This window comes from Grampus griseus, assembly GCF_964374135.1.
Source record: "Grampus griseus genome assembly, chromosome: 1".
Lineage (NCBI taxonomy): Eukaryota > Metazoa > Chordata > Mammalia > Artiodactyla > Delphinidae > Grampus > Grampus griseus.
This window is the reverse complement of record NC_139017.1, coordinates 161,356,685-161,418,629: the sequence shown is the minus strand read 5'-3', so window position 1 is coordinate 161,418,629 and position 61,945 is coordinate 161,356,685. Positions and strand designations below refer to the sequence as shown.

At 45.8% G+C, this 61,945-nt stretch overlaps 3 protein-coding genes across 3 annotated transcripts; 2 read left to right on the top strand and 1 right to left on the bottom strand.

The window, feature by feature from the left end:
• Nucleotides 1-2,307: 2,307 nt before the first annotated feature.
• On the bottom strand, nt 2,308-24,473 carry DNAJC8 (DnaJ heat shock protein family (Hsp40) member C8). Its single transcript, XM_082657444.1, has 9 exons — nt 24,357-24,473; nt 21,937-22,038; nt 12,785-12,841; nt 10,129-10,195; nt 9,516-9,610; nt 7,882-7,953; nt 5,112-5,203; nt 4,164-4,239; nt 2,308-3,121 (listed from the first exon to the last, which is right to left on the bottom strand). Exons 1-9 carry the CDS (start codon nt 24,432-24,434, stop codon nt 2,999-3,001), a joined length of 762 nt encoding a protein of 253 aa, XP_082513570.1. The 5' UTR covers nt 24,435-24,473; the 3' UTR covers nt 2,308-2,998.
• A 930-nt stretch (nt 24,474-25,403) lies between these two features.
• Nucleotides 25,404-27,497, top strand: ATP5IF1 (ATP synthase inhibitory factor subunit 1). The gene is made up of 3 exons (XM_082671027.1): nt 25,404-25,558; nt 25,653-25,744; nt 27,226-27,497. The coding sequence occupies exons 1-3, from the start codon at nt 25,472-25,474 to the stop codon at nt 27,368-27,370; spliced, it is 324 nt and encodes a 107-aa protein (XP_082527153.1). The 5' UTR covers nt 25,404-25,471; the 3' UTR covers nt 27,371-27,497.
• A 13,282-nt stretch (nt 27,498-40,779) lies between these two features.
• On the top strand, nt 40,780-57,914 carry SESN2 (sestrin 2; the record flags this gene model as incomplete). Its single annotated transcript, XM_082669163.1, has 10 exons — nt 40,780-40,842; nt 47,547-47,612; nt 49,453-49,650; nt 50,036-50,218; nt 50,330-50,542; nt 51,125-51,275; nt 51,574-51,692; nt 52,049-52,239; nt 55,190-55,334; nt 56,117-57,914. 10 exons carry the CDS (start codon nt 40,780-40,782, stop codon nt 56,201-56,203), a joined length of 1,416 nt encoding a protein of 471 aa, XP_082525289.1. The 3' UTR covers nt 56,204-57,914.
• Between the last annotated feature and the right edge of the window lie 4,031 nt (nt 57,915-61,945).

The following is a 61,945-nucleotide window of genomic DNA, read 5'->3' as shown; positions in this document are numbered from 1 at the left end:
CGACACTGAGAGGCCAGCCACAGGGGTGGGATGTCTGGACTGATGCGTTTGGTGATTATACCTCGTTTTAAAGGGACAATTCCCACTTGACACGTGAGGAAGCTGAGGCCTAAGTGCCCGGCTGCTACCCCTGCCCATCTGGCTCAGCCCACGGTAGCCCACAGGCAGCAATGAGCTGCCCTCTGGGAGGTGTGAGAGTGCTGGGATCGTCCCCATTATTCACAGCAAACCACAGGAAGAGGAGTGAAGTGTCTCATCCAGGCTTCCGCTCTTTCTGGGCCCTGGCGCTCCTCCAGCCAGCCTTCCCTGCCCAAGGAGCCCCTCAACCTTGAAGGGGATGAACCAGTGGAGTCATCTTGAGCAACGCAGCTGGTTGTCATCTTGAGCACCCTGGAGTCATCTTGAGCAACGCAGCTGGTTCAATGCCCAATGTACATTGCCCAACGCACACCTCTCTCGCAGGCCAGGTCATCGCTGAAAAGATGGCTCTGAGCAGGGTTATGGGAATGGGCTGGGACCACTGCTGACTTTCCAAGTGGGTCTGTGGCTGTCGTGTGCCAGAAAGGAAACGGGAAGGCGTTAGGCCGTCTGGGAAAAGGGGATGTCACGGCTGAAACCCAAATTCCTTATTATGACTTTCTCATCTCCCTGGTCTCACCTCACCCCACTTCTCTGCTCCAGGCGTGACAAAGGGCGTTCAGTTCCAAGAATGTGCTATGCTCTTACTTCCAGGTCTTTGCACACACTGTTCCCTCTGATGGAAACATCTTCCCCTCAAGTCCTAACTCACCTATGCTGGGCAATCTCCCTTTCTTCCTTCCTTGCCAACAAGACTTTACTGGAAACAGTTGGTGTCCAGTCCCAAGGGGCAAGTCCTGGTCTAGGGCCTGCCCATTAACCTTTGCTGTTTTCCCAAATTTACAGTTAGAGGTGGCCACGTCACGCATTTTGGGGCCAACGACACCTTTGGGGGAAAGTCTTGCTTCATGGATGACTCCTTTCGCTTGGCAATTGATATGGGGTGTGGTGCAGGCACCACCTTCTGAGACTCTACACCTGGAAGATGACAAGCCCTCCTGAGAGGAGGGAGAAGCTGAGTAAGAGCCTGGTTCCTCGGTGTCACCGTTGAGGTCATGAACAACACCTGAAACTGCCTGCCGCCAGACTTATGTGAGAAAACAGGCCCAAATCGTTTACGCTAGTTATTCCCTGCAGCTGAAAACATCCGACTTTGAAAAGGTCACCTCCTCCAGGAAACACTCCCTGGCCGCTAAGAACAGGATCAAAGGCCCCCTCCTCGAAGCGGTGGACGCATCGCGCCTCTCATGATCTTTGCACCGGTTCACCATCCACACGCCCCAGTAGGATGTAGTCGGCAGCAGGGACCCGTGGTGTTCACCACTTTATCCCAAAGCCAGCGTATTTGTTGAGTGCCTAAGCATACCAGTAGCTGATCACTGGTACAACTTCCTGGAGGACAAAGACAGGGCCTGGCCCTCACGAGCTTGCAGAGCTCTAAGAAAGGGGTGGGTGTGTACACACACACCCTGGAGGGAGGTGGGCGGCACCTCCCTGGCCAGGACGATCAGCATTCCCTCACGACAGGTGTCATTCCGCCACGGGTGACTGAACAGTTCCCTCTCTCTGCCTCGGTCAGGTTTTAGCTAGAACCCCTCCCACCCACCCGCTGTGGTCTAATCACCTGCAGTTTGGACTCGCTGAGCTGCACTGGGAAGGACAGTAAGACACCCAAGCTTCTGTCCCCTCCCATAGAAAAGCAAGTCAAAGTTGCAGGATCTCTTGATACAAGACATTGTACCTCTGTGATTACTGGACATCTTTACTCATCTACAAAACAATGCAAAAGTCTGGCTTCAAGTCACCCAGCTTCTCCTGTCTTCACATTTTAGGTGTCACCTTTCTAGTTTTCACCTTATGTCCCTCCCAAGGGCTGGTCCTGTCTCTCACAGCCAGCACGACACTGGAGTATATACCGTAAGCAGGATGCTTCCATACGTTATTTCATTTAATCCTCAAAATAATCAGTATTTTCATTTTGCACAGAAATAATCCTGGCAACACCCACTGAGCACTATGGTAGTTACCTTACATATGCTGTACCTAATCCTCCCTGAAAGCTGCCAGTGATCTATATTCCCATTTGCAGATGAAGAAATTAAGGTTCAGCAAGTAAGGGGTCAGAAGCCAGGTCCATGCAACTCCAAAGCATTGTGCGGATGGGCCAAGCCCGACAAGGGACTCACCCGTGGAAAACTACCTGAGCAACAGTACACCAGTGGTTCGGGTATAAAAATTTATTACACATACAGAATATTACCACTAACAAACGCAGACAGGCTGGGACACAGTGGTACTGCAGGGAGGATGGCTAGCTCTTTGGAAAGTGAACAGGTTTGGGTGGCTTGGAGCCTCATGCCACACGGACTGGCCAGTCAGACGGGAAAGCACATGCCAAACACCACGGGACGTCAGGACATCGAGTGACTGCTCTGTGTGTCCAATGCCTTCCCATCTGATCTGGGGCTTCGAAAGACGCCACACCCAGAAGCAAGCAACTGAAGGAAAGGGGCTTCCTAAGGTGGCCCAGGCTTGTCTCTGAAGTCATGGCAACACCATTTTAAGCAATATGTTTAATTGGATGATTTCCACAAACTATACACGAGGTTTCTAACCATCACAATTCAGTGAAGTACAAAACATTAAGTTACAGGCTGCGGGAAGAGAAGGCAGCACCAATGGTGGCACCTTCCAGATCCCGGTTGGTCTAGGGGTAGGGGTAGGTTTCTTTTTAAACCGAGCCCCTCATTTCAATGTACAAAAGAATTACTCTGATTGATATTAAATTGTATTGAAAACAAAATGGACTAAAAAGCAAATACTACTCTATGTTGGGGTGAAAATGGGAGGAAAGAATGAGTCCTTCAAAGCAGGAGGGGAGACAGGTGAGGGAAGGTTCTGTGGCTGTGACCCCAGGCGGTCACTCACGCTGCTCCATTTTTACTTTGGGTGGTCTCAGGAAGGTCCTGTTCTTCTTCTCTTTCTTTCCTTTTGTATTTGCTTGGAAGTTTCGCCAGCTGTCCACACGACCATCTCGACTTTCCTAAGCACAGAAGAGGTTTGAGGTGAGGAAACCAGTTAGGGAAAGGAAGGGCCTGCTCTGCCGTCCCCCTTGTAGCCCAGCTCGGCCCAGCCCAGTCCTCTGGAATAATCCAAGAGTAGAACAGAGCAAGAGCTTTTCTGCCCCTTCCATGGGCCCAGGAAAGGGTCATACCACCCCTAGAAGGCAAGATAAGCCACAGGCTGGAAAGGAGGATGAGACGAATAATACAACAAAGCCCTCGTTTGCTGGGAGCCTCTGGGCTAGACACTTACTGCACGCTCTTTCTAACCCTCACAAAAAGCTGCGGTGTGTCGTGCCACTGGTATTTCACAAACGAAGACACCAGGGCTCAGAGGTTGCATCCTTTTCTCAAAGCCATCTGGCTTGCCAGCAGTACAGCCGCTCTTTCCCCCGCCCCTTCCTTCTGCCCCTTAAAATCTGGATGGAGGCGTGAGGCCAGCACAATGCCCGGCCAGCTGTGCTGGGAGGGCCACTGGGATCCCTCCCCCTCACCGAGGGGCCTACTCATTTTCTCTCTGTGCATTCACTCAGTGGGACAGAAACAAAGCCATCATCGTTGGTTAGCCAATCCTTACCCTGAGTCCTAAATCTTACAGAAGATAAGACCAAATGGTGCTCAATTCAGGAAACTGGTTGAGCTCCTGAAGGATATAACCAGGATGTCAAAGAGGAATCACGCCTTAAGTCTCTCTGCAGGCAGGACACCGGGGTCACAAGAACCTCGGTTTCTACTAACAGACCTCTAAATAGGGTGCTACTCCACGTTTACCCCCTAAATTAGAGGTGCCAACCACTGTTCCTGAGCCCACTTGCAGCTGTGCCTATCATGCCCTTGCCAAGCTACAGAGCGCAGAGGTGGCTGAGCCAGGACTCAGTCCCCAAAGCCCCCGCTCTTCCCCACATAAGCCATTTCCCCGACCGTCCACCCCAGTCAGTCCTGGCAATGCCCAGGAATCAAGCTTCCATGCTGGGAAGTTTTCTTACTCTGGAATAAGAGTCCCTGGCCACCTTGGAAACTTACCTCAAAATTTTTCTGCCACTCCCTTTCTCGTTTGGCTTTTTCTTGAGCTTCAATCTCTTCTTCCCTTTGTCGCTTCCTAGGAGGAAAACCAGGCCATAGGATTTACATGATACCTGGAGACTGTGTTAACCATACAAGTTAGGCATTTCCCCACAAAAGCAAGCGTATAAGGTAAACCAATTCCCTAGAGTTCTCCAAAGACGGCTGTCTGGAAAGGGCTCAAAGCACTGCACAAATGTCATTCTAAAACATGCAGATGAGACTGTGGGGCAAGATACAGATACCCCTGTCACAGAGAGAGACAGACAAGGTCGTCAAAGCCCAGCCAACAATAATCGGAGGTTCCAGGCCCAGTCCCTGCCATCTCAAGAACCCAGGCCCCCTTACTTCAGTAGAGTGACCATGACAATAGCAGAGGTTCTTGTTCAAGAGGATCTCTGGACAAAACCCGACCCTAAAACAAGGCCATTTCACACAACCCCAGCTAGCAAAACCTAGTTATTGCTAAACACCAATCAGCAATACAAAATACATCAACTAAATTAACCCAAGATTTCTGATGAGCAAAGGGAAATCATACTTTCCGGCAACAAATATATTGTAAGTGATTACACTGTACAACACTACAAACTCACCAAAGCTGCAGCCACTAGTCACACAAAAGGCTCTGGCCTGAATAACTGCCTACTTCACTCCAGGAAATCAGGAAGAAAACACACAGCACTCTTGATTATAAACTCCCTAAGGACAGGCCTATTCAGTATTTCCCAAAAGTCAGAGAGAATTCCTTACCCTAGTGATTCAAAAGTTTGGCTGTTTCAGATAACTATTTTAGACAGTCTCTTAAACGATGTACTGTAACAATTCCTTCACCAGGAAAATCTCCGAAGACCATCTTGGTTAATCTAGGTATTCAGACATGGCTTAAACGAATATACTAATATATACCTTTCATGCATCTCTTTGGCTTCTCTCTCTTTCCTTTTAATTTCCAGCTCAGCAAAGAGTTTCATGGTCTGTTTGTATACTGCTTGTTTGAACTACAAAAAAATTAAGAAGAAAACAAAGTAAATATTTTACCAGCAATTTGAATCAAATATTTTTAGATGGAGCCCAGGACAAAAGCAGATTAGACCAGCAAGGAAAAAAGACTCTCCAGAGAGAACCACTTCAGGATGCTGGCTCTCTCCTGGGAGATAAATAACACATCCTCCTATGAGCTCTTTCCACTTTCACCATTCAGATGATACAGAGAAGCCTTGCTCTGGTAAAAAGCACCAATTAAGAGAAAAAAAAATTTTACCCACTTATCACAACCATTGAAATTTTGGAGGGTCCTTTCTTCCAAAGAACTTCCAAAAATAACTTTCATTCTTTCTTTTCACGCATATTTTATAATTACTCTGAGCTAGGCACCAAGAGAGGTACTGGAGATATGCAGGTGCTATCAGACTAGTCTCAGGAGTCTCCCAACTGTGGCAGAGATACTAGTTGTCCCCTATCCTCGCCCCATGACGTGTTCTACCTTCTTGTACACTCCCTTATCTTAAAGCACATGGCCACCCAGCGCAAAAGCTTGTATTTCTCAGGCTTCTCTGTAGCTAGGCGTGGCCATGTAACTTGTGTTAGCTAATGAGCTATAAGGAAAAGTGATGTAGCAACTTTCTGGAGTGTTCTTAGAGGAAGCACACTTATCCCTCCCGCCCTATTCCTCTATCCTGCTGTTTGTACATGGGTGAGGTGATGACACATCCCGGACTGTGAGAATGGAGGCAACACACTTGTTGGCAGAGCCACAGAAAGGAGGACACTGAGTCCTTGAGTGACACGCAGTCCAGCAGCCATTTTCCCAAAGACTTACTACACAGGAGAGAAAAAAGTCACTGACTTGTTCAAACCACTGTCATCTGGGGTCTCAGTTGTATGCAGCTGAGCTTATATTCTGACTCTTACGTTGGCAGAAACAGGTAACACAGCATTAGATAGAAAACAAAACTCTTATTTTTAAAACTTTTTCCCCCAAATATATTTTAAATATACAAAGAAATATAAAAAATAACCCATCATGCAGATTTCATACGATTTATATCCGAAAATCAGAGACAATGGAGCAAGAGTGACATATGAAAAAAGGGGAAGTAAAGGAATCCCCAGATTAATGTCACTTCTCTTTAATACTGTTACCTCCCAGGCACTGCTCAATGAAAGCAATGCTGACAAACTCCAGCCCCTAATGAGGACAAACATCAAAGAGATGAAGGAATCTGTAATGAATATTTCAATATTTTTAAAAGCTCCTGGATGAACAGTTTCTGGTGATTTTAATTTTTTATATTTTTCTGCTTTTTCCAAATTTTCTAGCATTAGCATGTGTTCCTTTATAAGCAGGAAAAAAAGACAACTAAAAAAAGTTAAGGTTCTTAACAACTTAGGAGGAGCAAGGAATATTTATAAGAGGGTCTTCAGAAAAGACTAAAAAGGATAATTAAAGGGAAGGGAAAGTAAGGCTGAGAAGAAAAAAAAACTACAATACTGGAATGGAGTAAACCCCAAACAAGTGGCTAGTGGAAAAGATGGCCTAACAGTTCTCAAGCAGTGTCACCAAACAAAGAGGGGACCAGCTGCTGTTAGTAAAATCACTGATGGAAGAAGCTGATAGGAAGTTTCCAGTGAGCAGTTTCCAGCAGCAGTAAGACAGCTGCTCCTCTATAAATCTTTTAAAATAAGCATGGGGATTAAGTTATTTACTGACCTAACTTGAGGCAAGATTAAGAGGACTTAAAATTTTTCAGGCCAGTGAGGCAATCAGACACAAATACATAAATAGAATCTCTCTCTTAACCAATCTCCACTGAAGAACCCACAGGATTAACAGATGCTCGGGGACTTCCCTGGTGGTGCAGTGGTTAAAATCTGCACTCCCAACGCAGGGGGCCCAGGTTCAATCCCTGGTCAGGGAACTAGATCCCACATGCATGCCACAACTAAGAGTTTGCATGCCACAACTAAGGGGGCCGCAAGCCGCAACTAAGACCTGGCGCAACCAAATAAAAATTAAAAAAAAAAAAAACAGATGCTTGCCATTTCCCTGGAAGCACATTATTACCTGCAGCACAATGGGTACCCATGGCTGTAGACAGCTGTTTACCAAGAGTCATTTGTGGTTGCTCCCAAAGCTGTCTATCCCAGTTGCAATTACTACTGTACTTATGTGATTTAAACATCACAGAAATTGATGAGTGTGGTTATAAAAATAAATGCTTGTTGGTTCTTTTAAAACTAAGTGGAATGCTTTAGAAAGAGTCAAACACAGGTCCCTAAAAATAACCGCTGTGGAATTAGGTACAGGTGAGACATCTGGAAAAGACTGAAAAAACAATCTAGGATTCTGCTCTTGCTCTGCTTCACAGGTACCTAAGTTTTCAATGTTCTTCAAAAGAAATTAAAAGCAGAAACTACGGATAATGCTCTGTGTGTTTTATAAAATAAAGTCTACTGCGAACTCCAATGAGCAGACAAACCCTCAAAGGAAAGGCCATAGCCCTATGTCCAAAAAAAGGTGGATTTTTCAAAAAGGAGAATGAATATACATTTTAATATTTTAAGTGAAAATGTTTCTAGCACGTATGCAACATTCCTTAAGCTTCCCTCTCTTTAAGCCACCAATCAGTGAACCCATTCACACGAGATGAGGTGGTTTTTCCCATATTTAACTTACCAGCTCAGGATCATCCTCCTCCACATTTGTAGGCTTTCCTTCCTTCTTTAATTGCTTTTTTCGCTCTTTCACCTAAAAAGAATTTTTTTCCATCAAAAAATGAGCGCTCATACTTTGAGAATATCCATTAAGCTGCACACATAGAATATGTGCATTTTTCTACAGGTATAACAAAAAGTTTGCATTGAGAAAAGATGAGCCACTCCCCTCCCCTCCAAAACAGCAACGCAATCAAAGAACACTAGGAACCAGGGGTCCTTTCTCTAACCTCATCTAAAATCCAACACAAGGGGACCGGCTGGGGAGTTGTCCCCAACTTATCAGATCCTAGGCCAGATCCAAAGAGCCTCTGATACATTGAACAGATTATGCATTTATCTTTCATGGCTTGTGGTTATGTGTTTATAGCAAAAAAAAAAAAAAGTACATTTGTCAAGTTTTAAAGGAGCTACAGAATTTGCAGCATCCAATATGATTGTTTTCTGGCATTTCTGCAACGGCATTCTGGATACTTTTCAGTGAAACCTCCTTAAACCAACGATCTTCACAACACATTAACTGATGTTTTCATCACTTTGGCCACCATTGAGATTCCCCCCAAAAATAAATATATCCATTCACAAAAGAATGACATTACTCCATTAAATTACCATTCAGTCCGGCAAAAAGCCAAGTGCCTTCCAAGCTCAAAAAGGCCCTACTGCCACCCTGTGGTCAGAAAGCCTGAGGGTGGCTCCTTTACAGGTAAAATACAGAGGAAGGGTAACTATCACAATAATTCAGGGACAAATTGTCAGGTTCTTTTCTGGTTTCTACCGGAATTTGGCCCTCAAATTCCAACACATGACCAGTAAGACACAGTTATGGCAGTCTGTCTCTTCTTTTTACTCATGTCCCTCATCTAAATTGGCCTCGTTACTATTATTGGTTATATAGTTGTTACAGATTCCAAAGCTCTTCAAAGAAAAGGTCACATCCATATTCACTCCCAATTGAAACTGCTCTTAAAGAACAGCCTCAAGATTCTTGCCCTAGCAAGTAAAAAAATACAACAAAGACCTTTCTTACCTCAAGGAAGCTATCTTAACATTTCCCACCACTCGGGAGATTTAGGTAATGGAAAAAAATAAAGACAGCTAAAACTGAATTTATTTCAATTGAGTCCTTCCCAACCCTATTATTAATATAGACATGTATCTCGTTCTATTTTTTTTTTTAAATATTTACTCATATCCCCTTGCCAGCCTTTCTCAAGCCCTCGTTTCAACCCTTTCACAGAGACAAGCATAAAAGTCCAGGGTCAAGCAGCACCACGGCTGCTCCACTGTTCCACTTTCAGAATGGGGTACTGCGATGAGAGAGCAAGAAAAACCCTCTTTCCACAACAAGGGACTGCTAGGGAAAGAGGTAGGAGCAGCGTCCTGGCCACTTATCCTGAGCTCTAGGAGTGAATGCCAGATTCAGGCACGCACTGTTCACCACCACAGCAAAGTGGTGGAGACCACAGGAGCAATCAGGCCCATCAGGCCAGTCAGGCATTGCTATGTTAATGTTAACATTTACCCTCCTACAAGGCAAGGCGCCCAAGGCTTACTAATACTTCCTGTAAACACAGCAGCACTATAAATACTTACGGTGTGTTCCACGTATTCTTTTCCTGCCTGAATTACATCCAGGGCCCTCTTCTTTTGTTCCTGATCCAGTAGCAACTTGTAAGCTTTGTCCACAGCTAATGCAAAACATTGAAATTAACTGTTTCTGCAAACACCCTCTCAAAGTCTGAACTATACTCAGGCAGTGTAAATGGACTTGTGCCGTCTAAAAGCATTCCCTACTTTGTTAAATCATTTACCGTTGTTAAACTACTTTAAAAACATACAACTACAGCAATGATTTTCCTTGAGAGCCTTGGAAAAAAATTAAATATATGCTCAAGGTTAAATACACCACATCTAGATTTAACTCAGTGATCAAATTCTTCCAATTATTTTTTATGTTCAAAGGAAAAAAAATGATCCTATGCAGTAACAATCTTTGTTGGCACATAAAAGTTTTAACAAACCAAAGTTAAGGTCTATTTCTAAACAGCAACATTCTGCTTTGAATGACAACCGTTCTACTGAAAACCACAGCTTCTTCATGACCAGAAGACAAAACTGTAACATTCTTTTCTTGATCCAGGACTAGGAACAGTTAGTCCCGAGCACTGACAATATGTTACTCAGAAGCAGGTAAATATACAAATACCTTCAAAAGCCTTTTGTGCTCTGTCAGCATCATCTTGATTTTTGTCAGGATGCACCAATATGGATAACTATAATAAGAGAAGATAAGCTTTGTCAATAAGAGGGACGTTTAGTAACTCTTCGCCTGCACTGTGCCTCTTTACAACCAAAAGCTCTTATTAGGGCAAAAACTGCCAGCCAGAAGCATTTTTAAAAAATTAATAAATATCATAAAATGCCCAGAAGTGTTAGTCCTTAATAAAATTCAAGTACCAATAGGTAACTGCACAGATGGAAAACATTTATTTGAGAACAAATGTAAGCCTAGCATTATGAAGATGTTGTGATAATTTGGGAGGGGGAAGGAAAGAACAAAAAGTACCAAGTTCCTTTTATGTTTCTTACATGGAGCACTAGAGAGGATTAAACAGGTCTGAGATATCACCTCTTTCCTAAAAGAACTTCTAATATCGAGCAGTGGCTCTCAGTTCTGGCTGCGTTCCAACCCTGTGCAGATTTTTAGGAATACAGAGGTCTACTTTCCAGCCTGAGACCTTCTGAATCAGTCTCTGGCATCTGTACTTTTCAAACCTCTACTAGACTGGATATCAGATGATGGTAAGGAATTGGTGTTAATTTGTTAGGTGTGACAAGTAGTTTTGCAAGAATATGTCCTTTTTTTACTTTGGTGGGATAACTGCTTAAGTACTTAGGGGTGAAGTATCATAGTGTCTGTAATTTACAGTTCTGCCAAAAATACATATATAGTTAACGAAGGGAACTGTTGCATATAGATGGTGAATATATGGGCTTTCATTGTTTTATTCTTTCTTTTTAAAATATAACAAAAATTTCTTATAACAAAAAGTTAAGCAAAAACCTCCATAGGTGATCCTTTCAGACAGCCAGGGTTAAGGACCACTGACCTACTGTCACCGACAGCCAGGGTTAAGGACCACTGACCTACCGTCACCGACAGCCAGGGTTAAGAACCACTGACCTACTGTCACCGACAGACAGAAACAGTCTGAACAGAGGGACCGTCCTCGGGGATGACATCAAGTAGGGATCTACTGCTAAATCCAGCATTACTGGAGCCAAAATCCTGGGCTCCAATTTCAACTTCAATCACCTGCTAGCTGTGAGACCTTGAGCAATTCACTTGATCTATCTCCGCCTCAGTTTCCTCCTCTCTAAGTGGGACAATACTGTATACCTGTATCTCACTGGGTTGTTGTAAGGATGAAATGAGATAATGAGTAAAGAACTTAGCATACTAACACACAATGGCAACAGCTAGCACATGAAGAGGACATACCATAGGCCAAGACCTACTCTAAGTGCTTTAGGTGTGTTGCCTCCTTCAAATCCTTATAAAAACCCCAGGGGCAGCCACCATCATTACATGCATTTTACAAATGAGGTAACAGGGCACAGGAAGGTTGAAAGTAACTTGCCAGAGCTCACACTGCTTGTAAGAGGTACAGCCAAGACAGAAACTCGAGTCATACAGCTCCAGCACCCACACTCTTAACTATTAGGCTCTATTAATGACTAAATAAGAACTCTTATTGAGTTCTTCATATAGCTACATAAATAGTCTAAAAGTTTTGACTATGAATTTGAATGACTGCTTATTGAATTGGGAAAGACTTCTAATGCATTACATTAGAAAACTTGAAATTTTAGAAGAAGGGGAAAAAGCTGAATATAAGTGCAGAGAAGAAGTCAGGAAGCAAAAAAGCTATGAAGTTATATAATGGGAAATGACTGAGTAGGCAAAGATAAAAACACCATGGCTTAACAGTAGATCAGAAGATGATCATGAGTCAGCAATGTGGAGGCAATGACTATTGAAAAAGCAAGCATAACACTGGATATTAACAATTCTGTCATGCAGGAGCTGAGAATTATATTGAGCACTGGTCAGGCCCTATTAAAATATGAAGTATATAAAAGATATAAGTTGAGGAAAGTTAAAAAAAAAGACATGAAATATACAGAAAATCCAATTTGCAAAGACATTACAGGGAGTATGATTATTCAACTCATAGAAGAAAAGGCTGGGGGGTTACTCAGCTGTCAAAACTGGAAGGGTGTTTTAAAAGGCTACTATAAAACTCTGCAGCTTGAGTTATTAAATATTAGAATGGGCAAGAATCAGAGGTTGTGGATCTCCTTTCCCAGAGAACTTTCTGAAAGCACTCTATATTAAACCAAGTATCTTGAGTATTCACATAAGTTTGCAAAAGATAAAATTATTGAGGAATAGAACTTTAAAAATAAAATCATTTAACACTGTTAAATGAACTTAAAAATAAAACACTGTTATGAATCTCCTAGAAGCCAGGGGATTTGATAAGTATGACTCCATGTAAGCTCTACTACTCTAACTTGTACTTCTCTCTCTTAATTAAGGAACTGGAGAGATTCTATTTGGATGTAAAATTCATCCTATTCACAGGTAAGCTATGGTCATTAAATTATTTAAGATTTGTATGTCACTGTAAGATTTTTTTCAGAGTTACATAGCCTTAAAAAAAAAAAAAGATTAAATTTTGGCCCAAAAGTCATAATAGAATGCCCTGATAATAACCCTCAAGTCCTAAGAGAATCATGCACTCAATACATTTTTAAAAGGTTCAAACTCCACCTATTACAGGAATATAGTATCATACCTGCCGAAACCTCTTTTTTATTTCTTCATCTGTCACTTCAGGATCTATCTGAAGAACCTGGAAGAATCAAAATCAAAACTGTAGGGCTTCCCTGGTGGCGCAGTGGTTGAGAGTCCACCTGCCGTTGCAGGGGACATGGGTTTGTGCCCGGGTCCGGGAGGATCCCACATGCCGCGGAGCGGCTGGGCCCGTGAGCCATGGCCGCTGAGCCTGCGCGTCCGGAGCCTGTGCTCCGCAACGGGAGAGGCCACAACAGTGAGAGGCCCACGTACCGCAAAACAAACAAACAACAACAAAATCAAAACTGTAAAAGAGAGTAAAAGAATTTATAGATTTAAGAGATGCCCAATAATTATACATTTTATAATCAGCATCTAGAACGGTACTCAGCATTCTATAACAGTACCTGACATACAGTTCTAAAAAATGTTCAAGAAATATAAATGAGTAAACCAATAACAGAATAATAGCTATAGTGTTTCAGAGTTCTCAAATTAATTCAGTGGTTTCTTTCACTCCATCAGAAAAATAATAAATTACCCTACACCTAGGGACATGTTTACAGACCATGAGAAAAATGTTGCCTTTCTCCTTCATTCATTAAGAAAAGCACCCACCCTCTACTTACCTTTGCAAATGTGGAGAAAGTACAGCAACTCAACATGGAAATAATTAGGCTGGCTACCTGACTTTTTTTTTTTTTTAATGAGGGAGAACTGTAGATCTTCAAATAAAGCCCCCCCACAGCTGATTTTCATCTCAATCGAGAAATGTCCACGTGGCTCGACGTTATAATTTACATGGCTCAACAGTTCTCAACCCAGAGTGGAAATCTGAGAGCCATGCCAGGGGTTCACTCCAGGAAAGTCTGATTCCAGCTCAGTAGAACTTAGTAGAATTGGGTTCGGTCAAATGACAGCAAAGTCTGTATTTTTTGAGCAACACTGTTTTAAAGATAAGTTTTATCATTCTTCTCCAACCTGGGTATCCTGGTGTTGACATTCGTCATCAAGGATTCTGATTCCCTCACCACAAAAACACACATTCATTCAAACATTTACATAGCAGCTACTACCTGCTGAACATGCTGCTATACACTGGAAATGCAAAGGTAAATAAGCAGGGGAAACATTTTTTTAAATTACCATATAATAAGAGTTTTTCAAAGAAGGCTTTATTATAAGACATACAATTAAACCAGAGGATTTCATAGTGTAGTCCATGGATTCAACATAGCACCTAACATTTATGTACTTAGTATTCAAGGTGTGAAGAAGGTGCTGAAAGGCAGAGGGTAAGAAGGTCTGTTAGAAATTCAGAAGAGCAGGCCCCACTTCAGTGTGACTGAATCAGAATCAACATTTCAACAAGATCCCCAGGTGATCTCAATCATATTACAGTTGGAGATGCACTGGTAAGAAATGATGACAGAGGTCCGAAATAAGTGCACTTGAAGTTAATAGAACTGATGATCAGTTATTAAAGGGGGCAAAGAGGAAAAAAAAAAAAAGTAAGAAATCTTGAAAAATACATACCAGGGGCTTCCCTGGTGGCACAGTGGTTAAGAATACGCCTGCCAGTGCAGGGGACATGGGTTCGAACCCTGGTCCGGGAAGATCCCACATGCCGCGGAGCAACTAAGCCCGTGCGCCACAACTGCTGAGCCTGTGCTCTAAAACCCGCAAGCCAGAACTACTGAGCTGCATGCCACAACTACTGAAGCCCATGCCCCTAGAGCCTGTGCTCCGCAACGAGAAGCCACCGCAATGAGAAACCCGCGCACTGCAACAAAGAGTAGCCCCCACTTGCCACAACTAGAGAAAGCCCGTGCGCAGCAACAAAGACCCAACGCAGCCAAAAATAAAATAAATTTATAAAAAAAAAAGAAAACTACATACCAGAGAAATTAAAACTGAAAAGTAATCTGCCAAGCTTAGTCAGATGTTTAGAGTCTTAGAAAAACTTGACCACAAACAATGTCAAGATTTATAGCAAGCTTTCAACACATTCAAACAGCCCACCTACAGCCGCAGTTATTGGTAGGCAATGAAGCTGAATCACCCCTGCATTCAATAGACTTTTGAAGGTTACTACAAGAGCATACCCATTCTCAAATGCCAGGCATACAACTGGGGTGAGGGAAAAGGAAGAACATTAAAACAAAGACTTTCAAGAGTGAGTGCGCCCCATCATACCTTCCCAAGGGAGAAAGGAACCGGGGAAAAGTCACTCAAAAGGAAAAATGCAGCCACATTACGATTTACAGACAAAGGGAGGTAACTGTACACACACAAATATTCAGAGGAGAACCCTACCTTTCCTTGGTTCTGGGGAAAAGGAATGTACTAGAGCAAACCGAAGTCCAACAAACCCAACAAGGTATTCAAAATGAATGTGAAAGGATGGAAATCATCCCACCTTCACACACAAAAAAAAGCCTCAATAAAGCTATAGCCTAGAACTAATCATGCCAAATGTAATTCATAAACCTTGACTGGTTCCCAGGTTAAAAAATAAAATAGCTATAATTGAGATTTTTTTTAGGACAATTGGAGTCATTCGAGTGTGGACTTTATGCCAGATGACGTTGCTGAACTGCAGTAATGTGGTTTTTCCTAGGTGTGGCAATGGCGTTGTGGTTATGTGGAAATGTGTTCTTGTTTTGAGGAGATGCATGCTAAAGTACTTAGGCATGAAGCATCAATGTCTGCAGCTCACTTTCAGATGATTTGGCAAAAATGAAGAGGGTATGTATAAATATACACAAACACACACACAACAAAAGTTATTTTTCCAAGGGTCATATCGTATGTGTACTGATCACTAGCAACATATATTCACTGAGTGCCTTCAAAGCTAGCTAATCCGACTCCTCTTCTATCGTTAAGAGTTGGAGGTGCCATGTGTGGCCATGAAACACAGTGAAGACAATGGGCCTATACCTGCAGCCCAAACCCCTTTGAAGCCAGTTTTATACATTCAGTACAAACTTATGGAGCACCTGGGATTGCTAGATCCTGCGCTCACTACTGTCCTCATAGAATTTAAGGTCCACAAGGGAAAGGACAGACAAGTCACAAATAATTCTTACCAAAATGATAAATACCATATAACCAATATGGCTCTAAGGAAGCTCACAGGTCTGTTCAGATTCTTGGAAGATTTTTCTGAACTCTCACTGTGTCTCAGGCTTTGGGGATACTGCAAAGAAAAATCCACGGTCTTGGACCTCAGAGAGTTAATAAGTCATCACACAGAAACAAAAACGCTTGACTGTGGCATTTATATAAGTTCCTGAACTCAAATAAACCGCCAGAGTCTCCTTTAGGATCTTCTGCTTGAAAGAGGAATCCAGTCTTGGGTCACATCTGAACTCTCTGACCTGTTAATAATGTGCAAGTTCCAGAATCCTGTGAGATAAACACCTTTCTTTCCAACGTGCTAAACAAGATAAACAGAAAACGAAGTCTGTGGTGCTGCCTTCTGGGGCTTTAAAGTTAAATAGAAGGACTTCCCTGGTGGTCCAGTGGTAAAGGATCCACCTTACAATGCAGGGGACACAGGTTCGATCCCAGGTCAGGGAAATAAGATCCCACATGCTGCAGGGCAACTAAGCCCACGCGCCACAACTACTGAGCTCGCGCACCTCAACTAGAGCCCGTGTGCCGCAAACTACAGAGCCCACGTGCCCTGGAGCCTGCGCGCCACAACTAGAGAGAGAAAACCTGCACTCCACAACTAGAGAGAAGCCTTCGCGCCGCATCCCACCTGCCGCAAAAATAAATAAAATAAATAAATAAATAAAATCTTTATAAAAAATAAAGTTAAACAGAAAAAAGCAATACGAAAAAGGCAGGGCTGAGCAGGCGCACAGGTTCATCTAAGCTTATGGAAGGAAGTAGGGGAGGGCCCTTAACCTAAGAACAATTGTAGAATGCATAAGAAAGATGTTTAGAAAATGGCTGAAGGTTAGAAATGCATCCAAATAGTGCAGTGATGGCAGGAAGCGGGGGAAAATGCCCCCTGGATTAGGATTCCTGTAGTAAGACCCATCAGAGTCCCTTTTCTATCTGCTGCTCAGGAAGATGGTATATAGGACAACTACTCGCATTTCAATTTATAGCCAAGAGGACAGCTATTACTGCATCACTTCTCCTTAGTAGGAAAAAACCAGTCTGCTTACCTCTGGAGAAAAGCCTGATTCATTTAGATGTCTCAGTAGTTGTTGCATGAAAAAACAGAAGTTACTTATTTCCTAAATTGCTAGGAACACCTAATCCTGACTTAGGGTCAAAAACCAACTTTGTAAGAAGACAACTGGCGGGGGCTTGGGGCTAAATTAGGAGTTTGGGATTAACAGATACACACTACCATATATAAAACAGATAAACAACAAGTACCTACTATATGGCACAAGGAACTATATTCAATATCTTGTAATAACCTATAATGGAAAAGAATCTGAAAAAGAATACACACACACACACGTATATATAGTATAACTGAATCACTTTGCTGTACACCTGAAACTAGCACAACATTGCATACCAACTATACTTCAATTAAAAAAAAGACAATGACACCCATCCTATAAAGTGGCCAGCAGATCTGTATGAAAGAGAAAAGACAAAAGTTCTAACGGACAGTCATGGATGGAGTCCTGCTCACTCAAACACAATGTGGCACCTCCCCAAGTTTGTCAACCTTACCATATTCTTTACACATTCAAACACACTTCCGGGAAATTCCCTGGTGGTCCAGTGGTTAGAACTCCGAGCTCTCACTGCCAACCACCCAGGTTCAATGCCTGGTCAGGGAACTAAGACCCCACATGCCATGAGGTGAAAAAAATAAATAAAATTTAAAAACAAACACACTTCCTATAATCAGGACAGGAGCTATGGGACAGTAAGTTCCAGACCACATTAACTGGTAGGACAGTAAAATCCTAGCATTCATACTGGTCCCAACAATCTGTTACTCCTCATCAACAGATCTCCACAGGAAACACTAATTATCTTAAATAAACGGGTAAGTTATATGATCATGTGTCCCCTTTTCACAGTACATACTATCTCAATTTAAAAATATGACTAGGGACTTCCCTGGTGGTGCAGTGGATAAGACTCCATGCTCCCAATGCAGGGGGCCAGGGTTCGATCCCTGGTCTGGGAACTAGATCCCATATGCATGCTGTAACTAAGAGTTTGCATGCCACAACTAAGGAGCCCGCGTGCCTCAACTACAGACCCAGTGCAACCAAATAAATAAAAATTAAAAAAAATATATATATATGACTAAACAGAAAGGACATACCATCAAATTCTTTATCACCTTTCAAACATATTATGTCCCCCTACGCCCTCCCCAAAATCATATCTAAATACTCTTTAAGCTTTTCGTCTTCCTCTTCCCTTTCAAATATGTTAAGTGGGGCCAGGCGAAGTAGACATCTACTTTGGGTGAGGAGTCAAGATGGCCCAGAGCAGAGTGTCAGAGACCATCTGGGACAAAGAAGACAGTAACCACACAAGGAGTGTCGGCTAGTCATGTGGTGCTGGAGCCCCAACAGGGTAAGAAGAGCATCCACAGAGGGGTAACTTGACATAAGAGTGCCAAAGTGGGTTGAGGAGGGCACCTCCATGGACAGGTGGCCTGCCATAGGGTGTTAGAACCTAAGCAGAGTGAGACTGTCAATATGGGAGGGCACACGGTGCAGGAGCCCAAGCAAGGACATCTCCACAAAGCCCAAGCCTAGCATGGGGTGTGGAAGCCTGTGCCTGGTGAGGTGGGTGCCCATGTAGGAGAGCGTCCAATATAACAGGGCAGCCCAACTTGAGGGGTAGGAGCCCAAGTACAACTGGCACAGACAGTTGAACATGAGCAGAGTGAAGAGGACCTCCATGCAGGGGGGGACCTGGAGTGTGGAGTCAGAACCCAATAAAGATGAGGAGGGTGTTCCCAGAGGAAGGTAGCCTGACACAGGGTGTCAAAACCAGAGCAGGGTAGGAAGGAAGCATGCCTGCTTGGTGGGGAGGATGCTGGAGCCCAAGAGGGACGAAGAGAGCTCTTGGGGGTGGAGGGCAGGCACAGGGAGGCAGAGCCAGGTGAGAAACATACCCACACCAAAGGGTGACCTGGCATTGGAGTTTAGAGTTCAGGTGTGGGGAGAAAGGTTTTTGCACAGTGAGGCAACCTGGTGTTGGTGTCAGAGTGAAGCAGGGTGAGGAGGTCATTCACATGAGGGAAGGAATGGCAATGGGAGATCGAGATCAGAGTCATACAGGAGGATCAATTAAGTAAATATATATATTAAAGACAGTGGGAGCCAGATTTCTCAGAGAAGGGAACTATGAACATGGAAAGGAAAAAAACCCTAGAATAAACCCTGTGATGTTGGATTGAACTTCTATGTAATACGTGTATGTGTATGTACACACACACACACTCCTTAGCTCTGTCTACCAATAGAGTCTGGGAGTAGTGACATCCCAATGGCAATGGGTATACCTAGCATCCAAATTTTGATTTCTAAATATCATTCTTCATTAAAAGGAATCAGAACTCCTCAAAGAAATGGTTAATTCCAGGCTGGGTCAGGAAAAGTACAAGAGTGCCTAGTAATCAAAGAATGATGAAGACATATCAAAAAGACAGGAAAGGCTTAAAAGTAACCTACTGGTCAAATTTGGGACATTTGAGCATCGAAATAAGTAATATCAAATTATAACCCACTGAATAAAATAGGAAAACCCAAGTCTATACTGACAAATGAATAAACTGAAACTTTGATAAGGACAGTATATTCACACATTCTCAAAGTACCTCCTCATAAAATACTTATCAATTACAAAGGGGAAAAAAGTTAACTTCATGAAGAAACCTAGTAGGCACCTCTTTAAGTGATCAAGTAATATCATTAATAACAGGATAAATCAAAATCATGTACCACTTTACAGGTTACAAAGAGAAAAATGCAGTACCACTTCTATGCTATTCCTGTCAACATTGCATAAACTGAATCTAATGTGAAGAAACATCAAACAAACTCAAGTTGAGAAAGATGCTACAAAATAACTGGCCTGTAATCTTCAGAAATGCCAAGGTCATGAAAGTCAAGGAAAGACTGAGGAACTGTTCCAGATTGAGGGAGACTAATGAGACATGACAACTAAATGTAACAGAGATTCCACACTGGATCCTTTTGCTATAAAGGACATCATTGAAACAATTAGCTAGTTTGAATGGGGTCTGAGGATCACATAGTAAAATAAAAGCATCAACATTTATTTCCTAAAAAAAAACCTTTATTTCCTGGTTTTGATTGTGATATTGTGGTTCAGTAGGAGAATGTTGTTCGTTGGAAGATACACTAAAGTATTTCAGGGAGATGGGGTGTCATATTGACAACTTACTTGCAACCTTTCTGCAAATCTGAGATCGTTTTAAAATGAAAAATATTCTTCAAAAAAACAGAAACAATTGGTGAATCTTTTTTTTTTTTTGTGGTACGCGGGCCTCTCACTGTTGTGGCCTCTCCCGTTGCGGAGCACAGGCTCTGGACGCGCAGGCTCAGCGGCCATGGCTCACAGGCCCAGCCACTCTGTGGCATGTGAGATCTTCCCGGTCCGGGGCACGAACCCGTGTCCCCTGCATCGGCAGGTGGACTCTCAACCACTGCGCCACCAGGGAAGCTCCCAATTGGTGAATCTTGAAAATAGTATACTAAGTGAAATAAGCCAGACATAAACAAACATTATATTAGGCACCTGGAATAGGCATTCATAGACAAAAAGCAGAATAGAGCTTACCAGGGGTTGGGGGTAGGAGGACTGGAGAGTTATTATTTTATGGGTTTGAAGTTTCAGTTTGGAATGATGAAAAACTTCTAGAAATGGACAGGGATGATGATTGCACAACACTGTGAATGTACTTAATGCCACTTAACTGTATGCCTAGAAATGGTTCAAATGGTTAATTTTACATTATGCATACTTTACCACAATAAAATGAAGTGGAGAAAAGGGTTTTTTTAATAAGTGCTCAATAAGTGTTTTTTATAAGATGTAACAACATTCGTTTCAAAGTTGTTTATAATTGTGACAATTAGAAAGTAGTTTAATTATTGTACAATAAAGGAATTGTTGAAATAATAATTGAGACTTTAAAAAGTGTATAAAAATAGTTTAAGTAACAATACAGCATTTAAAATAGCATGGGAATAGATAACTAATAAGAACCTGCTGTATAAAAATAAATAAATAAAATAAAATTCAAAAAAATAAATAAATAAAATAAAATAGCATGGGGCTTCCTGGGTGGTGCAGTGGTTTAGAATCCACCTGCCAATTCAGGGAACAGGAGTTCGAGCCCTGGTCTGGGAAGATCCCACATGCCTCGGAGCAACTAAGCCTGTGTGCCACAACTACTGAGCCTGCACTCTAGAGCCGGTGAGCCACAACTACTAAAGCCTGCACATCTAGAGCCCGTGCACCACAACAAGAGAAGCTCCCCCCCCCAAAAAAAAGAGTAGCCCCAACTCACTGCAACTAGAGAAAGCCCACGCGCAGCAATGAAGACCCAACACAGTCAAAAATTTAAATAAATAAATAATTTATATTTTTAAAAAATAAAATAAAATAAAACAGCATGAACTGCATGACCCTCTTTGTTTCTAAATAAAACTAAAAACAGTTGGAGCATAAACAGGTGTTTTCTTAGGTACGATTATACATGATTTTTATTCTTGCTTTTTCTGTATTTCTAATTTTTATTAGAAATATGATTTACTTTTATAATCAGGAAATATTTAAAGTTATAAAACTAAGGAAGCTAAAAATTGTATTTGCTTGTCTATAATCTTGTGAACATTTTTGGGTTGTTAGGTTTTTTTTATTGTGGTGAAACAGAAAAGTTTTAACTAACAAATTAAATCAAAGACCCTAAATTTACCAAGGCTAGCTATTCCTTCACATTTGAAAATAAATCCATATATATTTGGGTTACTAAAAGATGAGAGCAAGCTCTGCTCACAATAAACCACCCAAGTTCAACTCCAACTATGCATAGTACAAATTAGGTGTGTATTTCGAGGTAAGCCTGCCTGCAGTAAAGCTCCCTATCAAGGGCCACAGCAACATCAGATACCTCACCTCAAATGGGTTCAAATTGAAGTAGGAGGAACCAGGACGAGTCAATCTTTCAATCTGATTTTTGGACGTTAGAACTGAATCTCTCTTCTCTATTTGTTTCACCTAAAATAAAGGGGATAAAAACCTCATTAGTAAAGCTCAGTAATGAGCTCTGAATTGTCATCTTAACAAGTTACTCACAGACATGTTCAGTAAACATTTATTTGCGTGTCTACACGTTCAAGGTATTTTGCTAAACACTTTGAGAAATAATTACAACAGCTACCATTTACTGAATTTTAATATAATGTAAAAACTTTACAGGTGTTTATTCCTCTCAACAATCCTATATGGTAAGTACCACTATTATCCCCATTTCGCAGATAAGAAAACTGAGAGTTAGGTCAACTGACTTGTAACCAGCCAACCTGTAAACCAGATTTTTTCCCAATCACTCAATTTATAAACCAGAATTTTAAGCCCAACAGTTTGATGCCAGAGCAAGGCAGCAAGAAGATTCAAAAATAAATAAGTCACAGCCACTGCCTTCAAAGAGCTTCCCCTCTAATGATGAACGATGTACTTGTCAATGTTCACATTAATTTACAACTTTTTAAGAAAGGAAAAATACAATTACACTGAAATATACACCCAAAGCAGCACTAAAAAAGTGTGTGGGAGGGAGCAAATAACTCCGCCTTTCTAACTCTAATAGCTAGAAAAATCCCTGATCTGAACACAATGCTAAAGAGAACAAGCACCAGGTAGTCCCAGGAAAACATCCTTGGTGCCACTGTCAGAACTGAAATTTTAGTTGGAATGAATCTCTGGCATGTTATATATACCATCTTTATTTCTATGGCCAAAATGGATTTGGAAAGGATCTCAGTAACATAATAAGCTAATCCATTTCAGCATATTCCCTCTTCACTCTTTTGTAAAATAGCACGCCCCTCCCCCCACTCTCTTTTTCCCACTCATTTTTCCTCATAGCACTTACCACTACCTGACAGTATATTGTACATCTATTCATTATTTATCCTTCTCAATAGAATGAAAGCTCTATGAAGACAGGACTTTTCTCTCTGTTGTTCACTACCATTTCTCCAGGACGTAAACAATACACTAGACCATATCAGGTGCTCAATAAATATTAGTTAATGATGATTAAAGGGTCCTCCTTTAGACACTTTCTCTCATTAAATTAAACAAAACAGGATTGCTTTTTTTTTTAACTAAGAAAGAGTAATTAAAACAAGTTCCACTATAACTGCTGAGTACTCATGAGAAGCCAGTAAACTGGTACTAGTGCATTAACACTTTCAAGTGAATCAGACATTCTGAAAGCAGACTGTAAATGGACATATTAATTTGTTTTTAAACTTAATATTTTGGAGAAACCACTATGTAACAAGCCCTGTTACAACTACCAGAGATAAAAGATGAAATGTGACATGGTGCTTTACTCTCAGTAACTCACAGCCAGGTGGGGAGCAACTCCATTCCTCAAATCCATGCCAACCTAAAGAGGTCCACTTTCAGCCTTATTTTAACTCTTACAAAGATGCTTCTGCTTTATATTTCATGAAACTTTCTTATACATTAAACCCTTTAACCCTCATTAAAACTCTTGTTTTAATATTAACTTTCGTTCTACAAATGTGGAAATTGAGGATTGCAAAATCAATGGCTTGAAAGAATTCTGTCACAGTCACGTTAACTGCCTTGCACGAATCCAATCCGAGGTCCTCTGACTCCAAAAGCCATTCTTTTCTTCATTTATTCATGCATTCGTTTACTCAACAAATATTTATTAAGCAACTACTACGTTCTACGCGCTGGAGATGTGATAGTAAACGAGGCTCACACCAAACTCACTCCCTCCCAACATGACACCGAGCTGTCATCTGCTCTAAGACCCAGCACAAATTATTTCACCTCCCTAAACCTCAGGTTTGTCATCTGTAAAAGGGAGATAACGCCTACACGGCAAAATGCACAGTGCCTAGCGTTCGCTAATGGCAGAAATAACTACCAGGAAAACTCACTACAGATAACTAAGAGTAGAGAGTGCTTCCGTTGAGAATAAAAACGGGGGCCAACCCGGTTAAGTCGCCCCCAGGAAGGCCCAGCCTCCCAGCCGCTGCCAGCCCCCGACTACGCGGACCTGGGGAACTCTGCGCGCGCCCAAGCACTTGGTTGGCCAAGATCGCCGCCTCCCCGCAGACGCCGGACCCCCGCCCCTTTCTGTCGTCCAGGGGATCTCCGCGCCGCAATATTAAGAAGAAATGCACACACACTCCCGAAGCCCCCACCGCCCCAAAGGCCAGAGAGGAGGAGCTGCCCAACGATCCACGCCAGAAGGACCACTGCCTTCGCCGGCTGGGAGCATAGCTCCAGCGGGGTCGCCCCGTTGCCGCCATCCCTCACTCTGTGTTCACCTCACTGTAGAAGGTCATAAATGCCTCCTCCGTGCTACCGCCGCCACCCGAAGCCCCGCTCTCTCCTGGAGCCGCCATTTCCCCGGCCCAGCCACCATGTGACTCTTCTGCGCAAGCGCTACTTCACGTCTTCTTACAGGTCCGCCTCTCCCCCTTGTGACTCTTAAAGGGCTCGAAGCCCAGCCAGACACCTCCAATCTAAGTAAACTCTTCTTTAAACCGAGGTTAAATACACGTGACATACAATTAACCATTTTAAAATGAACAATTCAGTGGCCTTTAGTACATTCACAGTGTTGTGCAACCATCACCTCTATCTAGTTACAGAACAGTTGCATGGCCCCAAAAGGATACCCGGCACCTGATCAACATTTCGTACGCATATTTCCCAACCCCTGGCAACAACCAATCTGTGTATTGTCCTTATGGACTTACTTACTCTGGACATTTCATATAAATGCAGTCATACAACATGTGACCTTTTGTGTCTGGCTTCATTCGCTTAACATAATGTTTTCCAGGTTCATTCAAGGCATAGCATACATCATTATTTCATTATTTTTTATGGCTTAATAGTATTCCATCACATGTGTATAACAGTTTGTTTGTTCATTCGTCAGCTGATGGACATTTGGGTTGTTTCCATCTTTTGGCTACTGTGAATTGGTGCTGCTATGAACATGTGTTGAGTACCAGTTTTCTATTTGAGGGGTACAATTTCCTAGAAAGGAATTTGGTAATTCTATATTTAACCTTTTGAGCAACTGCCAAGCTGTTTTCCACAGCGGCTGAACAATTTTACATTCCTACCAGCGATGTAGGAGGTTTACAATTTCTTGACTTCTGCCCCTCTGTTCTAGCTTTTCTATCTCCTCCATTATTTTTCTCCAGTCCTTTGACCCTGGAGCCCTTGCTAGGGGTTGGCTAAGAATAGGCCCGCCTCTAGGCCAGGATTCGCTGCAAACTACAGGAACCCCGCCTCTCCCTCTCGTGATTCGCTACTCCCAGGTTCATCCCGCCTCTCTAGCGAAACGATTGGCGGCCTGGCCTGCAGCGCCCTTAGCTCCTGCGAAGCTTGCACCTCCGGTCACTGGAGGGGTGCTGCACTGACAGCAATGGCAGCCACGGCATTGGCGGCGCGGACGCGGTTCGGCGTGTGGAGCGTCTGGGCCATGCAGGGCCGGGGCTTCGGCTCGGAATCGGTACGCCGCCGGCGGTGCCTGTTGCCCCAGCCCTGAGCGCAGATCCCCTCTCTGCCGCCCTCACCTTTACCAATACCCCCGTCGCTTTCCGCAGGCAGACAATCTCGGCTCCAGTGCGGGCGCGGTCCGGGACGCCGGTGGAGCCTTCGGAAAAAAAGAGCAGGCCGAAGAGGAGCGATACTTCCGGTGAGGCCCACGGGACCCCGAATCCAGCCCTATATCTCTCACGGCCTTCCAGTCCTTCAACTGTCAGTCGCCCCACCCATCCCTCCCTGGCGTCCTGGGGCGCCCCATCCCCCAGCAGAACTCCCGGCCCCTGAACCCGTTACACCCAACACTTGAGGACCCGACTGTCGCCACCTGTAGGGCCCTTCCCGTGCGCTGCCGAATCCCAAGGCCTCCACGCCCAAGCCGTTTCCACCTGCGGGTCTTCAGAACTCGCCAACCACCGCTCATCTGTTCCTGAATCTTTTACCATCCCCACCCGTGGAGTTTACCCCGCATCATGCCAAACGCCCCCCAAATTCCTCCCAGAGTGTCTAGATCCGACGGTTCCAATACATGCAGACCCCCTGAGCCTGACTCCCTCGGCCCTCACCCACCCATCACCCCAGGCCTCAGCTTTGCTAGCCCGGCGTGGATGGATTCCCTGACTCCTCAGACCCTCTCAGCCATTTCTAGACACCCTCCCCCCCCCCCCCCGCCCACCTCTCCAACTGGCCTGAGCGAGTGGGTCGTAGAGCATGTAGCAGCTGCTCATGGCTGGAACCCCGTCCCCCACTCCTCAGAGACTTGGCCTGCTCCACCCAGCCCAGCTTTTAGGAGTATGGTGTGGACTGGGCCTACCTATCCTGTTTACCAACCTCGAGTTATCTTACAGTGACTTCTGTCCACAGTGAGGAGCAGCGTGGAACTAATCTAGCTTCTGCTTCTCCTTGACCTATCTTTTCTCTTCCACCCTCTCTTGCTCACTCTTAAGAATTACCACCATAGCACCTGCCATACCAGAGAGACAAGGTGCAGCCCTTAGAGATCATCTAATTGGCCTCCTGCATTGTACAGTTATGGAAAACAGAGGCCCATATGTGGCCGAACCAACATTTGAATCATCCCTTCTTGAGACCTAAACTTGGACTGCCAAGTACTGCGAGAGACCGCTTCTTTCCCCCTGCCCCCGCCTTCATTTTGGCCTTTACAGTGGGTCTTGCAGTTCTCAGGTAAAGAAAGCCCTAGATTAACTGGGATAGGACACATATATTTGTCCTTTAACTATGCCCCTTCGTATATCCCACCCCCACCTTTTGCTCTTTTTCCTCCCAAAAGGGATTCTGTTCTCTGGGTTGTTCCTCTAATAAGTCCCCCAGTTAGGGACTTAAGTCATACCTCTCTGGAGTTTTCTACTGAATCTGAAAGGAATCCATCATTAGCGGTGGAATTTCAGGCACTAGCACCAGGAAGATGGAATCATTTTGGTCATCTCCTAAAAATGATACACCTTAAGGTGGAGTATTCTTAATATGGGGCTTGAGAGGGTAGACAAGGATGACCAGCCAGACTCCCATGGGATTGGGACTCCTGTTCTTTGCCTTAGGTACTTCAGATTATGCTTAGAGGTCTCTTTGGGGTGAAGGATTGGGATTAAACCAAGAGCCACTATGTCCTTGTAGAGCTCGTGCTAAAGAACAGCTGGCAGCCTTGAAGAAACACCATGAAAATGAGATCTCTCATCACATGAAGGAGATTGAGCACCTGCAGAAAGAAATTGAGCGGCACAAGCAGTCAATCAAGAAACTAAAACGTGATGATGATTAAGTGCACACAGTTCCCTATAGCATGGCTACCTGTTATTGCCCACTTCTCTTAAACCAGACATAGTTCTGGTTTAATTAATATCTATCTGTGTGCTTCCAACAAATTATAATAAATTGTCATCAATGAACTGTGTCTAATGCCTTCTATCTGAAGAGGGGTAGGGGGATACACTACTGAACCACTAAAATGAATCAGACAGGGTACCAGCAGTAGGGAACTTGGAGACAAAGCACAGTGTGATAAGTGCTGTGCAACATGGGGGGACCAATGTGACATGGAGAATGGAAAGGCCCCTTTCCCTGTCGGACACTAGTCAAGAGGTGTTCAGAGAAAGCTTCTTAAGGAATAAACCTCAATCCAAAGCGTAAGGTCAAGAGCAGCCTGGAAAACAGGAGTGATTGCTTAAAAAGGTGTAATTCAAGGCACCATCAATAATCACACCATTTTGCATTTATAAAATGGAGTAAACAGCTCTTCATATGAACTAGTTATCCTTGTTCTAATTATCCTTGCGCAGGTTGAGAAGGCTGGAATTAGAAATCATGTGTTGCCTTGGCATCCAGGTGTTTTGACTCCTAATCAAATCTGTTAACAGCACAGAATCAGAATTATTTCTTAGGCTATATTTTGCTTTGCCGAGTATGCTCTTGATTCAAATTAGACTTTAAGGCCTTGTTTAGCTAAATTATTATACAAACTACTTGTGTAATTCGTCCAGACAAAAAACAAAACAAAACTTCAAGTGACCTATGGGCCATTGGCAAGACATTTTCAATTCTCCAGTTCAGTAGATCATTTGCCCCAGAATTGTGACGAGTCTTTTGTTGTAAGACCCTATTACACAAAAGCCTTTAGGGCCACTGAGTGATAACAGCTTGGATAAGTCATTGACCCTGCCCTTGCAGACCAGAAACAATGGCTGTTTCCAAAACTTGTCCATGATGCTACTGATGAAAAGCTTATTTATGGTACTCTTGAGGTATGAGTGCTGAGATTCTAGTGGCCAGCAACAAAATGACCTCAAAGATGAAGTGCAAGAAATGATTATATTAAGTCATATACCTTTTTTAAAATTTTAGAACACTACAAAATTTGAAAAGTTTAAAAATTGGTTGAGGAACAAGTAATATCTTCCATTTCGCATTTTTGTGACCAAAGAAAGGCATACAAAATCTCCTAAGTTTGGCGATTCCCTGGCAGTCTAGTGGTTAGTACTCCCTGCTTTCACTGCCATGGGCCCAGGTTCGATCCCTGATGGGGGAACTAAGATCCCGCAAGCGACGTGGCCAAAAACAAAACAAAACAACCTCTTAAGTTTGAAGATGACAGTGTTTTCATGACTTACAATCAATAATTTCCTTATTGGGAATGATGTTCCTGAGTTGATTCCTCAATAGCAGTGTACCATCTGCTCTTGTCCTATATTTTAAATAAAAATCAGTCTAATGATGATTGAAGCAAAAAGTTGGAACTTTAACGTGAAAATGAGGAATCGTGAGTTTGAATTCTTAAAAAGGTTAAATGAATTTTTGGAGCAGCCTAATTTAAGACTACCTGAGCTTTATGGGACTTCCTGGTGGTCCAGTGGGTAAGACTCTGCACTCGCAGTGCAGGAGCCTGGGTTCAATCCTTGTTCGGGGAACACATCCCATATGCATCCCGCAACTAAGAGTCCGCATGCCACAGCGAACATCCCGCATGCTGCAACTAAGACCCGGCAAAAACCTAAATAATTTTTTTTTTTTAAACTGGGACTTCCTGGTGGCACAGTGGTTAAGAATCTGCCTGCCAATGCAGGGGACATGGGTTCAATCCCTGGTCCGGGAAGAGCCCACATGCCGCGGAGCAACTAAGCCCATGCACCACAACTACTGAGCCCGTGAGCAACAACTACGCTCATTAAATCTCATGATATTTCTGGTAAATAGGTTCATACCATTAGCTTAATTTTATAACCAAAGTAACAGAAGCAGGGAATAGTGAATAACTTTCTCAAGGTCACACAACCAGGTTTGTGCTGAGCAAGAACTTTACTTCAGAACTCCTGCTCCCACAGTCTTGAGTTGCAGTTCCAGTGTAGCGGTTCAGCTTCCTGTTAACTACCTCCTCACTGTGGGACAGGTTGGGGGTGGTGGGACTTGCCTGGACAATTGGGGACGACCCTGGGTTGTTCCACTATTCTTGAATATGCATTGCTGCATACCCTATGTATTCCATTTTCAGATTTCTGAAACGTATTCATTAAAAATTATATTTAGGGGACTTCCCTGGTGGCTCAGCGGTTAAGAATCCGCCTGCCGATGCAGGGGACACGGGTTCGATCCCTGGTCCGGGAAGATCCCACGTGCCGCACAGCAACTAAGCCCATGCACCACAACTACTGAGCCTGAGCTCTGGAGCCCATGAGCCACAACTGCTGAGCCTGCATGCCACAACCACTGAAGCCTGCTTGCCTAGAACCTGTGCTTTGCAACAAGAGAAGCCACTGCAGTGAGAAGCCTGCGCACCGCAAGGAAGAGTAGCCCCCGTTCGCTGCAACTAGAGAAAGCCCGTGCGCAGCAACGGAGACCCAATGTAGCCAAAAATAAATTAATTAAAAAAAAAAAAAAGACTGAGTGACAGCATCCAAAGAAGCCTGGCATTGAGAGAGACCCTTGGTTCCTGGGGAACTGACAATACTTCAGCCTTTCTATCTGGAGCCTGGAGGGAGCAATGGGGGAGGAGGAGGAAGTGTGGTGAGTTCTATGAATCTTCCCAGGGCTGAGTTGGCCATTTGTAAGCTGAATCAGTCACCGTTTCCTACTTCTTAGTCCTTCCTTCCTCCTTCCTTCTTTCCAGCCTCTCTCCCTCCTTTGCTCCTTTCCCTCTTCTTTTTAGGTGCAGTCCTTTTTTAGAGCAGAAAACTCCTAAACCACTTGTATCCTACTTGCAGGAATTGGAAACACTGGAAAGGAACAAAAAGCTTCAGAGCAGGCAAAGGAACAAAGAAGTACAAGGAGATGTACGCCAACACTTCACATGTTGGTGCCACCCGACACAACCTCTCAATTAGCAGATGCCACAGGTACCTCCTTGCTCATCAGTCTTTTTATTAACTTGAGGTAAAATTCACATAACATAAAATGAATCATTATCCATTTAAAGTGTAAAATTCAGTGGCATTTAGTATATTCACAGTGTTGTGCAAACATTGCCTCTATTTAGTTTGAGACACTTTCATCGCCCCAAAAGGAAATTCCATACCCATTAAGCTGTCACTCTCCATTTACCCCTCCACCCAGCCCCTGGCAACCGCTAGTCTGATTTCTGTTTCCATAGACTTGACTTGCCTGTTCTGAATGTCACATGCAAATAGAATCATACAATGTGTGACATTTTGTGTCTAGCTTCTTTCACTTAGAATAAGGTTTTCAAGGTTCATCCATGCAGCATGTTTTAGTACTTCACTCCATTTTTTATTTCTTTTATTTTTTTTTATTTTTTTGCGGTACTCGGGCCTCTCACTGTTGTGGCCTCTCCCGTTGCGGAGCACAGGCTCCGGATGCGCAGGCTCAGCGGCCATGGCTCACAGGCCCAGCAGCTCTGCGGCATGTGGGATCTTCCCGGACCGGAGCACGAACCCGTGTCCCCTGCATCGGCAGGCGGACTCTCAACCACTGCGCCACAGGGAAGCCCCTTCACTCCATTTTTTAAATGGCAGAATAATATTCCATTGTATGGATATATCACACTTTTGACTATCCATTCATCAATTGATAGACATTTGGCTTGTTTCCACCTTTTGGCTGTCGTGAATAGTGCTGCTAAAAACATTCCTGTGCGAGTATTTGTTTGGACACCTGTTTTCAATTCTTTTGGATACATATCTAGGAGTGAAATTGCTGGGTCATAGGGTAATTCTATGTTTAACTTAGTGAGGAACTGCCAAATTGTTTATCCACAGTGGTATTTTGCATCTCCACCAGCAATGTACAGAGTTCCAGTTTGTCCACATCTCTACTACCACTTGTTATATCTGACTTTTTGACTCTAGCTATCCTAGTGTGTGTAAAGTGGTAGCTCATCGGGCTTCCCTGGTGGCGCAGTGGTTGAGAGTCCGCCTGCCGATGCAGGGGACACAGGCTCGTGCCCCGGTCTGGGAAGATCCCACATGCCGTGGAGCAGCTGGGCCCGTGAGCCATGGCCGCTGAGCCTGCGCGTACGGAGCCTGTGCTCCGCAACGGGAGAGGCCACAGCAGTGAGAGGCCCGCGTACCGCAAAAAAAAAAAAAAAAAAGTGGTAGCTCATTGTGGTTTTGATTTGCATTTTCCTGATGACTAATGATATTGGCCAATAGGCTGTTTGTATATCTTCTTTGAATAAACACCCATTCAAGTCCTTTGCCTATTTTGAATTGGATTGTGTTCTTGTTCAGTTTCCAGAATTCTTTATTTTATTTACTTTTTATATAGATTTTACTTATTTATTTATTTATTGGCTGTGTTGGGTCTTCCGTTGCTGTGCATGGGCTGTCTCTAGTTGCGGCGAGCAGGGGCTACTCTTCGTTGCGGTGCGAGGGCTTCTCATTGCAGTGGCTTCTCTTGTTGCAGAGTACAGGCTCTAGGCACGCAGCCTTCAGTAGTTGTGGCACACGGGCTTCAGTAGTTGTGGCTCACGGGCTCTAGAGCGTGGGCTCAGTAGTTGTGGCACACAGGCTTAGTTGAACCGTGGCATGTGGGATCTTCCTGGACCAAGGCTCAAACCCGTGTCCCCTGCATTGGCAGGCGGATTCTTAACCACTGCGCCACCAGGGAAGCCCCCAGAATTCCTTATATACTCTGGATACTAGATATATAATTAGCAAAAATTTTCTCCCATTCTGTGATTTTAGATGAGGTCCTGGGAGTGGGACCCTCATGACGGGATTAGTGCCTTTATAAGAAGAGACACCAGAGAGCTTGCTTGCTCACTCTCTGCCATCTGTGGACACAGGGAGAAGACAGCCATTTGCAAGCCAGGAAGAGAGCTCTCCCCAGTACATGAACATGCTGGCACCTTATCTTGGACTTCCAGGCTCCAGAACTGTGACAAAATTAATTTCGGTTTTTTAAGCTACCCAGTCTATGATATTTTGTTATGGCAGCCCGGCCTAAGGAAGGCATCAATAACATTCACAGAAATAAACTTCTAAAAGTTTTTACAATTAGCATCAAGAGAAATGTATTTGTTCATAGCCTTTGACTCATGGATTTGCTTCTAGAAATTTAACCTGGGGAACTAATCAGGAATATAATGCAATATTTTGTATGTAAGAGTTTTATCTCATTTTGATATAAAGTAGTGAAAAATGTCCAGCAATAGGTATTAATGAACAAATTATATGACACATGAACATTCTGCAACCATTAAAAATTATGTTTAAGGGGAATTCCTTGGCAGTCCAGTGGCTAGGGCTTCGCACTTTCACTGCCATGGCCCGGGTTCAACTCCTGGTCAGGAAACAGATCCCGCAAGCCCCACAATGTGGTCAAAAAAAAAAGAAAGAAAGAAAGAAAGAAATGTTTAAGGACACTTATTTGAAAAGATATATGCACCTCTATGTTCATTGCAGCATTGTTTACAATAGCCAAGATATGGAAACAACCTCAGTGCCCGTCAATGGATGAATGGATAAAGATGTTGTATAAATATACAATGGAATACCATAAAAAAAGGAGAAAAAAAAAGGAGAAATCTTGTTACTTGCAACAACATGGGTGGACATTGAGGGCATTATGCTAAGTGAAATAAGTCAGATGGAGAAAGACAAATACCATATTATTTCACTTCTATGTGGAATATTAAAAAACAGAAATAAATGAACAAACAAAACAAACACATAGAGAACAGATTGGTGGTTACCAGAGGGGAAGGAGGGTGGGGGAAGGGACAAATGGGTAAAGGGGGTCAACTGTATGGTGACAGATGGAAACTACACTTTTGGTGGTGAGCATGCTATGGTATATGCAGAAGTCAAATTATAATGTTGTATGCATGAAACATAATGTTATAAACCAATTTTACCTCAATTAAAAAAAAAAGAGGACTTCCCTGGTGGTGCAGTGGTTGAGAATCCGCCTGCTAATGCAGGGGACACGGGTTCGAGACCTGGTCCAGGAAGATCCCACATGCCACAGAGCAACAAAGCCTGTGCGCCACAACTACTGAGCCTGTACTCTAGAGCCCGTGAGCCACAACTACTGAGCCCGCGTACCACAACTACTGAAGCCCGCGTGCCTAGAGCCAGTGCTCTGCAACAAGAGAAGCCACCACAATGAGAAGCCGCTGTACCGCAACGAAAAGTAGCCCCCGCTCGCCGCAACTAAAGAAAGCCCGCGCGCAGCAACAAAGACCCAACAGCCAAAGATAAGTAAGTAAATAAATAAATTTATTTTAAAAAATTACTCAAAATAACATGACCTATTAGTAAAATCACGTTATTATGAATTTTTTAAAAATTAAGGAATATTTAATATTTTGAAAATTATCACGAAATGTAGTAAGTGGAAAAAGCAGGCTACACAACCATACATAATTTATATACCGTAAATATAAGCATAGGTTAAAGAATAAATATATAATAGTAATATATTACATATATATAATAAATAAATATACGCAAAAAATAAAAGCCAACATGTTAACATTGATTCTCTCTTGGTAGTAGGATTAGAATTTCGAAGGGATTTCCCCCACCACCCCCCGCTCTTCAAAAGGATCTTTTTTTTTTTAAGTAACAAACGTAATACATCTTGGCTTTTAAACAATTATTAAACAAGTGTAGTGTATGAAGTCTTATAATTTCTCTATTATCCCTTTATCTCAGAGGTAACTGGACCCTAACAGTTTGTTGCAAACTGCACATCCTTCCAGACTTTTGTTGCCTCTGTGTAATCACGAACATATCTATGACATCATTCTAAATGTATCACTGTGCAACTTGGCTTTTTGTTTCTTTGTTTTAACCTAACATTAAATCCAGCACACCTGGGCTTCCCTGCTGGCACACTGGTTAAGAATCCGCCTGCCAGTGCAGGGGACACGGGTTAGTTCCCTGGTCCGGGAAGATCTCACATGCTGCAGAGCAAATAAGCCCGTGCGCCACAACTACTGAGCCTGCGCTCTAGAGCCCACAAGCCACAACTACTGAGCCTGCGTGCTGCAACTACTGAAGCCTGCGCCCCTAGAGCCCGTGCTCCTACAACAAGAGAAGCCATCGCAGTGAGAAGCCCGCGCACCGCAATGAAGAGTAGCCCCCGCTCGCCCGCCGCAACTAGAGAAAGCCCGCGTGCAGCAACGAAGACCCAACACAGCCCCAAAAAATAATTAATTAAAGAAATAGAAAAAAAAAATTTTAAGCATATTTATAAAAAAATAAAATCCAGCACACCTTTTCATTTCACGTAGAGCACCTATTGAACACGTAGAGCACCTACAACAGAGCACGTAGAGCTGTCTCCTTCTGCTTCTTTGCTGCGTTATGTTCCACAAAAAAAAAAAAGGAGAGGTGGAGGAATATAATTTCGGGTTATTTGTTTGTGGTACGCGGGCCTCTCACTGTTGTAGCCTCTCCCGTTGCGGAGCACAGGCTCCGGACGCGCAGGCTCATTGGCCATGGCCCACGGGCCCTGCCGCTCCGCGGCATGTGGGGACCTTCCCCGACCGGGGCACGAACCCGTGTCCCCTGCATCGGCAGGCGGACTCTCAACCACTGCGCCACCAGGGAAGCGCTCGGGTTATTTCTTTTGTTTCTTTATACTTTTCTGTATTTTCCAATCTTCTGCAATAACGTGTGTCACGTAATTTGGAAGGGAAAAACATGAACTAAAACCAAAAGTTCATTAAAAGAAGAAAAGGAAAGAGGAAGAAAAGAAATGGAAAGCGAATGGAGTAGTCCGCGCCCCCTCCCACAGGGGCGGTATCGGGCGGAGGGAGGGGCGGGCCGCCGCAGTCCTTACCAATCAGAGCCCGGTTGATAAGCAGAGCCAGGAGAATTTGGAGACACCCCCCGCCCAGCAATCAGCCTGGGGGGTTAGCTTCCCTAACCAGCCTGGAAACCAGCCTGGGCCTAGCCTGAGTGCCGCTGCGGGCTGCTATTGGCTGCCAGATAACCCCGCCCATCTTCCTGCTCATTGGCCGCCGTGGTTTTCATAAGAGGGGCCTGTTGCTGAGCAAAAAGAAGTAAGTGCCGCTGCTTTTGCTAAGGAGAGACTTTTAGGCTGCAAACGTACTGGGCGCCCTTGGGTCAAAAAAGCAACATTACTAACCATCGTTTATTCAGTCCCCACTAAATGCCAGGCTTCCTGATCCAAATTTTTTAATTTAATGGTGATAACCACCTTTCTTGAACACCCAACAACCTACCAGTCACTGAGCTAGGTACTTTAAAATAAGAACAACAGTAACAATTTAAACGATAATTACAGTTTACTGAACACTTAACCTGCATCAAACCTTGTTAAGGGATTTGTATGTATCAACTCTCATCCTCACAATAGTCCCTGTGAAGGTAAATGTTATTGCCCCATTTTACATAACAGGAAGCAAGTTCAGAGAGGTGAAGTGACTTGCCTAGGTTCACACAGCTATAAAGTATAAGAATTGGACCCTCAACTCTGATATCCTGCTTCCAAGTACAACTTTTTTTTGGGGGGGGCGGGTAACGAAAGGCTTTTCAGGGTAGGAAGAGGTGGAACAGGTTGATGACAAGGTCCTGGGGCATTGCTCCAGTGACAGGCTTCAGGGTGATTGTCTGAGAATGGGATATCTGGAGCCTCTAGGCCTGGAGGAGAGGGGGAAAGAGGGTGAGCAAAACACCAGAGCAAGAACACTTCTTTCTGGAAATGTGAGACTCCTGGCGCAGTCTGTTGTGGCGCAGGTGGCCCTGGACTGGGGGCCCGGACCCCAAGGTTCTAAATACTGCTCTGTGGCCAACTGCCTGGGGAACCTTGGGCAAATGCCTTCTCTCTGGACCCCAGGATTCCTGCCTGTAAGATGAGAGTAAGCCAAAACAAGGGGATGTGTATTCGGGCTGGGGGTCTTTGGGGAGTCTGGTTCCTGGTGGCAGCAGGGGAACCCTCAGCAACCACACAATCTTTACCTAGCTGTTGCCTGACCTCTTTTCAGGACCTGACGATTCTGTGAACTGAAAAATCCACCTTTTTCCCCAGCCCGTTCTGAGCTATAGCAGAGTCCTGCCTGCAGGGTGCGCTGAGGGCTCACAGCCGACAAAACCAAACTGGAGCTCGTCGGGTTTTTTGTTTTATTTATTAAGAGGGGTGAATTTTTGAAATCTTTTTGAAGATTTCTGTCCTCAGGATACAATCGATGAAACTGAATTATATGTATTGCCCAACATCAGTTCTTTCCACAGTGGCTCTGGAGCTAATTTCAATTCCTTTGTTTTCCGGATGAGGAAAAAGATTCCAAGAGATGAAAAAAAATTCACTTTGGGTCACATAGCTAAAACCTAGCACCCTACTTGCCTGACTCCTGGGCAGTGCTCTTAGGAGAGAGTTGGCTCTGTTTTCAAGAGTCTGTGGCTGTTGTGCCCCCTAATGCACAACTCCTGGGTACAGTTTCAATTTTGGTTGTATAGCTTGACAGCTCAGGACCTGTCAGCCAGAAGGACCTCCCTCAGCACCTAGCAAAATGCCTGCTTAATGAGTAATTAAATGAATGAATGTATGAATGAGCCACAGAGGTTGAGTCTGCTTTGGTTTTATCAAATAAACCAGCTGGAGTTGGGTTTCTTTCCTGAAATTCCCCCAAGGCAGAAATTAAATTCTGTGATGGGAGGGGAGCGCGTTGCAAAACAATAAGAACTCAGAAAATTACATCTGGACTGATAAATCAAAGCCCCAGATCTGGTCAGGGTACAAGAATATTCTACTATAGTAAAGTGATCCCAGAATTGGGGATTCGAAAATTAATTTAGGAAGAATAAATACAGAACAGATGAGAATCCCATTAGGGTTAAAATCTGCGAGAGGGTCTGAAGCTAAAGAAACCTCAGAAACATTTCAAATCCAACCTAGATGTATCTTCAGGACTGGAATGTGATTGAGGAATAAAAAGAGCTTTGGCCAATCAGTGGCCTCAACACAGCTGATGCAAGAGTGGAGAGTATGGCAACAGGAGGTGGATCTTTCCGAGCCAAAAATACAAGGCATGGAGGAGGGGAGGAACAAACCCAGGCAATGTCACCTGGCCATGTCCTCCTGGGCTGAAAGCTTCCCCGCTGGACTTCCAGAGCCCAGCACAGTGCCTGGTACACACTAGATGGTCAATAAATGTTTAGTGAATGAAAGAGAGAGGGAAGAAGCCGGAGCCCCAACCAGCAGTTTTGCTCTGAGTGGAATTAGTTCAGGGATTCATCTTTTCACTGGCTCCTTTTGCTCAGATTCCAACTGCCCTAGCCACCTTCAGATGATAATTTGGCTTTTCATGGAGGCTGTCCTATAAAGAGGGATGTACTGCCCCATCAATTATAGGCCACTTGACAATTATGTTTCTCACTCCCAATTAATATATTGGAATTCTGCTTTATGCATCAGTTCCTTGTGCCAGCCTGCTTCTTACATATTCAGGTCTTTCTCTCATCAGTGGTGCAGTGGAATTTCTGCTTTGGAGTCATCCCTAACTAGGTTTGAATCCTTACTCAACATATTACTAAGCCGTCTGAACTTTGTCAACACACCTCTTTAGCTTCAGTAACCTCATCTGTCAAATGGGCCATAATGCCTACTTCATGAGATTGTGGTGAGAGTTACATGAGATAACAGATGTATCCTGGACTGTTGTTGGAGCTCAGTAAATGGTAGTATCTGTGTCCCTTCTGAGCTTTCTTTCCAAGGAGTTTGGGTCACAAAATCTCATCCAACTGAGAATATCAGTATCTCTTGCTTTTCACAAATTCACTAACTTTGTAAGTGAAGCCTTGGGAATGATTTAGTCGCTTCCTTGAAGGTTATAAAGGGTCATTCTACAAAGGAGAGCAACTCATATTCATTAATTCAAAAGTATTTCCTGAGGACTTACTACACGCCAGTGGGGGTAGAGAGACACAGTTCCTGCCTTAAAGGAGTTCTGACACAGTCTGATGCAGTCAAAAGAAGACATTGTATGACCTTGATACAAAGTTTTACTTTTCTGAACTCGAGCTTCCTCACTTTGCAAAAGTGGTCAATAACATATTCCATTGTTAGTTGGAGAGAAGGGGTAAGGCATTCAGACCCCATAACAATGCTGCTTCAAATTTGAAGGCCAGTGGTACAAAAAGGTAGAAACAATGTGTTGAGGAGTTGAACAGTGGGAGGGATTATTTTCAGCTGAGCTGAAGAAGCAATACTGTCTATAGGAAGTAGAATTTTGAAGCCTTCATTCAGGCCACAGTTACCAATAAAGGCATTGATTGCTGGGTTGGAGTTCAGTGGCCAGAGCTTTGCAGAGAAAGGCTTGAAGATCAAACAAGGAACATGAAGGTGGCCATGATAGGGCTAGAAAGGTAAATTGAGGCAGATCTTGGCAGATATTGAATGTCAATCTACAAGTTTGACCTTTATTCTGTAGCTGATGAAATACCAGTAAAGCTGATCTAAACATTGACATTACAGAGTAGATTTTGAAAATAAAAGCTGAATCTGACATATTGGGGTGGGGGGTGATTTCAAGGGGAATTCAATTCAAAGGAAGATTTAGTCAACAAGAACATGTTATTGGCAGGACATTGTGCTAGGTGGCATAGGGCAGAAGACAAAGATGTTAAGGTGTGGACCCTGTCCTCAAGAAGCTTATAATCAAAAGGGTCAGATAAGACATGTACACAGAATAATACAACCCAAGGTAGACTGTGATAAGTGTTATAATAGAACCCCAGCCCAAGTGCCTGAGCTCAGCAGAGGGTGAGATTAATTTACTTCCCCCAAGAGACTGGAGGCAGGAGACCAAGTCAGAGGGTCGTCTTTGGAATCCTAAGCCTAGACCCAGGAAGTCTCAGAGGCGATGTCGGAGGTCATCCAGTCCACTTTTGCTCCTGTCGGGATTCTCTGTCCCAAGTAAACAGTAACTTTAAAACTGAAACAAAAAGTGGAGCTCTGAAGAAAAACTGTGAAGAGGCTGTGGGAAGGGAAAAGAAGAAGACGAATTCAGCTTTGAGGTGCTGAGGTGCTGGTAGAAGCGACTTACTTCCAAATGGAGAGTTGAAGGCCAGGAAATGGATGAGATCAGGGAGGGAGAGTGTGCCTGGAGAGAGGAAAGATGAAAACAGTAACTAGGGGAACACCCACGTTCCAGGAGTGGGGAGGAGAAAAAGGAGTCAGAGAAGGAGTGGCCAGAGAGAGGTGAGAAAAAAAAAACAACAGTAGAATACCTTGTTACAAAGTTTTTAGAAGAGGGGTATGGAAGACAGGGTGGGAGGCCCCAAGGGAGCAGAAGAGGGGAAACTGCAGCAATAGGGACTGAGGTTAGACCAGAGGTTGCCATGGACCTTTCAATGAATGAAGGCTTTTCCAGAGACTCCACAAATAAGCTGGATTCCCTGTGTCTGGTACATTTTAAGATGGAGCCTTCCCGGAGGCCAGAGGAACCGGGCTATGTGCTCTGATCTCCAAAGATCTGGCGGTCAGCTCTGTAATTAGCACTACCTCTCCTAACCCGAACCAGTCCCTCCAGGAACTGAAAAGCTGAAGAACATACTTGAGAGGGATTTCACACCCGGCTCTCTGGCCCAGCCCGGTGAAGTCCCCTTTCGTCATGCAGCTTTAATGACTCTCCGGAATGTCACTCTCGTCTGGTATTGCCAGCAATCTGACCAAACCCTCTTGCAAAAGTTTGCAGCATTCGTCCGGGGCGGACTACAGCTCCCAGAGTTCCCGGGCGCTTCCCGGTGCCGATTGGCTGAGCCGTAGGCTCCAGAGGGAGGTGTCGCCCCGCCTCCCCAGGAAACAGGCATCTGATTGGCTGCGGCGCGGGGCTTTTGTGTCCCCGCCCTTCCCCAGGGACCGCGGCGGGCAGAGCGGAGCTGCTGGTGTCAGAGCCCGGAGAGCGCTGGCAGTTCCGCGGTGGGGATGCTGAGGAGCGCTGGGTTTGCGAGCAGCCGTGGCCACTGCGGACTTCCGAGGCGCTCCGGGCCGTGAAAACCCCTGCGCCGCGGCCAATCCCAGGCTCCCGAGGCCATTCACCATCCAGAAGCCAGACGAGCGGGGAGTCCAGCGCAGCGGCGGCCGTTCCCGGGTCCTGGGCTTTCAGAGCCTTCTGGAACCCCGAGAGACACCGCGGGGCTCTAGAACCTCCCCAGCGGCCCGCAGTCCCGGCTTCCTGCGCGCGTCGGTCCGAAAGCCCCTCGGGTGCACGGGCGGTCGGCGAGCCGCGGCTGGGTCCTGGCGCACACCATGATCGTTGCGGACTCCGAGTGCCGCGCCGAGCTGAAGGGCTACCTACCCGGGGCCGGAGAGGTAAGCAGCGGTCGAGCGACGCCACTCTTCCCTTGAACCCAGAGCCGCGTCCGAGCTTTGGGCTGTCGCGAGCTGAGTCTGTGAGCCAACCCCCACCCGGCTCGGGGAGGGGGAGTGGAGCGCGCAAGCCGGAGTGGGGTTGCATCAACTGGCAGCCTCGGCTCCCTCCGCCTCCTGCCCCTACCCCCGGGGCTGTAGAGCCCTCCAAGGCTCCTTTGGACTCCTGGCCAACGAGAGGGGAGCCTTCTCGACGTTATCTTGGGTTTGGGCCCTAGTCGAGGGAGTCTTCAAGTCCAGGCAAATCCCGGCGCAGCGGCCCGACCACTCCTCCTCCCCGCCCCCTTCCGCAGATCCTTTCCTCTAGGCTGGGGCTAGAGGAACTGTTTCTAGGTAGGATATGTACCCGCTGCAGTGCCCCCGCTCGGGGATTGGAGCACTTGGGGCTGGCCAACGGAGGTCGACCTCGTCCCCCGCCCCCACCCGCACCCCCGATTTGGATTGGGGGCGTGGGCGCTTCGGGGCCTTGGCGGGCTGCCGGGTACGCCGCGGCCAAAGCACGGGGGAGAGGGGGAAAACCCTGGCCGCGACACCAGAAGCCAAGCGCCGATTTGGCTGTGCCCTACTAAGTGGTCTGACGTCCCAGAAGTTTGTTTTGGAGGGACTGTCTTTGCAGTGAGGCTGGGAATACGGCTGGACCCAATCTGACACCCCCTCCCCCATTACCACCGCCACGGACAATGGCCATCTTATTTATTACGCACCTACTGGATGCCAGGCTCCGGCTTTGCCTTTTCGCTGAGTCCTCGGGATTAAACTAGCAAAATATGAGCTATACCATTAATAGTAGCCCCAATCTACGGGATGAGAAAATTGACGCCCAGGAGGGGCTATAGAGAGGCTTCCTTCACTAACCCAGCAGAATAGCTCATTCTTTGGCTCGAGTGTCTCTAGGATTTCCAAGTGTGCTTCACACAACGGAGAGTTTTGCTTGTTTCTTGAGTTTACAGACATGGAGCCTGGCGCAAGTGTCTTACTGGGGTTGGGAGTCAGACAAGTGCTAGTCCTGAACTGTGACCCTGGGAAAAACAGCTGCACTTCTCTGAGCAGCACGGTTTCCGGGGGTCCCCGGTTTTCTGTTAGCTTGTCACCTTTCCCTATCATGGTTTAGGAGCCCGAAGTGGAGGGACGAATACTGCTCCTGCCACTTCTCAGTTGCGTGACTTTGACCAAGCTACCTTATTCTGTCTGTTTCCTTCTTTATGGAAATAATTTTATTTATTGGAGCACCTGGGCACTAGAGCAGGCATGCTCCGGGTTCATGTGGCAGCCTTCCCACTTACTTGCTGTGTGACCTTGGCCAAGTGATCACTTCTGTGATCAGCAACTTCCTCCTGTGGAGATTTGGACATATTTCCAAAGGACTGTTGGGAGAATTAACTGAGAATACATGCAAAGGCCAACGCACAGTGCCTAGAGCATAGCAACTACGTCCTGTATCAAACACGCTAGCTATTTTTAGATTGTGGCCACAGCACATATTTCCCTTTCCCCAGAGTGTCTCACAAGGGGGTGTCCGAGCCCACCCCTCCTGCCTGAGGTGAGAATTGGTCCATCCCTCTTTGGGACAGTGTCTGGGAAGTGACCTGGGGAGAAGAGTGTGCCCCTGGTGGACTGGGAAGGCTCTGAGGGTGTGGCCTTTAGGTGGAAGCCAGCTGTCAACAGCAGGCGGGGGTGGGGGGAAGCTGGTGATATCTGACCCCTTTCTACAGATTCTCTCTCAAGAAAAGAGGACCTTGGGAAAATTCTGTTTTAAGCAGGATCTTTAGAAGACAGTAGGGTGCTGAACTTACAGAGCTGGGTGCCCAAGGCCCAAGGGAAGTTGGACAAGTATGAACAAGGAATATACAGTCCCCTCAACTCCCATCACTTCGCCACACATGCTTTCACTGGGTCAAGGCCTTCAGATGCTTCACTCTAGTACTGGTGGTATGTTCTCAGAGCCCTCTTGGGCTCTAGAATCACTTCCTGAAACATCACTGCCTCAGGGAAGTCTTTCCTTCCCCACCAGATAATTCCCCTCTGCATACCTGCTTCCTGTTCCCCTTCTCCATTGCAGGAGCTATTATCCCAATTACAGTATAACAGTTGTGTAATCAGGAATTTCTTGTCTGTCTCCTTTGCTAGACTAGAAACACTCTGTAGGTCCCACCCCCAGCACTGTTCTTAGTACCTAATAGGTGCTCGTAACTATTTGCCCCTTGTTGGCTTAGCTGACCCTTGTGAACTGTGCAAGCTTTGAAGTCAGATCTGAGCTCCAAAAGAACCTCAGTGAGCTGTCTCTGAAAAAGGGATAAGAAGACGTATTTCCCTCCAGGTGGTTGTGAGAAATCGGCCAGATCATGGTGGGCATATGAGTTTATATGCACCACTCCCACACCCCTCCCTGCAAGGCTGGAGATCAGAGGTTGCTTGGGCTCTGTCTCCCTCTCAGGTGTAAACCCAGGCAAGAATCTTGAGTTCAGCAGCCCACGGGGAGGGGAGTCTCTGCCCCTTCCCAGCTGGCAGAGTGGCTTCGAAGGTCTCCGTAGCTGAGTCCTGGAGGTTGCAGGCTCTGGATAGGATACCAAGAATAAAGGCTGGGGCTACTCCAAGAGGCTGATCTGGGTGGTGGACAGGACCCTTGCAAGCCAGACTGAGCTGAATTCAAATCTCAGGTTGGCCTCTTGTCAGCTGGTGCTTAACCTTTGGAACCTTAATCTTTCCTTGTGTGCAGAAGAGACCCCCACCCCCACCCCCAAACTGATGAAGATTAGATGCAACCAGTGTGCTAGTGAAACGTAATATGGAAGCTGATATGAAAGGTAACTTTTAGTGAGCGCTTAAATCAAGAGCCAGGCACTGAGCTCTGAGGTGATTATCCTCTCTTTACAACTTGCCTGAAGCCCTCGCAGTTGAGTGGCCACCCAGACGGCTGTCTGACCTCAGTGTTCCTGCTGCCCTGTGTGGTCCCCTCAGTTGGAACTCATTGGTTTTCCCTCTGCCCCATCCTAGCTGTGTTGCCTTGGGTAGGTCACCCGCCCCCTCTGGTTTTCCTTTCTTTATCCACATAGTCAGGGCGGGGATCTTGCCTTTATCAGGTGTGCTGAACCTGCACTGTCCTATATGGTAGCCCTTAACCACATGTGGCTATTGAAATGTAGATAAATCAGATTTTTTAAAATTAAAAATTCAGTTTTTCAGTTGCACTAGTCATACTTCAAATGCTCAGCCACTGTGGCTAGGGGCTACCATATTTATTGGACAGCGCAGATAAAGAATATTTCATCATAGCACAAAGTTTTATTGGACTCACTGTGCTAAACTCTGGGATAACAACAGAGAACTAGATCCAGTGTGTGCTCTCAAGGTAAGAAACAAGGCAGGATGACAAGGGCTGTGACTGGGGCAGTGGATCCCCTGGGAATGTAGACGGAGAAGGAGCTTCTCATTCCTGGTGAACCTCAGAGGCAAAGCCTTGGGGCTTCTGAGACCTTGAGAAGTTTAGAGAATAGGAAGTTTCTGCAGTTGAGGAAACCTGATTTGTATCCTAACTCTGCTACCTCCTTCCTGGCTGAGTGACCGGAAGTGACTTGACCTCTCTGAACCTTATTCCCCATCTGTAAAATGGGAGCTCTGGTAGTAGAACTCCCTTAAAGTGCACATGAAATAAATGCTTCGCCAATGGTAATCAGTGTTGTTACCCACCATTATTATTATTGCCTTCCTACCCCAGGAAGTAGGGGAGGGCTGATTCGGAGGTGTCATCTCTTGGTGGTGGGCCCCTGCCCCGTCTGCTTCCTCTCAAGTTTTGGGTGTCTAGGTTGGGGAGGCATTCAGGGTACTGGAGCTCTGGAGTAGAATCTGCTTGATCTTGCCTTCAGGGCTTTGCACTTTCTGTTACATCTGACTGGAATGCTGGTTCCCTAGATCTTTACAGGCCCTTTACAGGCCCATCAACTCATTTAGATATTTGATATTTAGATATCAACTTAAAGGTTGTCTCCTCAGTGGCTTTGCCTGTCTACTAGGACTGAAATATTGCACACACTCCCCCACCCATCCATATAATCTATGATTTGACATCCTATTCATCATTTGTTTGATTGTCTTTCTCCTTTAGATCGTAAATTCTGGGAAAGCTAAGATTTTGTCTTTTCACTCCTGTACTCTTGCTACCTGCCATGTAGTCATCAAAAATATTTGTTGAGTGAACAGATTAATTCTGGTTTCGCCTGGAAAGCACTTAACACAGTGCCTTATAATTGAGAAAGTGATCAATAAGTGGTGTGAAACAATGGCCCTCCCTCCCCGGCAAATTATGCTGGGCCGCACCCAATTAAATTAGAATTGCTGGGCCTTGGCATTGGTATTTTTTAAAAAGCTTCTCAAAGGGATTCTAAATGTGCAGCTTGGGTTGAGAGGCCCTCGTTTGAAATAATAACAATGAGGTTAAGGATCTCTGACTTGTTAAGCGCTTGCTGTGACAGGTGTACTGAGCTAAGGCCTATACAGGCAGTACCTCATTACGTCCTCATGACTACCCAGTGACAGTAGGTACTATTACCCCGTAATCTGGTGAGGAAACTGAGGCTCACAGAGCTAGCAGATAATAGGTGGTGGAGTTGTCATCTGAGCCCAGGCAGCTTGTGTCAAGAGCCCCTATCTTTTAACAGTATTCTATCATCATCATCATCTTCTTCATCAGGGCTGATAATGTTGGTAGATCCAGACCTATCATTTAGAGACCCACAGGCATCAGTTTCTTCCCTTGACAGCTCCTGGGGCAGATTTTAGAGTGGGAAGGGATTCCCAAAGCTGTTCACTGTCCCTCGCTAGTACCCTGCTGGGCCCTCCCTGTCCCACACCCCCCAACTCCCCCAGTTCCTTCCTGCCTTTCCCCACCACACCTGGCTGTGGTTTTCTATCTGTCCTTAGGTCCCCTGAGGGGGAGGCCCAGTTTGTGGAGTCAGCAATCCTTATCTCCCAGACAGAGCTGTTAGGTTTTTTTTCTCTTTGGTGAGGGAGGAGGGAAGGTGAAACGGGAGTGCTTGGGGACTGTGGTGGTTTCTATGCTGGACTTGGACCAGGCTGGTCTGGTAGATCCCAGAAGTATGGGCTGAAAGGGGCCTAAGCAGTCAGCCCAGCTACCTTCTTTGTCCAAGATTAAGGCCCAGAGAGTTTAGGTTACTTTCTCAGAGTCACACAGCAAGTTAGTGGCAGCAGAATTGGTACTCATGCCTGGGACTTTTGTACCCTTGTTCCTTCCTTTGTGGTCTTTCAGAGCCCCAGAGCTCTGCCTCCCTCAGGGGGTTTTTGGCTATGTGAAAAGGAAGGTTCAATTATAATCTTTAGTCCCTGGACACTTGAGGATTAGCAGTAAGTCTAAATTTGAATGAGGAGGGGAGAGTTAGGAGGACACCGTCTCTGTCCAGTGAGGGTATGACTCTGGTTTGGATAAACTGTTTCTAAGGCCAGTGCTGAGAGCCCCCTCCCAGGTAGCAAAACAAATGGATAAATAAAACTGGTGGTTTCCATAGAGGCTCCAATACAGCCACGTCAGAATAGCTGCTGCCATCAGCGTTGTACCGCCCTGCCCTCCACGCCTCTCTGCTTTCTCTGTTTTCTTCATTCACAGACTAGTGTGAATTACCTGGTACCGTTCTCCACAGAATGTGATATGGTAGTAGGGAGACCTATCTCAGACAATTAGAAGGCAACGTTTTCAGAAGCAAAAGCGTTGGGAATTGGGGGGTCACAGATGAGGATCAGAAGAAAGTTTCTTAGACCCTGGAAGACAGAGCTAGCTCTGCAAAAGGTGTGACCAGTGTGAGCACGGCGGGCCTGAGCCACTAATGGTCTGGGAGGCTACAGGAGGCAGAGGCAGGGTTTTAAGCCAGTAATGAGATTTTGCACTTGAGGAAGTTCACTCTGGCTACAGCAAGTTTGCCCTCTTTAGAAACCACCAGTGTCATGTACTCACTAGATCTGCTCCTGGTCCCAGAGGTGGGGTTGGGGGAGAATGTTTTATTTATTCATTCGTTCTGTTAACTTGGTAGAGGATGGATAGGAGAGGGCGGGGCTGTGGAGGCAGGGAGACCATCGGTGAGGCTGTGGGTTTGAGAGGGGCTGAAGCTGCATCGTAGGAGTCTAGGGGACTTGGTAACCTGGCTTCAGGGTACGAACAAGGGGGCTTCTTCTATAGGTTCTCCAGGGCTGCCGAGAAGGTGGCCTCCTGGAAATGTGCAACACGGTGGCTGTATATTTCCCTTGGGGCTCTATAGTGGGCTCCTGTGTCCCTTCCCAGTTCCTGAAGAACTCAGCCTGTGGGGTAAGCTCTCTTGGTCGCTTTACCCTTTCTTCACCCACCAAACTGGTGTATATTTCCACCTGACTGCTTCATGCAAGGTGAGCCAGAAAGGTGATTTTAAAAGCTCAGTGTGGGGGACTTCTCTGGTGGTCCAGTGGTGAAGACTCTGCGCCCCCAATGCAGGGGGCCCGGGTTCGATCCCTGGTTGAGGGGCTAAGATCCTGGATTTCGCATGGTGCAGCCTAAAAAAAAAAAAAACTTAGTGTGACCCCTCGGATAGGAGGAGAAAACTGGAGAGAGAACCATCTTCTTAGTCCTCGCTTTTACCTCCATCTAACCATGATGTGCTTCCTTCTAGGAGCAGAGGGAGAGCCGGGTTCGGCGAGGCCCTCGAGGGCCCAGCGCCTTCATTCCAGTGGAGGAGGTAAGCTTGGAAGGGGTTAGGAATTGTTGTGGGTCCCTGGGAAGAAAGGACATGGGGCATTGAGTGTGTGTGGGGCTTTGCTGGTCTCTTGAAATTGCAGGTTTGAAACTACCCCTTCAGGTTCTTGACCCATTTAATCCACAAAACAGCTCTTTGAGGCAAGCATGTCAACCCCATCTTGCTGGGAAGAAACATGCTCAAAGAGATAAAGTGATAATAACACAGCCAGGTAATGAGCAAACTTGTGATTCCCAGAACAAGACTTGCATTTCCTTAAGAAGATAGAACTATGCATGTTTATCTTCTCATCCTTGACTGTGCGTGTATTAAAGTTTTTTTCGACTTCAAAAGTCATATGTGTTCATTATTTTTCAATTTCCAACGTTTCAGAAAGCTTTAGTCTCTTACAATCCCACTCCCACAGAGGTAATCGCTGTTAACCATTTGCCACTGTTTTCCAGACTTTTTTTCATACGGAGCCAAGGTCAGAGTTTATAACATGGTTCTGTTGTTGTTGTTTATTTGGGTTTCTGGTGTGGTTTTTTTTGGTTGTTGTGTTTTATTTTTTCACTTAATGCAACAGAGACACCTTTCATCTACTGAGTCAGGTCATCCATTCATTTATTTAACAGATATCTATTGAATGATTAATGTGTGGCAGGCACTGTTCTAGGTGCTGGGGATACAGCAGAGAACAAGACAGACAAAAATCCTTGACATCGTGGAACTGACACTCCAGTGTGTGCCTGGTGGTGGGGGAAACTTCAAAACCCATGAACAGGCAAATTAAAAAATAATAGTTTCCTTCTTTTTCTTTGGCCTTCAGTGAACAAAGACAAATGTTTCCTTGTCCTCCTTGTTCTCCTAATGTGTAGGCCAAGCAGTTAATGAGCTGTTAACAAACGCCTAAACCCTTCAGTTCCTTCCACCCTTTGTAAGTGGAAAACACACAACCACCCGCTGATTATTTACGTAGCCCAGAATTTTAAGCTCAAATATTGTTCTTATCTTTTATTTTTTCATTTATAAATAACCACTCCTCTTCTGTAGTAAAGGAAAGAAATAGGCTTTGGGCTTAATCAGGAATTGAATCCTGGTTCTGTCATTTACCAGGTCTGTAACCTTGAGCACAGAATGAAATCTCTCTGGGTCTTGATTCCCTCATGTGTCAGTGGGGGAAAATAATAGTATTCACCTCACAGGGTAACTGGGAAGAATCAGTGAGATAATGCAGGCGGGGAATGCTCCTAACTCAGACCTGGCACGGAGAGATCACTCAGGAAATGTGAACTATTTTGTACCCACCTCCAATGACTGCATGGATTTGCACTATTAGAATAGAAGCTCTGTGGGGAATTCCCTGGCAGTCCAGTGGTTAGGATCCTGCGCTTTCATTGCTGAGGGCCTGGGTTCAATCCCTGGTTGGGGAACTAAGAGCCCGCAAGCCACCCGGCACAGCCAAAAAAAGAATAGAAGCTCTACGAAAGCAGGAGAAGCTGTACTTTAATCTCTGTGCCTCCTATCTAAAATTGGAGAAAACAGGTCTCTAATTTCATAGTTGTGAGCAGTAAATGAGTTAATATATGTAAAGTGTTTGAACAGTGCTTGGCACTTAGCGAGCATTATATAAGTATCAACCAGTATTATATAAAGTGTCTAATAAGTATTTGTTTAATCATTTAATGCAATATCTTTTCCTCCCCTGTTCTCCTTTTTTTGGACATGGCGGTTGTCTTCAGTTCCTTGCTATTAAAATCCCAATGAATGCAATGAATATGTTGGTCTCTTTGGTGGGGAGGGCAGGAGGGGAAGCCATCCCTTCCTCACCTCTGCTTGGCAGGTCCTTCGGGAGGGAGCCGAGAGCCTCGAGCAACACCTGGGGCTGGAGGCGCTGATGTCCTCCGGGAGGGTGGACAACCTGGCAGTGGTGATGGGCCTGCACCCCGACTACTTTACCAGCTTTTGGCGCCTGCACTACCTGCTGCTGCACACGGATGGGCCCTTGGCCAATTCCTGGCGCCACTACATCGCCATCATGGTGAGCCTGTCTGAGCCTGACTTTTGTAGGGGTGGACACATTGGGGGATTCGGTGCTCAGATCTCTCTGCTGGGGGCTTGATTCCACAAACAAGGAGGAGAGGCAGCATAAAGCAAAGCCCTGGCTTTATCTGACCATCCATCGAATTTTAGATTTTGAAGAGAGGCCTATTTAATGCCTGCTTTGCAGATGGGGAAACTGAGGCACATAGGAGTCAGGTGACCTGCCCAAGGGAGGACAACAAGCCAGGGGCAAAGCTGGGGTTAGAACCTAAGTTTCCTGCCTCTCAGGCGACAGTGAGGCTCGTGATGTTCCCTCCATGGGGTACCCACCGAGCAGGGCACAGAAAGAAGCGGGTGACCTGGGCTCTGTCCACCACCTCCAGGCCGCCGCCCGCCACCAGTGCTCCTACCTGGTGGGCTCCCACATGGCTGAGTTTCTGCAGACTGGCGGTGACCCTGAGTGGCTGCTTGGCCTCCACCGTGCCCCCGAGAAGCTGCGCAAGCTCAGCGAGATCAACAAGCTGCTGGCTCATCGGCCGTGGCTCATCACCAAGGAGCACATCCAGGTGCGGTGGGCAGAGAGGCGGGTCCCCAAGGGAGCACGGGGGCCGGGCTGGGGCATGGCAGGCAGCCCAGGGCAGGCACTGAGCAGGTCTGGCCTTTCCTTTTCTCTCCAGGCCTTGCTGAAGACAGGCGAGCACAGCTGGTCCCTGGCCGAGCTCATCCAGGCCCTGGTCCTCCTCACCCACTGCCACTCGCTAGCCTCCTTCGTGTTCGGCTGTGGCATCCTCCCTGAGGGGGACCCCGAGGGAAGCCCCGCCCCCCAGGCCCCTTCACCCCCCAGTGAGCAGAGCACACCCCCCAGCAGGGACCCACTGAACCACTCTGGGGTAAGTCACGGGCTTCAGTCTTGGTGGGAGAGGAAGCTGGCATGGCCCCTGGTCCTTGGGTAGAAGACAGCGCCTCCCTATCTGAAGCTGCTTCCCTATCGCACGCTGAGAGGCCTTAGAAAAGTTATTTGATTTTGAAACCCAGTTTCCTCATCTGGGAAATGAGGATAAAGACTCGCACTTCATAAAGGGTTGTGAGGATGAGATGAAATAACCATGTGACTGGCCTCAGCATGGAGCCCCGTGGGCTTAAAGTCACTGACTTTTAGAACTTTAAAAATACGAAGTTTGCCTCTCATTCTATAAAGTGGCTTATTTGTTTGTATTTTAAAAATACAGATACTTTAAAAAGCCCTTTCTGTGAGGGAAGTTGATGCTCAGAGAAGCCGTGTCTATTCTCTAGCTCTTAAACATCACTTTGGGAAGCACAGGCCATGTGAGCTGTCCAGTGCAGTGGCTGTCACAGAGGAGGCACGGGGCCTTTACGGTCGTTCAGGAAGGCCCGGCATGTGGGAAAGACGTGTGGGGTTTCTGGGGCCCAGGGAGGAAGAGTAGATGGCCACCACCAGGTCTCTCCTGCAGGGCTTTGAGGCTGCCCGCGACGTGGAAGCTTTGATGGAGCGCATGAGGCAGCTGCAGGAGAGCCTGCTGCGGGATGAGGGGGCCTCCCAGGAGGAGATGGAGAGCCGCTTTGAGCTGGAGAAGTCAGAGAGCCTGCTGGTGACCCCCTCAGGTACAGGGTCACAGGTGTCCAGGTTCAGGGGCCGCCCCCTCCTTACATCATCTCTGCTGGGAAGCAGGTACCTCCATGCGCTGCACCTCTGCAGCCACATCCCAGCCACCACAGGCCTGATTTACCTCCTCCCCCAGGCCTGGCTCCTGCCGAAGTCCTGGTCCCACTCAATGTGGTGAGGGGCTTTCTCTGGCCCCCTACTCTGCATTTCCCAGCCCCCTAATGGTGATTAACCAGGAGTGGAGGCCACTGTGCTCCATGCCTTGGCCTCACCATGACCTCTTTCTGACGTCCTCAGCGGACATCCTGGAGCCCTCTCCAAACTCAGACATGCTGTGCTTTGTGGAAGACCCCACTTTCGGATACGAGGACTTCACCCGGCGGGGGACTCAGGCGCCCCCCACCTTCCGCGCCCAGGTAGGCTCTCCCCACTGGTCTTACTATTGCTTTGCAAACAAGCAGGGGTGGGTGGTTTGTGTAGTTAGAGATTTGGGTACCTTCTCTCCCTCAGGATCCCACGAGGGAAGTGGGAGACCCTGGATGTGAAGGGATCCACCTGTGCCCTAAGCTCAGGGGGTCCTGATCACAAGGAGGAAGTCACCACCAAGCTGCATCCTCCTCAGCTTCTCAGGTCCAGACCAAGCAACGGGTTAGATCTGTGGGGTGGAGAGACACATTATGGAGAGCCAAGGTGTGCTCCAGAGGATGGCGTCTCTCCAGCTAGCCTTGGGCCCCAAACATTCTCCTCACTGACCCCTTCCCACGTTCCTCAGGATTATACCTGGGAGGACCATGGCTATTCACTGATCCAGCGGCTGTACCCCGAGGGTGGGCAGCTGCTGGATGAGAAGTTCCAGGCAGCCTATAGCCTCACCTACAACACCATTGCCATGCACAGCGGAGTAGATACCTCCATGCTCCGCAGGGCCATCTGGAATTACATCCACTGCGTCTTTGGCATCAGGTGAGTGCAAGACCTGGGCATGAGTGTACTGCAAGCCCTCAATCTGAGCTCACAATTGTTTCCTTTTTCTGTTTGTTTTTCTTTCCCTTTCTTCCTGCCTATATTGTTGTTCAAAGCAAATGTATTTCTTTGCTGATTATAAAAGATAATAGCCATGCTCACCTTTTGAAACTCTTTAATCCGACCCCCAGAGATAACTAGGGAGATTTTATATATATGTGTGTGTGTACGTATGTGTATGTGTGTGTATATATATATATAGAGAGAGAGAGAGAGAGAGAGTTATATTTGTATTTTCATTCCAAGTAGCATTTCTTCTCATAATAAATAAAACAGAAATGCCAACAGTAGGGGATTTTAAATAATGACATATCCATTCAGTGAAATATTATGCAGCTATTAAAAATTATAATAATGGCTTATTTATATTGCCATGGGAAAATGGTCAAAATGTATTGAAAGAAAAGAAAGCTGGCTACCAACCAGAATCTTCTTTTTGTTCCTTTTTTTTTTCTTTAAACTAAAAGTGTGTACATGCATGGAAAATGTGTGGAAGGCTGTACCGTAAAATGTTATTTGATAATGGCTGTCTCTGTATAGTATATGATGAATTACATTTTCATTCTGTTACCTAAGTATTTTCTGATCTTTTTTGAGTAAGTTTTTTTTTAATTGATGGAATCATACTTGATATATTCTGCAACTTGCATTTTTTACCTAATAATCTATTGTGAACCACCTTCCTTGTTGGTGTGAATAGATCTTGCATGCTTTTTAGCCACTGTATAGTGTTGTTGTGGATGAAGTGTAACTATCCAACCATTTCCCTATTGTTGGATATTTAGGTGGTTTGCAGTTTTTCACTATTACAAATACCATGTGCAATGACTAGTTTTATACCTAAGTCCTTTTTTTAAAAAAAATTTATTTATTTATTTATTTTGGCTGCGTTGGGTCTTCGTTGCTGCACGTCGGCTTTCTCTAGTTGCAGCGAGTGGGAGCTATTCTTTGTTGCGATGTGCTGGCTTCTCACTGTGGTGGCTTCTCTTGTTGCGGAACACGGGCTCAGTAATTGCGGCATGTGGGCTAAGTAGTTGGGGCTCGCGGGCTCTAGAGCTCAGGCTCAGTAGTTGTGACGCACGGGCTTAGTTGCTCCGCGGCATGTGGGATCTTCCCGGACCAGGGCTCGAACCCATGTCCCCTGCATTGGCAGGCGGATTCTTAACCACTGTGCCACCAGGGAAGCCCTATACCTAAGTCCCTGTAGGTAAACCCTAGATGTGAAATTACTTGTCAAAAATATACACAGAACAATTTTTTTATTTTTACAAACCTCACTCTGATAATGTTGTGGTAAATTTAAAGAATTAAAGAAAGAAACAATTTCCCAAAATTCTACTACTCCACAACCACATCCACATTCTGAGATGTTTTCCTCCATTGCTTTTTTTCTTTCTTATGTAGTTGCTTTTGTATAGTTGAAATTATAATTGTTATTTCGTTTTTTAAAAGATATGCTTGATGTCTGTAAAGAGCCAGATTTTTAGTAAATTTAGGAAACAGATAACAAAAAGAAGAAACTAAAAATCATCCATAATCCCACCTGCTCTTATTATTGTCAAATATTTCTTTCCTGTCTTTTTTCCATGCACAAATGACCAAAACACATATAATTTTACAAAAATAAGACTTTCTTGTCTACTGTATTTATTTTACTCAGTTTAATCAAATGAGAGCATATTTTAGAGAACACGTGATTTTTTTTTCTTGCTTTTCTAGTTTAGCTATTATTCCAAGCATCAAAAAAGAAATCCCCAAAGTTTTAAAAAGGTACATGTTCCTTGTAGAAAAATGTGCATTTCTGTGCATTACTAGCTGTAAATCATATTTCACTGAGTGGGTTGAGCTGTGCTTAATTGGCCAGCCTCCTTCTGGCCAACCTCCTTGGCAGGTTTCTAAGTCAGGGAAGGCCAAAGATGGACGGGCATCTTAGGGTGTGTGTGGCACAGGCTAGTTCCTGCCCAGCTGCCAGGTCCAGGCTCCTCCACTCTCCAACATGGCCCTCACTCCTAAACCTTTGTCTACCAAATCTGTCCTCTAGTCTAAAACTGGTCTTCTGGGACTTCCCTGGCGGTCCAGTAGTTAAAACTGTGCTTCTACCGCAGGGGGCACGGGTTCGATCCCTGGTCGGGGAACTAAGGGCCCACGTGCCGCGTGGCGTGGCCAAAAAAAAAAAATTTTTTTTTTAATTTAAAAAAAAGTAAAGAAAAATTAAACCAGTCTTCCTCATCCACATTGATCTGTGATGACTCACTGGCTCACTGGACTAGGGAGTGACAAAGTGGCTTCTAGACTTGTCACCAACTTGCTCTTTGACTTTGAACAAGCTAATTGCCTTCCCCAGGCCTTAGTTTGCCCATCTGTAAAATGACTACCGGCTCCTTTTTCTCTTTCCCTCTTCCTTCTCCAGGGTAAATATTTGCATTGATCTCCTGCCCCATCTTCCATGCATGGCCTCAGCTGTAAAGTAGTGACTATGACCTTGGAGTCAGGCAGAGCTGAGTTTGAATCCCATTCCCAGATGTGTGACCTAGGTGACTTCACTTCTCTGAACCTCAGTTTCATCTGTAAAATTGAGGCTGATGAAATACAATAAATTGTATACAATAGTTTTGTATACAGTAGTGTACAGTAGTTTTGAGGATGCCATGAATACATGTTCACATGGTCAGTACAGCATGCTCACCCTCTGTGCATTCCCCTACGAGTCCAGTGGGCTGTGATAATATGACATCAGCTGTTTTTCTAAGAGGAATGAAGTTTCTAGTTGCTTCCTACCTTCTGCCTTTTCTCGCCACTCTCTGTTCCTCCTTCTGCAGGGTGGGACTGGGGAGAGGAGATACTTGTGGGAGCAGAGGGTAAGTGATGCTACTGGGGCCTTTCCATCCAGATATGATGACTATGACTACGGAGAGGTGAACCAGCTCCTGGAGCGGAACCTCAAGGTCTATATCAAGACAGTGGCCTGCTATCCAGAGAAGACCACCCGAAGAATGTACAACCACTTCTGGAGGCACTTCCGCCACTCAGAGAAGGTGAGGCTCTCAGGGTAGGAGCAGGACGGAAGCAGACAGCCTGGCCCATGGAGGAGGCAAGGGGTCGGGACCCAGTGAGGTGCCCCAGACTAAGTCTGTTCTGCCAGATGGGGCACCTGGGTGTATTGTCCTGGGTTCATGTCCTACTCCACTGTGTGGTTTCAGACTCCATTTACTCACCTGTAAAGTAGGAGTGTGCTTCCCAGGGTCCTCAGTGGCAGCCAGAAGGACCTGGGTTCAAATCATAACCCTGTTACCTGGTAGTCATGTGACCTTGGGCAGGTCATTTTGCCTCTCTGAGCTTGTTTTCTTTACAATAGGAATAAAAACTGCCTGCCTTTCAAGGTTGCTGGGAGGATGAAATAAGAAAATGAATGTAAACCTCTGATCCCAAATAGATGTCAGGGGTAGCTATTGTTTTTAGTTTCGGGGGATGAAGAGATTAGCCGTGATAGGGATAAATGTGCTTGAAATTCTAACACAGTCCTTGCACCAAGTTGCTTAGAGCCTTAGGAAAGGTCAAGGCATCTCTGTAGGAAAGGGGAGGATGAGGGACTTTCGTGACAGTCAGTTGGTTAAGACTCTGTGCTCCCAAGGCAGGGGGCACAGGTTCAATCCCTGGTCAGGGAACTAAGATCCTGCATGCCACACAGCATGGCCAAAAAAAAAAAAAAAAAAAAGAATGGGGAAGGATGAGTGGTCAGGGATAGTGGCAGTCTGGGAGGGAAGGGGCTGGCGAGGAGTGACATCAGTTGCCAACAAGCCCTTGTTCTGCGCCCCAGGTCCACGTGAACTTGCTGCTTCTGGAGGCCCGCATGCAAGCCGCCCTGCTCTATGCCCTCCGTGCCATCACCCGCTACATGACCTGACTCGTGTGCAGGACCTGGGCCTGGAGCAGCTGACCCTGGAGGCATCCTTCTCCCTGCAAGGACTTCTCTGTCTGGAGACAGACCCTAAGCCTGCCTGTCCCACGCCCACCCACCCTATTCTGGTGGTGGGCCTGTGTGTGATGTGCAGCCCCTGAGCCACACCCTCCTTCTCACTGGAATGGACAGGATCATTGCACTGACTCTGGGATCTCAGCTCTGCCCCTGGGAGCTGGAAGAGGACTAGCAAATCTCCAGGCGCCAAGGCCCTTCTTCCTGCCCCTACCCCCAGAGGCCAAGGGCACAGGAAGGAAAATGGGCTGAGCTCAGACTTGTGTGCCAGCAGGCAGGGGCCCGGGCAGCACAAGTACTTTGGCCTTCCTGGCCTGGGAAGTCCCTGGCTGGCCCCCAAGGGAGAGGGGCAAACACCTCCAGGGACTGACACTCCAAGCGGCTTTGCCTTTCCTCCTGCTTCCTCATTCTCAGACTTCATTACCTCCCACCTGCCATTCATCCATCAATGTGAAAGTCAGGGTCACAGCTGGTTTGTGCGTCTGGCTCCCCAAAAGCCTGTTGTGTTAGGCAGCCTGCAGGCCTCTCGTCCCCTGGTTGCCCCAGTCCTAGTTCAGTTCCTTTGACCTCCTTTGTTTGCCCTTTTACCCTTTTCTCCCACACCTGGTGGTATGAGGCCCCAGGAGAGAGACCAAGCACATCAAACAAGCAGATTATCTCTAGAGAGTCTGGACTCTCTGTTGGTCACTTTGCCTTTAGAAGAGGGAGTATTATATTATACATTCTCTGTATTTCGGTTTTTTATGGGTGAGGTTCTTCAGGGCCTCAGCCCTAGAGCCATAGTCAGTGTCTGAGAGAAGGACAGGGAAAAATCTGTCCTCCCCAGAGCTGCACCTGCCCTGCAGAAGCTGGCATCCCACTTTGCTATCTCCCATGGCTCTGCCACAAACATTGCCAAAAAAGCAAGCCTTTCTAGGTGGTTTAGGTGGTACATGGCTCAGGGGGAGAGGCAGGAGACCCCAGGGTTCTTGTGTGGCCCCTGGCACTGGCCAGGTGACCTCCATTTCCACAGTTGCAGACTGAGGGGTAGTTTCTGAGATATTTGAGCCTTCACTCAGATTCTGAGGCCAGCAGCCAACTGCAATCCTTGCAGGATCTTGAGGGCTTCTGGGGAGCCCCCCCCTCTTGTAGTCAGTCTCTCCGGGCTACCTACCAAGGACCTCCCCACCCCCATCCCCTTCTCCTTGGTTTTAGGTGGATTGCTTGAAGGCAGAAGCAGCCGAGGACTGATCCCAGGCACTTTCTGTAGCAAACGAGCTGTGAATTATGACTTCCCTTGCCCTTCTTCCGGCAGTATGTGCCTCCCCTCTGACCAGTTGGGAGGTGACTGAAGAAAGGCAAGGGCCAAGCTGCTGCTGCTTCTGACCCTCCCCTCTGGGCTGGGGCAGGAGAGGAGCCTGGTCATTGTGCCACATTTCATACCCGTGCAGGCATGGGCAAGCAGCTGGCACCCCCTTCAGGCCTCAAAGCCCTCCCTGCAATGAAGCTGGGCAGGAGAGAAGAGGCCCCAGCATTGGGGTTTGGATTCCAGAGGGGACAAGATGACTGTACGTGTCCCCGGGTGGGTGGGGAGGAGTATTCAGTGTTCAAGTGCAGAAATCTTTGCCTTTGCTACCAGTTCTGTATGATGAGAAATAAAAGTTCACTGAGGTTTTGTTTTGTACTTCTTGTTAATGGGCTGTTTTTCCCATTTCCTAAGGGTCATAGTTCACCTCTTGGCATAAGCAGGGAGCTGTGATTGCATCATGGACCTGACCTGCCAGCCCTTACCCTGCTAAGCACTTGTGCCCACGACCGTAGGGTTGGGAGTGGTTGGCACTAAAGGTCTACTTTTGTCCCTTGGGTGTCCAGCCCTGCCACTCATCTGTGGCTGGCCTGGCATTGTGGAATAATAATGGCCATCTTATTTTTCTCATTATGCCTGGCCCCGGGCTGGGTACTTGGAGTCATTTCTCTGAATCCGCAGCAAAATCCTGTAAGGGAATTGAGACTCAGAGGCCAAGTGACATTGCTGAGGCCACATCAGTGGTCCATGGTGGAACCAGGATTACAACTGGGGTCAACTTGATCCTGAGGCCTTGGCCTGTGGCAGAGGGAGGATGTTTGAGAATTTCTGGGGGACCATTTGTTTCTCCTGCCTCATCACATTACTCTTACTTGCTTCTCATCCTTCCCTCCCCAGCACCAAGGAGACAGATCCAGGCATAAGGAGTTAGATGTGACTCCAAGTTGGTGCCAGTACCATTTAGTAGCTGTGTGACCTTGGTCAAGCTTCTTAGCTTCTCTGGGCACTAGGAACTCTAGCAAGCTTATCAGAAAAACCACATCATGACTAAGAGCTAAGACCTCTCCTGCTGGCTTCCCACTTCCTCGTAAGTACTGCCGTCATAAAATGAAAACTGGGTCTCCTCCAGGAAGCCTCCCCTGATTGACTCTCCTGTACCCTTCCCCTTAGATTCTGGTCCTGACTTAGTCATTTATTATCCCTGGGAGGGGGAGGGTTGATTAATTTCACTGTGTCTCAAGTTTGCCAAAAATAAAAACGAGGGCAAAACATTTTCTTTTCCAGGTAGCATCATTGAGTGACTGTTGCCAGATGTTTTCAAAAGTAATCTCTCCATCTTCACAGCAACCCTGTGAGAAAAGCGTGTTGGTCCCATTTTACAGATGTGGAAAAGGAACCTCAAGTGAGAGTCTAGGGAACACTAACATAACAGACAGACCCAGGTTCAAATTCCAACTTTGACATTTAATGTTTGACCGTAAGCAAGTTACTTCAATTCTCCTTCCTCAATTTCCTTATCTATGCAACAGAATTAATACTTAGGGTCACAGGAGAGTTGTGTGGATTAAATAATGCATGAAAAGCACCTCGCACAGTTCAGGTACCTTGAACTAGTGAGCCATTCGGTATTCAGACATCTGCCCAACATCATGAAAGTGAGATAGAATTTGAATCCTTGTTAGTCTGACTCCAGAGCATTACTCTTTTTTTTTTTTTTGGACATGCCGCACAGGATGCGGGATCTTAGTTCTCCAACCAGGGATTGAACCCATGCCCCCTGCAGTGGAAGCACAGAGTCTTAACTGCTGGACTGCCAGGGAAGTCCCATCCAGAGCATTACTCTTGTCCCCAAACTCCCTATGCCCTCAGTCTGTATTTCCAAAAATCGTGTTCAAGCTGATTTGCATGTGGAATTGAAAACTCTTGGCTCCAGTCTGGATCCAGTGAATCTGTTTTAGACTTCTGCAACCTGCAATCCAGGACCTGGGCATGTCTACCCAGGTTGGAGTTAGTAGAAGTTTCTGGTGACTTGATTCTTGGTTGGTTTGACATTTGAAGCCATGCTTGGATTGAGGGCTGCTGAGAGTGGGTAGAAACAGGAGCTGGGTGAGTGAGTCTCCTCCATCAGGTTTCGAACATTCACCAGAGCCCTAGGACAAGTGGAACGGAGAAGTTGCTCACAAACTTTTTGTGCTTTAGAATCTCCTAGAGGACCCGTGTTTAGGAGTAGAGCTCAGAAATGTGCAACTTCAACAGCTTCCCTGCTGTTCTGATGCCAAGGTCATTCTTCCTAATATGTAAATGTGCTCCTAATATGTAAATGCCCTGAATACAGAACAGTGAACATGACAGGCATGGCTCCTGCCTTCTTGGGATTTATTATCTAGTAAAGGAGTCAGACATTAGATCATTATACAACTAATTATTGCAATTATAATTGTGATCAGCACCTCAAAGGAGAGACATGAGGTGCTGTCAGAGTATTTACAATGTAGCATCATCAGAGGCTTTTCTTCCAAAGAAATACGTTGGGCTTCTGCAGAAACTAAAACACATCGAAGAAGAGCAGTTTCCCACCCACTGAAGCACCTTCTTGGAACCTGAAGCCTCCACGGAACAGTTAGAAAACTGCTAATCTACATTCCTCTGTAACAGATTCTGTCGTGTGCAACCCAGACTGTAGCACGCATTCCTTCCCACACCCCCACTCCACTGGGAGTGTTGGTTGCTGAAGGATCTCAGCTGAGTGGCTCTCTGGGAACTGCCCAGTTGAAGGGAGCAGCCAAGCTCACGGTTATGCCCCTCCAGGCACTCTGGTCCGCCTCCAGTGACTCGTTGATGGGAGAGGAGTATGCAAAGACCTGACCCCTTTGCTTCCATTCAAAACAACTCAAGGATTGTCCCAGCTGTACTGCTCCCTTCATGATCAGCTGAGGCCAATGTTGCAGCTGCATTGCAGCCCAACTTCTGCCCAGTCCTGCTTCTCACTGTCCTATGATACTGATCCCCACTAAACCTCCCGTATGCAAATTTCCATCTGAGTCTGCTCACCAAGGATCCTAAGACACTCTTATTACAGATGGTGAAAATAAAGACCCGAGAGGAGAAATTTCTTGCTTGTGGTCTCACAAGCCTGAAACTTCAGATCCTCGTCATAGTTTGTCACCACCCTGTGTCAGAGGCCTACAACTTCTGGTCACAACTTTCTCTTCCTGAGGTTGGAGGCGACAGCTGCAATGCTGAAAAGGCCAGAAAAGGTCCTCACTCCCATCGTCACTCCCATGGCTGGAGACCTTGGGCAAGTCACTTGCCATCTCTGGGGAGAAGGTTAAGTACACTCACTGCCTGAATGCTTTACCTTCTCTTAAGTCAGCCCGTGTCATGGTTCTGAGAAAAACCATGTCTCAGCTGGTTATAGCAGAAGAATTTCTTTCCCCTCCTGTCTGAATCACCTCTGACCTGAATGTTGGTTCCTCTTCAGGGAAGCCTTGAGCTTCTGCCCCAATTCCGAGTTTGTAAACTCACATTCCAGGGAGGAACCCCTTTTCTTGGCTCATGCCAAAATTATCAAGTGTTTACTTTGTCACAGACACTGCCGGATGCCGGCAGTTCAGCAATGAATAAGACAGATACAGTCCTGGCCCTCATGGACTTTAAAATCCAATGTTAAAGACAAACATCATACAAATACTTGTGATGAGTCCTGGACAGGGGAAAAAACAGCACAGGAAGCCATGAGAGCGTGCGGCAGAGGAACCCTTCCCAGAGAAATACCTCGGACATGAAGGATGAGAGAGGACCGGGCAAGGATGGGAGGGGAGAAAGGCATGCAGAGCAAAAAAGATTTCTGGCAGAGGAAACAGCATGGGAGAAAATTCGAAGCAGGAAGGCAGCCTGGCAGGGCAGAGGGAGCAGAGAGAATATGAGGAAGGGTGAGGTAAGAAGAAAGCCTAGGGCAGATCTGGCATATTAAGAATTCTGGACTTTACCCTATTAGCAATGGGAAGTCTTCAAAGGAGATTTTATTTATTACAAAACAGATGTTGTGGACTGAATGTTCATGTCCTTCTCAAATTCATATGTTGAAATCCTAATCCTCAGTGTGATGTTATTTGAAGATGGGGCCTTTGGGAGGTAATTAGGTAATGAGTGTGTACCCCTCATGATGGGATTAGTGCCCTTTTTTTTTTTTACATTTTTTTTTTTTTTTTTTTGCGGTATGCGGGCCTCTCACTGTTGTGGCCTCTCCCCTTGTGGAGCACAGGCTCCGGACGCGCAGGCTCAGCGGCCATGGCTCACGGGCCCAGCCGCTCCGCGGCATGTGGGATCCTCCCGCACCGGGGCACGAACCCGTGTCCCCTGCATCGGCAGGCGGACTCTCAACCACT

What these genes read in the sequence shown, in the direction of transcription:
- DNAJC8 (XM_082657444.1), bottom strand. Translation starts at nt 24,434, where the DNA reads ATGGCGGCTCCAGGAGAGAGCGGGGCTTCGGGTGGCGGCGGTAGCACG. An exon ending in TTATGACCTTCTACAGTGAG is followed by an intron (nt 22,039 to 24,356) that starts GTGAACACAGAG and finishes CCTTTATTTTAG; the next exon opens with GTGAAACAAATAGAGAAGAG. An exon ending in TAAAAAAGAGGTTTCGGCAG is followed by an intron (nt 10,196 to 12,784) that starts GTATGATACTAT and finishes CTCTTATTATAG; the next exon opens with TTATCCATATTGGTGCATCC.
- ATP5IF1 (XM_082671027.1), top strand. Translation starts at nt 25,472, where the DNA reads ATGGCAGCCACGGCATTGGCGGCGCGGACGCGGTTCGGCGTGTGGAGC. An exon ending in GGGGCTTCGGCTCGGAATCG is followed by an intron (nt 25,559 to 25,652) that starts GTACGCCGCCGG and finishes CGCTTTCCGCAG; the next exon opens with GCAGACAATCTCGGCTCCAG. An exon ending in GAAGAGGAGCGATACTTCCG is followed by an intron (nt 25,745 to 27,225) that starts GTGAGGCCCACG and finishes ATGTCCTTGTAG; the next exon opens with AGCTCGTGCTAAAGAACAGC.